The sequence below is a fragment of the Numida meleagris genome, chromosome 1, assembly GCF_002078875.1.
Source record: "Numida meleagris isolate 19003 breed g44 Domestic line chromosome 1, NumMel1.0, whole genome shotgun sequence".
NCBI classification, from domain to species: domain Eukaryota; kingdom Metazoa; phylum Chordata; class Aves; order Galliformes; family Numididae; genus Numida; species Numida meleagris.
The window spans coordinates 50107656-50173277 of NC_034409.1; the positions used below are offsets into that span (position 1 = coordinate 50107656).

At 51.9% G+C, this 65622-nt stretch overlaps 10 protein-coding genes across 15 annotated transcripts in view; 5 read left to right on the plus strand and 5 right to left on the minus strand.

Annotated features, from left to right (window-relative positions):
* Positions 1-1946, plus strand: part of LOC110390936 (cytochrome P450 2D17) — a 9081-nt gene extending 7135 nt beyond the window's left edge. Inside the window, exons 8-9 of the mRNA XM_021382587.1 lie at positions 232-373; positions 769-1946. Of these exons, the coding sequence (XP_021238262.1) occupies positions 232-373; positions 769-947 (321 nt within the window). The 3' untranslated portion in view covers positions 948-1946. The remainder of the gene's footprint in view (positions 1-231; positions 374-768) is intronic.
* Positions 3239-5166, plus strand: NDUFA6 (NADH:ubiquinone oxidoreductase subunit A6). The gene is made up of 3 exons (XM_021383041.1): positions 3239-3414; positions 3681-3796; positions 4562-5166. Exons 1-3 carry the CDS (start codon positions 3294-3296, stop codon positions 4691-4693), a joined length of 369 nt encoding a protein of 122 aa, XP_021238716.1. The 5' UTR covers positions 3239-3293; the 3' UTR covers positions 4694-5166.
* SMDT1 (single-pass membrane protein with aspartate rich tail 1) lies at positions 6520-8011 on the minus strand. Its single transcript, XM_021383145.1, has 3 exons — positions 7808-8011; positions 7292-7432; positions 6520-6821 (listed from the first exon to the last, which is right to left on the minus strand). The coding sequence occupies exons 1-2, from the start codon at positions 7952-7954 to the stop codon at positions 7295-7297; spliced, it is 285 nt and encodes a 94-aa protein (XP_021238820.1). The 5' UTR covers positions 7955-8011; the 3' UTR covers positions 6520-6821; positions 7292-7294.
* FAM109B (family with sequence similarity 109 member B) lies at positions 8121-13397 on the minus strand. Its single transcript, XM_021382928.1, has 2 exons — positions 13306-13397; positions 8121-12765 (listed from the first exon to the last, which is right to left on the minus strand). The coding sequence occupies exon 2, from the start codon at positions 12305-12307 to the stop codon at positions 11552-11554; it is 756 nt and encodes a 251-aa protein (XP_021238603.1). The 5' UTR covers positions 12308-12765; positions 13306-13397; the 3' UTR covers positions 8121-11551.
* Positions 13419-17748, plus strand: NAGA (alpha-N-acetylgalactosaminidase). The gene is made up of 8 exons (XM_021382697.1): positions 13419-13655; positions 13862-14036; positions 14133-14310; positions 14462-14556; positions 15190-15351; positions 15648-15845; positions 15946-16089; positions 16444-17748. Exons 1-8 carry the CDS (start codon positions 13495-13497, stop codon positions 16606-16608), a joined length of 1278 nt encoding a protein of 425 aa, XP_021238372.1. The 5' UTR covers positions 13419-13494; the 3' UTR covers positions 16609-17748.
* On the minus strand, positions 18271-26872 carry WBP2NL (WBP2 N-terminal like). Its single transcript, XM_021382816.1, has 8 exons — positions 26721-26872; positions 24539-24647; positions 23868-24003; positions 22955-23047; positions 21919-22200; positions 21382-21501; positions 20940-21016; positions 18271-20092 (listed from the first exon to the last, which is right to left on the minus strand). Exons 1-8 carry the CDS (start codon positions 26777-26779, stop codon positions 20045-20047), a joined length of 924 nt encoding a protein of 307 aa, XP_021238491.1. The 5' UTR covers positions 26780-26872; the 3' UTR covers positions 18271-20044.
* Positions 26988-41204, minus strand: SEPT3 (septin 3). 3 transcript variants are annotated; one of them, XM_021383403.1, is made up of 10 exons: positions 40919-41204; positions 35944-36135; positions 35357-35485; positions 34564-34645; positions 33729-33866; positions 33289-33406; positions 32739-32834; positions 30653-30752; positions 30175-30226; positions 26988-29500 (listed from the first exon to the last, which is right to left on the minus strand). In XM_021383403.1, exons 1-10 carry the CDS (start codon positions 41202-41204, stop codon positions 29365-29367), a joined length of 1329 nt encoding a protein of 442 aa, XP_021239078.1. In that variant the 3' UTR covers positions 26988-29364. The 3 variants fall into 3 exon arrangements, with proteins under 3 accessions (XP_021239078.1, XP_021239010.1, XP_021238934.1); XM_021383335.1 differs by lacking the exon at positions 40919-41204 and adding an exon at positions 39817-40032 and having other exon boundaries at positions 30653-30749; XM_021383259.1 differs by lacking the exon at positions 40919-41204 and adding an exon at positions 39817-40032.
* On the minus strand, positions 42357-47909 carry LOC110391560. Of its 3 annotated transcripts, XR_002434149.1 has the most exons (4): positions 47471-47909; positions 46327-46495; positions 44826-44888; positions 42357-44103 (listed from the first exon to the last, which is right to left on the minus strand). XR_002434149.1 is itself a non-coding variant. In XM_021383576.1 (3 exons), the coding sequence occupies exons 1-3, from the start codon at positions 45644-45646 to the stop codon at positions 43892-43894; spliced, it is 699 nt and encodes a 232-aa protein (XP_021239251.1). In that variant the 5' UTR covers positions 45647-46308; the 3' UTR covers positions 42357-43891. The 3 variants fall into 3 exon arrangements, 2 of the variants coding, with proteins under 2 accessions (XP_021239251.1, XP_021239193.1); XM_021383576.1 differs by lacking the exons at positions 46327-46495; positions 47471-47909 and adding an exon at positions 45220-46308 and having other exon boundaries at positions 42357-44100; XM_021383518.1 differs by lacking the exons at positions 46327-46495; positions 47471-47909 and adding an exon at positions 45220-46308.
* On the plus strand, positions 47991-54352 carry CENPM (centromere protein M). The gene is made up of 6 exons (XM_021383697.1): positions 47991-48101; positions 48438-48517; positions 49786-49884; positions 50637-50716; positions 51726-51817; positions 52963-54352. Exons 1-6 carry the CDS (start codon positions 48000-48002, stop codon positions 53086-53088), a joined length of 579 nt encoding a protein of 192 aa, XP_021239372.1. The 5' UTR covers positions 47991-47999; the 3' UTR covers positions 53089-54352.
* The window catches only part of TNFRSF13C (TNF receptor superfamily member 13C), a 3868-nt gene continuing 586 nt past the window's right edge, over positions 62341-65622 (plus strand). Inside the window, exons 1-3 of one of the 2 annotated variants that reach the window (XM_021383867.1) lie at positions 62341-63142; positions 63340-63534; positions 64206-65622. The exon at positions 64206-65622 is cut by the window's right edge and continues 586 nt beyond it. In XM_021383867.1, the coding sequence (XP_021239542.1) occupies positions 63013-63142; positions 63340-63534; positions 64206-64519 (639 nt within the window). In that variant the 5' untranslated portion in view covers positions 62341-63012 and the 3' untranslated portion in view covers positions 64520-65622. Of the gene's footprint in view, positions 63143-63336; positions 63535-64205 lie in introns of both variants that reach the window. The other variant, XM_021383798.1, reaches the window with a different exon arrangement.

Consider the following 65622-nt stretch of genomic DNA (forward strand, 5'->3'; position numbering starts at 1 on the left):
GTTGAAATGCTTTGTGAGCAGAGGGCAGGCAGCATGTGTCACTGGAAAAGTGCAACTGCTTCACCTCTGTTTTAAATAAGATCAGGAAGAGCGTGGTGCCTTATTCTGAAGCACCTAACGATGGCTGCATTAGGTGGGCGAGACTGAGTAAAGAGGGACCAGCACTGATCTGTCATGCTAAGATAATTCTGCGGTTCTCATGTAAGTTGTTTCCTTTGTGGACGAGTGCAGGGGACAACAATCATCACCAACTTGACTTCCGTGCTGAAGGATGAGACAGTCTGGAAGAAGCCAAAAGAGTTTTATCCGGAACATTTCCTGAACGAGAATGGGCAATTTGTGAGACCAGAGGCCTTCTTGCCCTTCTCCGCAGGTAAACCTAAGGGGAGGATGTAGCTGCAACTGCAAGTCAGGTGCACAGCAGGAGCGGTGATCTGCCTCCTGGGAAGTGGAAATCCAAGGGTTGTCCTTTTCCTCATCTTTCCATTTGAGCAGGGTGTAAGATCTGCAGGGGACCCTTTCAACTTCAATTATTCTGTGACCTTGTGCCTGATAGATATGATGCACCATCTAACTAACTGGCTGTGAGTGCCTCAGCCATTTTGACACGGTTAACTAACCAGTCTCACCTTCATCCTTCTCTCCATCCTGAGCAAGGAAGCTTCTGAATTGTGTTTTGCTCCATCCAGTGCCCGCACACAAAGGGTGCTCGTCCCACAGTGACTGCAGTGTGGCTTAATGCCCTCTCATGGACATTCCTTCTTGCAGGTCGACGCGCCTGCTTGGGGGAACAGCTGGCCAGGATGGAGCTCTTCATCTTCTTCACCACTCTCATGCAGAAGTTCACCTTTGTGATCCCTGAAGATCAGCCCAGGCCACGGGAGGACAGTCACTTTGCTCTTACAAACAGCCCACACCCATACCAGCTGCAAGCTGTTCCAAGATAAGTGTGCACCGCTTCACTCAGAAACCACCACAAACACCGTCAGAAATGTTGCAGGGCTACATAGATCATGCCAGGTTCTAGACATTCTAAGTCTGTGCAGAAGTCCCCAGCTGTTTAAAGTAAGGATGTGGCCCAGTATCCATAGCTTAGCTTAATTTCAGTCCTGGATCTTGAATCCCACAGCCATGACAAGGTACAGGTGGTGGTCATATTTGCATATTTACTCAATCAAGCCACTTCTGCTGGGCAAAAGCTTCAGCACTTACAAGGTAATATTTCCCTGCAGGACTACACACGATTTCAGAGTACTGCCCCTGACCATGCAATATACATACACTCCCTGCTTTACTTCATCTTTACTGTACTGCAGTTTAGTGCACACATACTGCACTGCCTTCATGTACAACCCTAAAGAAAGCAAAATGCCTGCCAATGAGGATTCCAGAAGGAGGAACTACTGAGGAGGACATAAATAATCAATATGATGTCTCAGCTCCAGAACCAGGTAAAATACTTCTGAAATACATAAATTCCGACAGATGTATTTCAAGAGGAATTCTGGTGCTTCCGTTACTATCTCCTATCCAATTAGCTCGCCAAAACTGTTTTTTTCAGCATTACCTAAAGTCAGGGAAGGTTTGAAACTCATACAGTTACACCACTTGAATGAATTAGCTGCAGATGTCAGAGGTGGCTTTCTTTTTCTTCCTGCAACATGGTTGACCAGATGTTTTGCAAGGTGTTAATGCTGACCTTCATACTGGTAGTAAATACAGCATGAATGAGCTTCTTTCTATAATCGCAACAAAAAAGCTGCTGAAACAGTGCACACATACATACATTTCTCTTTCTCATACTAATTTTGGGACCTATGAAAGCTACCACATTGCGTATGTGATTACCAACACTACTGTTAAGATTTCAGCATCAGCAGAACTGCACATTTATGTTTCTCACCTACAAGATAATCTGACAAAATAAAAGTGATCTGGAAGGCCTGTCCCGCTGTCCCCGCTCTGTGGTTGTCTGACCGTCCTGCTGTATACCCACCTCACATACTCACTGGCCATTTCTCTCCTTGTAGCCAGCACCCAGCAGTCCCTTCCAGCTCCTTTCAGCGTTACCTTTCAGGTCCCTTCAGTGCGGCTGAACTGACGGCCCACATGTCTATACAGCAGCCAGCACGCAGCCACGCTTTTGAAGAGTTTCCAGTGAAATAAACGGATCATAGAATCATAGAATGGCCTGGGTTGAAAAGGACCTCAAAGATCATGGAGTTTCAACGCCCTGCTGAGTGCAGGGTCACCAACCACTAGATCAGGCTGCCCAGAGCCACATCCAGCCTGGCCTTGAATGCCTCCAGGGACGGGGCATCCACAACCTCCTTGGGCAACCTGTGTGCGTCAACCTGGGTGCGTCACCACCCTCTGAGTGAAAAACTTCCTCCTAACATCTAACCTAAATCTCCCCTGTCTCAGTTTAAAACCATTCCCCCTTGTCCTATCACTATCCACCCTCGTAAACAATTGTTCCCCCCCCTGTTCATACGCTCCCTTCAAGGATTGGAAGGCCACAATGTGGTCTCCCCAGAGCATTCCCTCCTCCAAGCTAAACAAGCCCAGTTCCCTCAACCTTTCTTCATAGGAGAGGAACTCCAGCCCTCTGATACCTTGTTGGCCCTCCTCTGAACTTGTTCCAAGACCTCTGTGTCTTTCAAATTCCAGCAGCCACGTGTTTGTCTACGAGTGTACTGAGCAGAGGGTATTCTGCCGAGCGTGCACGAACACAGGGACAGCACAGAAGGCCGTTGGCCTGGGTGAACCTCAGCTGGTGGTGTTTCCGAAGCAGAAGGGAACAAACGGATCATTAGAATGACAGAATCGCTGAACGTCCGAGGTCGCAGCGTCCCCACACATCGGGGCACTGAGTCCAACCGCTGGCTCCATCCGGCATGGAAGCCAATCGGACGGTGCTGCTGAGCACTGCCCAAGCCCGGGCGGGAGGAACGAGCCGTGGCGCCGCCGCGCTCCTCTAAAGGCCGCACGGCGGCCTACGAGAGCTGTCCCGCTCCGCCCTACCTCCGAGCCCGCCGCTCCCCGCCGCCCCTCACGCCCGCCCGGCCCAACCGCCAGGAGGAGCTGACGGCCGCCGTGAGGCGAAACCAGGCCCCGCCCACTCTCTATTCCGCCTACGGCGCTGCCGACGTTGATTGGTCGCCTCTCCACCAGTCAGGCCGGGCAGGCTGGAGTGGCAGCGCGGCAAGCCAATAGGAAGGCGAGGGCGTTGCCAGGGCGGCAGGGGCGGGCGGGCCGCGAGCCTCGCTGTGGGAGCGGGCGGTCGCGGCAAGATGGCGGTGGCGGGCAGAGGTGCTGCGGCCGTGAAGCCCATCTTCAGCCGGGACCTGGGCGAGGCCAAGCGGCGCGTGAGGGAGCTGTACCGCGCGTGGTACCGCGAGGTGCCCAACGCGGGTGAGGGCCCGGCGCCGGCCGCGCGTGCTCAGGAGGGGGCGCGAGCTCAAGGTCGTAACGACCGCCCCGCGGCCCTCGGGGGCTGAGGAGCGCTCCGGGCGCGGGGCCGCCGCCGCTCCCCGGTACGGCACAGCCCCGCCGGGCCGACCCGTCTGCAGGGGTCGGGGCGTCCCCTGAGGGCCTCGCAGCGCCGCCGGGGCTGCAGCTGTCAGTGGGAAGCCGGAAGCGATGCGGACGGTCTCAGGAGCTGTGCTCTGTTTCCCCAGTGCACCTGTACCAGCTGGACATCACGGCAAAGGAGGGCCGGAACAAGGTGCGGGAGCTGTTCATGAAGAACGCCCATGTGACGGACCCGCGGGTGATCGACATGCTGGTTATTAAGGTACAGCCGAGTTATTGCTGCCTCGGGGGAAGTCGGGCTTTGGGTTTTGGGTGGCATTTTCCCTGGCTCTGTAACACACACACTGTCCTTATGTCCTAGGCTTGCAGCCTGTCTGGTTCAAAGTGCTGATCATGCACCAAGCATAAGGCTTTGAAAGAGGCCTCCATGGCAACAACAGATCTTTGCTGTTGTAATGCATGGGAAACCTTTCAGCCAAGAATTGCTGTGCCCATCTGTTGGATTCCCTGCATTTTGAGACAGCTACCTTGTCTTTAAATGAATAAAAAATGTCTGCAAATACAGTCCTGTATAATACAGTGGGTGAAACTTGAAGGCGCTCAAATGCCAGAGTTTTCGGGGCTGTAGGGATCTCTGGAGAACATCAAGTCCATGCCCCTGCTAAAGCAGGTTTCTACAGTAGATCACACAGGAAAGCATCAAGGCAGATCTTGAATATCGCTGGAGAAAGAGTCTCACAGCCTCTCTGGGCAGCTTGTTCTAATGCTCTGTCATTGTCACAGTAAAGAAGTTCTTCCTCATGTCCATATAGAACTTCCTGTGTTCCAGTTTGTGCCTTTTGTCCCTTGTCCTGTCATTGCACACCACCAAAGACAGCTGGGCACCATCCTCATTACGAGAATATTGTTGTGGATGCAGCTACTTAAAGGGTTTTACTAAGTGCATTTCACTAAGTTCTGTAGTGCTGTATAGTTAGAATTGAGCTACACCTGAGAACCAGCGTAAAGTTCTTTTGTCTCTGCACAGGGGAAAATGGATCTCCAAGAAACCATAAATGTATGGAAGCAGAGGACTCACGTCATGAGGTATTTTCATGAGACGGAAACCCCGCGACCTAAAGACTTTCTGTCCAAATTCTATGAAGGCCACGATCCATGAGACTGACTCTGTGTCTTCCTGTCTTGTATTACAAATAAAGTTCTACATAATAGAAAAAATCTGTACAGACAGATTGTATAGCAGCCTAGGAGCCTAATGGCTAAATCTGAATCCGGTGTATGTGCAAGCTGTTATGCTAGCTATAGAAAGTTGATTCCTGGTTTCTAGGAGTGTGTATTTCCAGCAAGTGGAGTTTGTCCCTTTGCGTATCCTGGAGCATCTGAATAACCACAGCAGCCCGGTTGTTGAGCTCCAGCTGCAGCAGTGTATGGAGGCAGCAGCTCCTTGGAAGAGAGCATACAAGAGTGGGCCTCCTGAAAGCCATTGTGGCTGCCAAAGTATTGTGCTTGAGACCTGCTCATATTCATGCTGTGACTTTGTTGACCTCGTGTTTGACACTGTTCTCTGTTTACTTCCTAGCAGAGAACGGCTTGAAATCCAAAAGGCCAATAAAGCACTCTGTACCATAAAAAGAACAGTAGCGTCCATTTCCCCAGTGTAAAATTAAGTTACATGAGGCAGTAGTTTTTTTTGTACTATTGTGTGGGACAGAGACACTCCATAAAACCATCTGTTGCCCAGCAGGAGCCCGTGTCCTACCATCATTGCAATGCTTCAGTCAGTTATTAGTGGTTTGCTTCTGTGAAGGGTAAGGGAAACTTGTTCTTTCCCCTCTCAGAATGCATTTCCAGCAGCTAAATCAGTGCTGGAGCTTTCCCACGTGTGATCAGTGATGAATCCTTATAATGTTTCAAGCTTCTTTTTATCCTCGCCTGAATAACAGGACTGTCAGCCCCTCATGAGAACTGTTGAGCAGCTCTCCCTGGAGACATACGTGTACATAGCAGCTTTTGGGAACATGTTTCTTAGGATAGGGTCAGAGAAATAGAGCCAGGAAGGGGCAGGAGAGACAGCAGGAAAAGGCAGCAGTGAGGAGTTAGGCAGTATAGAAAACGGGCATGTTAGGCTCCTGCGATCACATGAACAGAGTCTGGCAGAAGGGAGGACAGCTCAGATACTGAACGACTCAAGGCCCTGCCAGCTGCCTTCAGCCACAGCTGTTGGGGTTACTCAGATTACAGGCCCCTCCCTTCTGTCACTGTCTGAGCTAGAGAGTTAAAGAGCAAACAAAAAAAACCACTGCCAAATAATAAGTGTTGCATTTAAAAAATAAAATCACTTAACTTTGACCTTTCAAGGTATTTGAAAAAACAGCTGGTATGCAGCTTGTCTGATGTGACTGAAGATACTAGCAGCAGAGAAGCCTTTAAGTCTATTGTGTGATGATTTAATTGCAATAGTAAACACTTTAAGAAGCGGGGTTGAACATTATAGACAGTTAAGAAAACAAACATATTAGGACTAATACGGAAGTAATGAACTATCTTGGCATTACAAGGTACTTGGAGCCAGAGCATTCAGTTTCACCTTCCATACATTAAATGCTATAAAACACATTAGCTTAGTTTGCTGCTCATGTTCTTAACCTTTTACATTACCAAACCTACTCAAAATTGTAAATGCACTGATAACGCTGTGTTGAATTCAATAATGCAGTTTATCAGACAACCTGCATAATGCCAGGTTGCATGTTGTTTGAACAGCGGTGCTATTGTCAGTATGTACTCTGTTCTTCTAACAAGACTGTGCTGTGGGGCTCCTGCTTCCCTTAGGATTCCCATTACAAACCATAAACTAGTGCTGAATTACAGAAAGGACTCCTAAGAAGAAATAAATACGAAGACAGCCTCCTCACTGGAACGGACTTATGGAGGTTAAGAGAGTAGTACCAAGTCATAGCCAATAATCTATAAAAACACACACAAAAAAGTCAAATCTCTTGTTCTTTAATTGTTTCCTATATTGCTAATATAGGGAATCCCAAGCAGTTCTTTATGAGGTTGGAGTGTGTGTGTGTGTGTGTGTACGTGCAAGGATGCAGAGCTTATGAAGCGCTTCTTTCAACCCTGATCTGTAGATTTTTCTTATACATACAAGTGCACGACATTCACTGGCAAAGGGGATGCAGTGCCTCCCCTTCCCCTTCAGGAAGGACAAAACATAGATGGCAGATGCTGGCACCATGTCTGTCAATGGTTTCCTCCCTTCCGTTCTTCCAATTACAGTTCTGCAAACAGTAAAAAGACATTACTCTTCAGATATATGCCACACCAATCTGCAGCCATACTCCTACCCCCAAACTAGGCAAGGTGGGAGTTTGCAAAAAACAGGTTTCTAACGAGCCACTGAGATCTTTGCAAACTTGTTTTTAGCTGCATGCTGCGCACATGACTATAATACAACACTGCTGGATATAAAGAAATAACACCCAAACTAAAATCCTATACACCGGGACAAACCAGATGGAATCGCATCAAATGAAGGAAAGTACGTACACCTGACCTACTCGTGTATAGAAGAACCAAAAAGCTCACAGCCAGAGGCAGCGCAGCTGCACATGTCCACATCTTTACCCACAGCTGTTGGTTCACACACAGCGGCCGCCGCCTGTGCTTCCTATGGGACCGTCTCCCAGCACCACAGCAAACAGAAGCACCAACAGCGGCACTGCCGGAGATGGTCACGCCATTCCCGTACCCTTTAGTCATCGTCGTCGTCATCCTCTGGGACAAAAATGTCGTGTTCTTCCAGCAGGGCTGCAAAGTTCTTACTGATCTGCGTCCCGACGTACAGGAACGGGATCACAACGCTGAACACTCTGAGGAGGCCAAAGGGCGTCTACAAGGATCCAACCAAGAAAGGATGCATTTTCTCAGCCAGTGTCACACTGGATGAACTTTCGCACCCCTGTGGGAGCTCCGGGCCAGGCTCAGCCGCGGGGAGGAAGGCCCAGCAGGGGACAGCGGCGTTTCACCCCACCGCGAAGGGCCCAGCAGCGGTGAGCGCTGCGAGCTCACCTCCCCGTTACCGGCCGGCGCGGAGGGTCCGGAGGGTCCGGAGGCTCCGCTCCCGGTCCCACCCCGCTCGCAGCCGCGCCGCTCATTGGCCTTAGCTTGCCACTCAACCCTCTGACCCCACCCACAGCGGGACCTCCGACCCTGATTGGCCACGGCTGGACCTACGACGCCCCCGCCGCTCTCGCCCCTCGCTTACCTTAACCGGCTTAGGCAAAATGGCGCCGCTTCGGGTGACTGTGGCGCTCCGGGACGGCACCAGCGGCGCGGCTGGAGCCTGGCGCAGCCTTCCGCCCCGCGCCCGCCCCGCGCCTGCCACCAGGAGCCTCCCGCCCACCGCTGCCATCGTCCCTCGCTGTCAGGGCCGGGCCGGGTCTAGCGGCTCTCGCGAGATTCGAGGGGAGGGCGGGAGGCGGCACCGCGCATGCGTGGCCGCGGCTCCCCAGGTCCCAGCCCTCAGGCGAGAGGGAGCGGCCGGTGCCTGGTAGGGGAGTGTTCGTAGTCACACGGAATTACGAATACTAAATTATTTATTCAGCCAGATAGCATAAAATACAAACGGTAACTGAAATGTATAATAACACACACAAGTTCTGCATGTAAAAAAAGGCTCACGCAACCTTGCCCCTTAGAAAGAAGAACACGGTATATAGTTAAAATAGAAGCACCTCAAGAGAGGGGTGTTTGGGCGAACCGCCTGTAGTGTTACCTGTGGGCTGCGAGGTGACACTGGGGCTCCACAGGGACCCCGGCGCCTATCAGCCGGGGTTTCTCTCAGGTTCCTGCGCTGAGCCAGCCCCTTTCTACAAACACAGTGACTGTGGTACCGCGAGGTGTTTGGCCATCCCAAACCATAGCGCACACCAGCTGGCTGCTGGTGGCCACTGCGAGACAGGGATCAGCCTTATCTCTGGGGCCTGGCTTCAGAGCAAAGAGAAAGCATCACAGTGGCTGTCGTATAAAGCATAAATGTGCACACAGAAATATGTTGTGGGCCTGAGCTGAAATCCTGTCTCCAGAAAGCTGCAAGGATTGTACGCATGTTTTGTTTGACAGGCTGGGCTCCGTTCTTGACAAAGCGTACCAAAGCCGTGTCAGAATCACAACCTCGCTCCCGCTTTTGGCCTTCAAATTACTTTAAATTCAAGCATTCACATTCAAGCTTTTTTTTTCCCATCGCTTTTGCAATATTACTTAAAGGAAAGCCCTCAGAAGTCCCTTCAGGACTTTAAGAAGAGCAGCCATGCAGCTTTAAAACACTCTGTCTCCCTTTGCTAAGGATCCTTCTGGCCACACATTTTCTATTTTCAAAAAATAATAAGAGGAGGTGGGAAGCTCTTTTTAGCCCCGAAAGGGCAGTCCCTGCTCTGCAATGGGGCTGAGAGGTAGCCCTGACCAAGCGCATCCCGAAACACTTTTGGATGATCCCTAACAAATGGCTGTTGGGCCACACACAGATATTTGGCATGATTCTGTTGTTTTCTTCTCAGTGCTGCAGAATAAAACGGCATTATACCAAATGCAGTCAGACAGGAAGGAGAACCCGTCTCCTCATTTGCAGGATTTAGGATTTAGCTGGAATATGTGCTAAAGCAAAGCCAGGTAGTGTGGAAATTGTCTGGTTTGAATGGGGCAGATTAGGCATTAAATATAAGCTCCTTAGGAGTGTTACTGGCGCAATCCTGGCTCATTAAAATTAACTAAGCTTCTTAAAAGTGAAACTGCCTGTATATGAATAATGCTGTTTCTGGTCCAGTTCTGACTGAACTGGCTTTGTTCATCTATTTTCTCTTTCAATTTTCTCCTGATTCTTGAGTCTCATGTAGGGACTCCCAGTACATTTTGATTTCTTTTGGAAGGTAAATCTTTGCCATCCAACTGCCTTATGTGAGTCTGAGACATTGAGAACATTCTCTCTGTACTGCATTAAAAAAGAAAGAAAGAGGCAATTTATATCTGACCCAGCCCTAAAATCCCACAATGGGGAGGTAGCACCATTCCTGATGCTGTTGTTGGGAATCCCAATGACTCCTGATAGGACTCAGACCCACTCCTGGCCCTCCTGCTCCTGTTCTCTCCTTACTGTTTTCCCTTAAAAAGCAAAACAACAACAAAATCCTCCCAACCTTTAAGTTCTCTGCTATGGAAAAATGCAGACAAGAACTAGATAGAGGTTATTGGATTGCACCATTTGTATGTAGAGGTTACATTCCCACTGTAGAAGTCAGAGACCTGATTTAAGGTCTGATTTATGCTAACACACCATAGCTAGGCAGGAAGATTGTCATCCAAAACTACCAGAGATATTTTCAAAGGCACCAAAAGTTAATGGAAGCCATTTGATTTATGCCTCTGACAACCTCTAGTGGTTATAGCAGAGTGTAAGGCAGAGCACATTCAGCTCCAGAAAGGTAAACAGGTACCCACGAAATGGCACGGCACAGCCTGCTGCTTCCCTAGCATCACTCCTTTACAGAACTGGGCAATAAAAACAGGCTTAATGCTGTAAGAAAAGAGGGGAAACACAAGGTTGTTTTGTGCGTTTTTCTGCTTTGAAAAGCAGCCCTCGCCAAGAGGACGAGGAAGGAGATTTATAAACACGCTCTACAGGGGGTTCTAGTCCTTGGGCTGCTGTGCTCAGTACCGCGTACCGTACCTTCGGCTTTGGTTAAGGGTTCTGACCTAGCAGGTAAGTATACAGGATGTGCTCCTGCAGTCAGTCCCACATGCTGACACAGAGCTGGAGGGAAGTCCCGGCAGGACAGGATCTGGCTTTGGTAGGAGATGATATGGCTATTAGAGCAAGGCAAGTCCAAACACTGCTGGCACATGGGGCTGGGAAACCACTCTAACTCACTCCTTTGCCTCTGGTGTTCCTAGGGCTAGCCACTCCTCAGGAGCATGCTGATGTCCTTCCTCTCCTCCAACTGTGTGGCTCTGCCCAGCTCCCCTCACAGTGCCTCAAATACATCATCATGATCACATCAGAAAAGGCCTCGCACAAGCGCAGCTCTGCACTCTGTCTCCAGCATCTGACTAGCTGCCAGAGCCCTATATGGCACTTTCTGTGGTCTGTGCAGAGGCTGATAAATTCACACCATGAAGGCAGGCAGCCTTTAGCATTCCTCTTTTTTAACAGGGCAGACTTGAGCCAGAGGAATGCACGGGCTTGGCTACTGCTAGGTACTCAAAGTCTTGAGGAGCTTGTGATCCTTGCTGTTCTTCAGACCAAAGCCCAGGTTTCCTTCTGCCCTCCCCATAAGCCTTGCTTTACAGACACTCCAAGGGATGCAGCAGGGAGGAGGCATTAGGGCAGATGAAAGTTAAAAAAATGATGATGTTTGTGAATACAGCTGTGCTATGGCTTGGTACACTGCCCTGTTCCCCACCCTGCTGGGGAGGCTGCTCATGGGGCTCCGCAGAGCTCTGGCACCTAACCAGAAGCCCCGGGTAGTGTAGCCTGTGCTGGCAGCATGGTCAGATCAAGCAGGCACCCATCATGATGAGCCATGGCTCTTGGGCCAGCCAAAGCCATGGCATCTTGGATGTGTCCTCATAAAGCTCATGTGCAGCTAACCAGGAATAAAGCTGTAGGTGCCCTGGGGCCAGCAGCCCATTGGAGGCATTTCACAAGAGTTAATCTTTTCCGCAGCCAAAGAGCAAAGGCAGAAGGACTTCAGCACAACACCACAGACAATAATAAATGCTGACCTGTGCAAACTTTCACACTGAGAAACAAAACCAAAGTGGGTGATGAAATGCCCAGAGCATCCACCACGTAAGGACAGCAGGGCACTGAGCTCGGCCATATCCATGGAAAGAGGATGAGGCCCATTGGTATGGTGAGTCCTGGGGAGCAACACAGGCCCTCCTCCACGGAAGCAGCCGGTGAAGGAAGGGGCAAGCAGCGTGCCTCGCTCCGCTCTGGCTCTGTGTCCCCACCTCATGGGTGTCCCCTCTTCTGCCTCTCCTGCCACTCCTGCCTCAGCACCGCGATCTCTTGCCCGTACCAGTGGTGCAGCTTGGCAAAGCAGGCTGTCTCTGGCGACACTGGGCTCTCCTGCAAGGCGGGCACTGAGGACCCTGTGGCTGAGCGTCGGCGCGGAGGCAGGGGTGGGGGCTTTGTGTGCCCCCCATCACGGTCAGGGCCGCTGCCCCACGTGGAATACCCATTCTCCAGGACATGCGGTTTCTCCTGGACAGGTGGCAGGGCAGGGTTGGAGAGGTGACGCTTCCTACCCGAGGAGGACCTCCGTGGTGACTTGCGGCACGCAGCCAAGTTGGTGCAGGCCTCCTCCAGCTGCTTCTCCAGCTCCCGCACCACCAGCCGCATGTAGTCAAAGCTGGCCCGTGAGAGTGCCTTCACCCAGGCCTCCATGGCGGCTTGCCCGTCGGCCACCAGCACGTAGGCCTTGGCACCGGCATCGTCGAAGCGGATGGCAAAGGCAAATTCCTCGGCAGCCTCACAGAGCTCCACGGTGCAGCCCTCCAGCACCACCAGCCCCACGGGCTCCCGGCTCTCCCGCTCCTCAAAGTAGAAGAGGAGGTTGCCCTTGAGGACGAACCATCGGCGCTGGTAGGAGGTGCCATGGTGGCCGTGGTGGTGGTGCCGCTCCACACGCTTGCGCAGGAAGCCGGCGTGGTCGGTGGGCGAGTCACAGGTGGCGTAGTGGGCCACGCTCCGCTCATTCAGCTTCATGGCCACAGAGAAGCGGTCAGCTCAGCGCTGCGTGTTGTCCATCCAACAGGTACAGCAGCTGCAGGGACGGCCTCCAGGCCCACCACCGCAGCACTGCCTCCTCCAGAGACGCTGCTTTATTCCTTCCTCTGCCAGTGACCTACTTTGCAGGTTTTTTATGGAGTGCATTGAAGAAATGGTGAGCACTTATCTTGCTTTCTCCTCTGTTGTAGGGAACGGGGAAAGGGGCATTTTCAGACGCTCTGGGACCTCCGTTTGAGCACCCTCTCCACATCTACATCCAGGACTGTGCAGCCCCACCAGCCATCCCACAGCATCGCTGTCACCCAGCGCTGTATTTAGCGCTGCCCTAAGCCATGGTGGCTTGGTGGATCAGACTGTGGCCCCTCGATGTCTTCCTTGTGATGGCTGCTTTCTTGATGAGTGCCTCTGGAGCTCCACTGCGCCGAGCTCCATACCTGTTCCGAGGAAAGGCAGGGGAGAGGTCATCAAACACTGGAGCAAAAGCAAGGAACTGCAGGGGAACTGTGAGAGCAAATTGCTGCATGCTTTTCACTGCTGAATGTTGGAGCAGACGGGAGAAGCAAAGCCCAGGACACTTGCATGGGCTCCAGTGCCAAGCCCAGTCCCAGCTCAGGACCTCGCACTGCCTGCAGATGCGGCTGAGTGCTGATTTTCTCCTGCGACACGAACACAGTCAGCCCCACAGGCTGATTCTGCAACTCCTCCTGGCTCCTGCAGGTTCGCTTTGGTTTTAGTTGAAAAAAAGAAAGCGCCTTCACAAAGCACGGCCTGCATGGCCGCTGTGGGCGACTCGGCGAGCAGAGCTCAGCTCGGCTTTTGGGCGTGCGGCTGTGGAACGCTTCACAGGAGCGGCCCCCTCCTCGCACAACGCTCCCCACTGCTCAGACCCTTTCCCGGACCCCTCCCCTCCCTCTATGCCCGCTGCAGGGCTGAGGCACGGGGACTCCGCCCCGGCTCGGCCCGTCCCGGCTCACCTCCAGCCTTTCCTCCGCGGCGGCGCTCCCGGCGCCGGGCAGCGGGGCGGGCGCCGCTCCCCCCGCTGCGCTCGGGGGCCGGGCCGCGTCGGGCGGGAGGCGGAGCGGACGGTCAGGTGATGCGGTGTCATGTGAGAGGGCCGGGCCGAGGTAGGCGCTCGGCGTGCCCCGGCTGAGGCTGCAGCGGGAATGGGGGTCGTGGCGGTTGTCGCGGTCCTGGCTGTGGTGCAAGCGCTGCCCGCCCGCGGGTTGGAGAACGGGCTGGCGCGCACCCCGCCCATGGGCTGGTTAGCCTGGGAGCGGTTCCGCTGCAACGTGGACTGCCGGGAGGATCCCCGCCAGTGCATCAGGTAACGGAGCGCCGTACCAGGGGTTTGGATACCCCGCTGCTGCTGGAGGTCCCCAGAGATGAAGGCTGCAGACAGGGTGTGCAGGGTGTCGAGGTGTTGTTTCCCCAAGGACGCGTGGCCGAGGTCACTGTGTGGGGACTGCCAGAGCCGGCCCCTAGGGCACCGCGGTGGCAGGGGTTCCACTGGTCACGTCTCCTGTCCTACAGTGAGATGCTCTTCATGGAGATGGCGGACCGGCTAGCGGAGGACGGCTGGCGGGAGCTGGGCTACAAGTACGTCAATATCGATGACTGCTGGGCCGCCAAGCAGCGTGACGCTGAGGGGCAGCTGGTGCCTGACCCTGAGAGGTTCCCCCGGGGCATTAAGGCCTTGGCTGACTACGTGAGTGACATCCACATCCCTGCCTCGCTGCAGTGGATGGAGCTCGGTCTCTGGTAAGCACCTGGGACCCCCTTGTCCCCATCTCTCTCTTCATAGGTCCATGCCCGAGGCTTGAAGCTGGGCATTTATGGTGACCTGGGCACTCTCACCTGCGGGGGATACCCGGGCACTACGCTGGACCGTGTGGAGCAGGATGCACAAACCTTTGCTGAGTGGGGCGTGGACATGCTGAAGCTAGATGGGTGCTACTCATCAGGGAAGGAGCAGGCACAGGGTAACAGCTGTGTTGTTGGCTGGCAGTTGTCCACTCGCTGCTTGGCTCAGACTGGCTGCCCATCTGCTGGACGCTTGGCTTCACTTCCTCCCTCACATCTCTTCTTCTGGTCATCTATCTCCTTCACCAATGTGCTTCTTCTCTCCTGAAGGCTACCCAGAAATGGCAAGGGCCTTGAACGCCACTGGCCGCCCCATCGTCTACTCCTGCAGCTGGCCGGCCTACCAGGGGGGGCTGCCTCCCAAGGTGAGCGCTGTCCCGCTCGTTGTCCAGCCTGTGTGCTACATCCCTCTTACTGCTCTGCTTCTGGTGGGACAGGGCTTTAGATGCCAGGAGGGGACATAGCCTCCTGCCAGGCATCCCTGGCCATTCGGGGTTCCTGACACAGCTGGCTGATGGGAGTTTGGAGGAGGCCGCGGGACATGCTCAGCTTGTGTGGCATTGATCCCGACAGCCTGTTCTGCTAAGACTGGTCCTGTCTGGCTTAAATGCTTGAAATGACACTTCTGGTCCTCCCCAGTGGCTGTTCCTCCTTGTAATGCTTTTTAAGAGCTGAGTGCATTGGCTTTTTATCCCCTTGCACTTTCTGAATCAATCCCAAGCTGCTCTTGTTCCCTTCTTGCAGCTGATCCTATAGCCTCTGTGGTTGTTTTGCCAGATGTTCTGTCATACCGGAATGAGTCCAGTTGTATTGGGATATGACTCTGTCCTCCTTAATCACATGATGTTGCCATTCTCCAGATCCTTCTGGCTTGCAAATGCTGACTAGATGCTGCAGCTCTGAACCAGTCCTCCCACCCCTTCTCCCTACCTCCACCCATGGTGTCCTCTGCCCCCACAAACAGGCTCTATCCCTTCTGACTCTGTGCTCCTCTCTAGGTGAACTACACCCTCCTGGGCAAGATCTGCAACTTGTGGCGGAACTACGACGACATCCAGGACTCATGGGACAGTGTGCTTTCCATCGTGGACTGGTTCTTTGCAAACCAGGATGTGCTGCAGCCAGCGGCCGGCCCTGGCCACTGGAATGACCCAGACATGGTATTGCAATGCAACCATCACCCCCTGCCTATGCTTGTCCTGTAGTGCGGGTGTCCTTGTCCTTCACGCGCACAGACTGAGTGGAAGGTAGTGATGAATCGAAGGGTATCAGCAGGTGCTTTTGAGTGTGTGCCAATTGCTTAGTGCCAAGCAGAGATGGATGTCCTGTAGGGAAGCAGTCGCACTTGTGAAGCTTGCCATGCTTGCTCCCGCCTTGCAGACTGCAGCATCACCAGGCAGGACACGCAGACATGCTTCTCACCCTTTTCACCACCTTTTCCCCCTCCCCCCTGCAGCTCATCATTGGGAACTTCGGCCTCAGCTACGAGCAGTCACGCTCCCAAATGGCCTTGTGGACCATCATGGCCGCTCCACTCCTCATGTCCACCGACCTGCGCACTATCTTGCCAAGTGCCAAGGAGATCCTGCAGAACCGCCTGATGATCCAGATCAACCAGGACCCCCTGGGAATCCAGGGGCGCAGGATCATCAAGGTTAGGGGGAAGGCGTACATGTTTGGGAGGGCATATGCAGAGGAACATGAGGAGAGTCGTGGGCACTGGGCTCTGTCTCACCTTCCTGTCCTCACCGTAGGAGAAATTCCACATTGAGGTGTTCCTGCGCCCGCTGTCACAGGCCGCCAGTGCCCTGGTCTTCTTCAGCCGCAGGACAGACATGCCATTCCGCTACACCACCAGCCTGGCCAAGCTTGGCTTCCCTGAGAGGGCTGTGTATGAGGTGAGCCCTGAGGGGACCCTGTGCCTGCACCCCTCCTTCCAGCTCCCTACTGCTGGAAGGCACCACTGCATTTTGGGGAGGTTGCGCCAGGGGAGGTTCAGGTTGGATATTAGGAAAAATTTCTTCTCAGAGTGGTGATGCATTGGAACAGGCTGCCCAGGGAGGTGGTGCAGTCAGGGTCCCTGGACGCGTTCAGGAAACGTGTACGTGGCACTGGGGGACATGGTCAGTGGGCATGGTGTGATGGGTTGGTGGTTGGATCTCAGCAGTCTTTTCCAACCTATGACCTGACCGCAGCAGGACCTCAAGGTGAAGGTCTGTACCATTTTGGCAGCCACCTGCTGTCTCTTCCAGGTGCAAGACGTGTACAGTGGGAAGATCATCGGCGGCCTGAAGACAGGAGACAACTTCACAGTGGTTGTCAACCCCTCAGGGGTGGTGATGTGGTACCTCTGCCCTAAAGCGCTTCTCATCCAGCAGCAAGCCCCCAGGGGGGCCTCCCACCTGCCCCTTCTGTGAGGTGCTCAGCCCAGGGCCGTTGAGAGCCCTGGGACACATCTCAGCACTGCTCAGGTGCCTTCTTTTGGTGTGGCTGGGGGAGGACGTGCAGCTTGCTCCTCTGGCACCACCTGATGATTTCTACTCGTTCCATATGAAGCAGGACTTCTTGTTACTCCCTCCCGAGGGTATGCAAAGCACTCTGAGGTCCTCCTGTGGAAGAGGAGTGTCCCCAGTGACCATCCTCCAGGACCAGATATAGTCACCTTTTTTCCTTTGCTTGGCTTAGAACAAAGGGCTGTCCACGGGGCTGCACCCCTCTTCCCAGGCACCATCCCCAGACTGGGAGCTCCTGGGGCCAGGCTGGCTCCGTCTGGCAGCAGGATCAGCAGGCAACACCATGACAGCCTAGTCTGCACACTGTGAAATAGAAACCTAAACAAAATGCGTGCCAGCACTGTATTGAAACTGCTCTCGTTACAGCAGAGCAAAACCTGAGTTGCCCATGCACAATCCCAGTAGTCTCGCTATGGTCTAACATGAAAAATTGCAGAGCCATAGCGTGTTGTGCACAAATGGTGTCTGGAAGATGCTGATGCTTGTTTTTGGTGGTCTCAAGTTAGGAGATGCTCATGGGTGCTGGCCTAGTTGCATCTCAGTCTTGCAAGGCTGAATACTCCAGCATTTCTCAGGGAAAGGCTCCTCCTTTGAAAGGCAGCCTGCACAAACAGGAGGAGCTCAGAGGGAGCCACAGAGGAGGGCCTCAGGTGGGCTGTGGCCTCCCTTGACCACCCCAAGAGGGGTGCAACACTCACCAAAACCATCCCTTCCAAGGACAGGGCAGCCCAGGGAGACCCACACAAGGTTAAGCCTCAAAGCAGGAAATCACCATATTTTGAATTAGTGAGAAAAGGAACTTCCCCATTCTATTCTGATGACAAACGAGGGCTAGAAGCTCACTGCCCTTCTTAGAGGACCACGTGGCTGATTCCAGCCCCTTGCAGAGACTTTGTGGTGCAGCAGCAAGATGCTGAATATGATGCTTTGCAGCGCTAGAAAGAAATAACGTGTCTGTTTCATGTCTGTGCAGGAGCTGGCTTTGGTTTTGTGATTTTGACAATTTAACAAATAAAAGGGAAGCAGGGTGCTGGCTGTTTCAGATTTACTCATTTAATGTGGGATTTTAGGGTCAGTTCCTCAAAATACGACAAACTACACTGAGAAAAAAGCCTTGGCTTCCTGTTGGGCTGGGCTCACAGAGCGTAGGAGGGGGCTTCCTACACTGTGCTCAGTAAGGCACCGGCTTTCCTTGGCACAAGGGGAAACTCAGATGTCACAGTCTGTCCAGCAACCAGCTCCCATTTTCCTATGTGCTTATCCTGTACTAGAGAAAACAGCAACAGTGTTGTGCCTGCCCTAGGACACGATTATGAGCCAGTTATGGAGATCTGTTCTGGACAAGAACAATGCCATGCATCAGCTTTGCACCCTCCAAAGACGAGCTGAAGCCAATGCTTCTCCCCCACCTGATTACCTGGTTCCAGCTCCAGTGTAGCTGTGCAGCAGGGCAGGAGGGAAACTGGCCCACAACCTGAGAACACCCACAATGGTCCCCATTTGTTGCAGCCTCCTGGGCACCAGGCGAGATCGATGACAGTCAACACACAACAGTGAACAGGCAGCTACAGGTATCAACTCTTCTGTATTAAAGTGCAATTCAAAAGTTACAAACTTTTTAAAATACAGAGTGATTTGAACACCTCTAACTCAAACTTCAGAGGTGTTTTTAAAGAAGGAAAGTTACCTTCCCCCCCCATGCAGGGCTGCTTCAGGAATTTGAAGATTTAAGTCACACAAGCCTGACTTACAGGAAGGTCCCGACGCACACACAGGTTAAAAGAGCCCTTCCCCTTCAGTGTGAAGGTAGGAAGGCTGTGAAAAGAAGTACAGTTATCCCACATATAAAGGATCACAGGGGTCTCCACCAGACTAGAAGGGCTCTCACCAGAGCACGTTTAATGGCACTATGTCCTAAAGAGGAAGGAGAGGTTGTGGCTGAGCAGCCACAGCCTCTGCAAGAGACCCAAGCATTAGTAACACCACACTTGAGTGCTGCAGCCCTGAGCAACCAAATTCCACTTCAGCAGCACCTACTCTTGCTGCTCAGGCATAGGCATGCATGCCTTGACTGCAGTGGCCCAAAGAAGAGACAAAGGCCACTTCTCCTCATCATGCTAGCACAGTGGCACAAGCTTCCTCAGCAGAGGGAGCCAGTGCTGTGGGACCTGTCTCCTGACAAGGCCACTGCTGGGTTATCTTCCTAATGTAACACATTTTGCTCAGAGGCAGCAGCTTCCTGCTCAGCTCTTTACTCCATTACGCTTGAAGAATAGCCATCTGACACAGGATCACTGCATGGATACAGACCTGCTTCCTGGAGAGTGAAAGGAAGACCGATTTGTAAGCCTGAGCTTGACTCACTGCTCTGCAGCACACCTTTGTTTGCTGTTCTACTCCGGGTCTACAAAGGCAGGCTGATTTTACGGGGTCACTGCTTGCTTCTGGTTACATTTCTCACAGCCCTCTGCCAGCAGCATCAGATGACCAAGCATCTACAGCTGCATCTCACAGCAGAGGATGAGGAGACATCAGGCAGTGCAGGTCCTCCACCAGGGAGAGCAGCACCTGAGCACTTCCCTATTTTGCAAAGTTACAGTTAAATAGGAAAGGAGACAGAGAAATACTAGCAGAGGATCTGCTGTAACCGAACCAGGCGTGCCTGTGCCCAGAAACACCTCTGGCTATCAGGAGTGCAGTAGGATTGTCCCTTCCAGAGCTAGTGCTGAGCTGGGGTCCATCTCCAGCTCACTTACACCCCCAAATGCTTTAGTGTCTCTCAGGATGCAATTCCCAAGTGTGTCACCCCATGACCGTTAGTCTAGGACAGGAAAAGAACTGTGCTTCCGTCACAACACGGGATTTCCAGAATCCCATCTCACGCTGAGCTGTGGCACAACGTAAGGGAATTTAACACCGTTTCGGTTTATGCAAGGACATTTCATGGCTTTCTGTATTTTCTTCTTCAGTGGTGCTCCAGAAGAAGTTAGAAGTTTGGCATTCCAAGTAGTTCTACTCAAAGATGCCACAGCTTTTGTATTTTACTCATAGATTAGTGATGCGATCTACTGGTTTAAGAAGTCCATCTCTCTCCTCAAGCCAAAGGCAGAGCAAAAGGTTAGTGCTTCGACCCCATGCGATAAAGCAAAGAAGCAGGAAAGTGCTATTGTTCTGCCTTGTATTGCCAGCAACTTAATGTTTAAGGAGGGCAGGTGCTCAGCTGCCCAGCACTACACACATTGTATATACACAGACCTAGAGATACGCTAACCCGATGGGTAGTGACAGCCAAATTGTCTTCCAGGAGAGAGTGTGGGAGGCTGGCTGCAATTTCCGTCTGTTAGTTGTTCTTCTTATCTTCAGGAGGTGAATAAGGAGGTGGCTGATCCTGGAAGGAGATAGAATAGTCAAGAACCCTGCTTGCTTTATGAAGAGCTCTTCCCAGAAATTCTCAGGCTTGGCTTACAAGAAGTTACTGCCAGAGCTGGGTGCTGTTTTTTAAGCTGTCACTGCACCACATCATCCCTCTCCAGCATCAGTTAATGCTCCAGGATATGTGTTACCTCCCATATCATTTCCATTGAACACCCCCTCAAAAAAAGATAAGCTCTGTTTTAAATCCATATCTTCACTTCCAGGGCTTTATCTCTTTTGCTGCTTACACTGTGACCCAGAAGACAGCAAGCCCCTGGCCTAAGAGCAAGCTTCCCTGCTCCTCCAGTCTCCAGCCCAGCCCCACACGAGGCAGCTGAGGACGCAGGCAGACTGGCTGTCACACATCAGATGTGGCTACAGCACACCTACCGGCTGCCACTCACTGAACCGTGATGGACCTTCTTATCACCAGGCAGCCCAGACAAAAGCACAAGTGAGGAAACCCAAAGGCTATCATCCTTACATGACCTGTTCTTCTTTATCTCTTCCCCGTTCCAAGCATTACAGAAGCAGAGAGCTCTATTCTCTGTGCACATGCAACTATTTTACGCATGTAAGAATGAGACAAGCACTGAGCTGCCGCTGCTGGATGAATCTTAATGTCCTCCTCCCTTCCTGATGAAGGATTTAACAAATTTTCTTCATGGCACTGTCATCTATGCTTCCTCCCAGGAAAGCGCATACTTCCCATACTTTTTCAAAATTAAGGCACTCTAAATTTTACTAGCAAAGCAAAATTCTCTCTCTCTCAGTGATGGAAGAGGGAGCAGGCACACACAGACCACAGGCACAGTACTTACCATGGGCATGTAGACATTGTGTGGGTTAGCAGGGTTGTAATACGCACTGGAAGCAGCTTCCATGGCCTTACTGCTCCCTAGAAAGGAAAGAGAAGGAGCAAGCATAGGGCATGCCCATTTCTTATGCAGCCAAGCCAGCCCTGAACCTCCAGCCCAGGAAAGCACTTCGGAGGAGTCAACACATGTTTAAAGAGACAGGAGCTACCACAGCAAGCTAGTCTTGAATTCATAGCACTTCAGGAAGGCCGCAAACCAGCTAAAGCTGACCACAAGCTGTATAGCACAGAACTGAGTGCCTTGCAAGACCTGTTATCTCAAATAACAGATAAACATGACAGTTCCTGCAACAACAGCAGCTGAGTGCCCCCAGTGTCACCCACTGCCCCAACCCCCAAGCGCTCTTTTGCATTGTACCCTGGCAGTCCCCCAGGACTTGGCATACCTGAGTCCACCCAAGGTGTGGAAGCTGGTGGGGCTGAGGGTCCTGCAGGAGATGGCCCGGAGTAGGGGGGAGGAGGTATCACATTTGTGGCGTTCATGTTGGGGAGCGGTGGATAAATACCTGAAAGAAGATGATACCAGACTGATGCTTTGGACTATGGTGACAGTAGAGAGGGACAGCAAGCTCCCAGGCCCAGTTCTGGGCAAGAGGGAACATCAGTGAGGGAAGCCAGCAGGGATGGATGCAGGCAGCTGTGATTTTACATGTTGCTAATGCCTGTCACACCAGCAGGCAACAATTCTTTGTCAAGCAACAGCAGAGTTTACATACTGCATTTCCACCTCCTACCTCTTGTCTCCCGTTCAGTTGCTACTACAGAGACACACAGTCGTGACCAAGAGCATGACACCATGACAGATTTCGCAAGGACAAGGATCTCAGTGGAGAGGAAACAACAATAACCCTCATCACAGCATCAACATTTCTACAACTAACACCAAACAAACCCCAGCACTCATCATCACACCACTTCCATACCTGGATTCTGGGCATACGGATATCCCATGGGTGGTGGAGCAGGTCCGTAGGCATTCATTGGAGGTGGTGCATAAGGATAAGGACCATTTGGAGGTGGAGGAGGAGCATAGCCCCCCGGAGCAGGTGCATACCCTCCTGGGGCAGGTGCATAGCCACCTGGAGCAGGTGCATAGCCACCTGGAGCAGGTGCATAGCCACCTGGAGCAGGTGGGACAGGTCCATACCCTCCAGGTACAGGTGTGTATCCATAGCCAGGGGGCTGAAGAGGAACTCCACTGGAAGCTAAAGAGCACACATTTATTAAGTCAGACATCTTTTTGCTGTAACTGAATGTATAGAATAAAAGGAAAATAGTCCTGTTCACGTAGCCCCATTTTCCATCATCTAAATTCTAGAGATGCTCACTATACAGCCTCAGCAAAGTACTGTGCTTAAACAGGATTAAGCTGTAGTCTCCTTGCTGTAAATTCACAGGGTGCTAAAGGAAGCCAGCTGCAAAAATGCTATCAAGTAACAGCTCAAACACATGGCTCTCACAGCTGGAAGAAAGGACTGTTTTAAATAAGTACCAGCAGAGTGTTTTTTTAAACTTTCAAGATTGTATATCTTTTTTCCTTTCAAAAGTTCTAAATATAAAATCACATTTTAAAATTTATTTTTCCTTTCTGCAAATGTGGATTTGTTAAAGTCCCCATCTCACTCCACTGTTAGAGAACTGAGTTGAGGGAAAGTACAGGGATCAGTTTTTCCACCATCATATATTTCAATTTTTTTTCCCATGAGAAATCAGGTTCCATAGAAAAAGGTAGACCACCTCAGAAGCCAAACTCCAGAATGTTCTGAATGCAGAAAGCAAAATAAAGAAAAAGAATTGGAAAGAAAAACAGAAGTCCCCCTGGAAAAAAGAAAAAAAAGTAAAAATACAGTGCTGTGGAAGATGTACAGAGTACCCCACCCCAGGAACTTGAAAAGGAGCACCTCTCCCTAACTAGCTCAGTCAGCCATGGGGGAACTGCAGGCTCTGAAGATCTCTTACCACTAGAGGCAGCTTTGAACATCAGCTGGCCAAACTCAATGGCTCCTCCACTGTTAAAAGTCAGTTTAAATGTTCCCTGCCCTTCCCAGCCACCTAGGAGAGAGAATTAGTATTGAAACAGATTACCGACACCCTCAGTAGCAGTCAAAACAGTTAATGCTCCACTCATTTTTATTCTTCCTCATTTTAGAACTATTTTAAAGCCACTGTCTTAGAAAGACTTCAGCCTGAGAAAGCGGGCTTACGACAATCCAGACAACCCAGTCACAAAGCATTGCTAGGAACACGAACCAATAACACAAGCTCTTCAGATGCCATCAAAATACACAAAAACTAATTCCAAGGCTGAAGATGGAAAAAAATCTGAACTAGAAGCCTCGATTTGAATCCCTGCTTCCCTTCTGCAATTCTCCACGTCTAATCACGACTGTGTCTTTAAGTCTCAACACAGTTACATCAGCAAATTGGGAATAAAGCTAAATCAGTGACACACAGCAGCATTCTAGATGCATGCAAACACATCCAAGCTGCTAAGTGTCTGCTGGTCTCCAGAAAACACAAGTGGGTGCTAATTCTACCAGCATCAGTGACTGGCGATGTGGCCAATTGTCCACTCTTCCACGTCAAATACAGGAGAAAATGAGCACAGGCAGAAATCATGTAAACATGGCATCCACAGCAAGACAGAAGTGACAAGATTAAAACGCCATCCGGCAAAAGTGAGCTACTAGCTCTGGGGGACAGAAAGCAATGCTGAGGTTAAGGATGAGTAGACACAAGTTACATTAGCGTAGACATGTGAACTATGCTGCTGCAGCTACACCATCCATCAGTCCTGTGCACTAAGCACATTCAGCAGAAAAGGACTTGTGACACCTGGGAAGAGTTCCGTCTACAAAGCACAGGCACGTACCTCCTGCCTCAGCCTGAATCTGTCCTTTGATGTAATTAGCAGAGAAAATGGGCTGCTCAATAGAGCACCCTTTCACCAAATGAAACGGCATCATGAAAGACAGCATAGGATCCTTGCCCTTTGACACGAAGATCATCTGCAAGACAGGAAGGAACGCTCTGGAATTAGTTAATCAGGTATAAAGTGTGGTTATGGAGTTCTAGTTGAAGCAGCATCCAAAAAAGAGGATAACTTAACCTCTATTATCAGAACGTACTGTGTTGGTTCACAGCATTCAGGCAGTGGAATCCCAAACAGATCTGATGGCATGACTCACTCACCTGAATCATGCAGGTTCCAAAATAGCATACTGTTTACAGCACACAGAGACATTTAGTTTTATTTTCATTTTTAAGGATAAGTTGTGACAGTTTTCCAATAAAGTAATTATCTATTGATACATTATATTAAATCACAACATAGTGATTTTCAAGTAAGTATGCTCCTTTGCAGGTAATTAGGACCATGACATAGGCAAAGACTGTCCTATTTCCACCAGGCCTTCTCGTACCTAGGACCCGCAGTGGTTCCTCCCATAACAAAAATCACTTCTCCTGCCTCCAGCTACGTTTCTTGTCTAAAGCCTACAAGGCCCTCAGAGAAAGGGGAAACCCTGTTGGCATCAGACTTACCCTGTATGGGGTGAGATACAGCATTCCCTTCTTGGTGCCTTTGAAGGCTTCAGGCTTGCCCGTCACGTCACTGAAGGAGAGCTCCACATCTTTACACTGCTTGAGAATGCTACGGGAGGAAATCAGATCGGTTGGAGACAACCTCAGCTCTAACGCACAGACACCCATCAAACAAATCCTAAACATTATCCCAACATACTCAATTCTAACACGGGCCCTGCAGTTTTTCTTTTGGATACACTAGGTTGACTTGTGCAGAGTGGAAGAATTCATCCTCTCACCTTTGGCAAGCCTTGCTCCTCCTCCACAAAGGGAAACTTTAAATGACAGGAAGAGAAGCTGCCTCCAGAACCATCGGGCTAAAGGAATTACTCTCTCTGTATGGCAACAGCCTGAGCCTGGCAGGGCACAGAACAGGATGAGCTTTCTGATTTGTACCCATGGAGTCAAGGTATGACCTCACAGCAAACCCCTCTCCATGTCCACATCCAGGACTGCCCAGCAGAGGGGAAGACAGAACTGCCTGAATGCCGCACCTGCTGTGTGAGCTGAGGAAGTTGCTTCACAGTACCCTCACTGCTGACCCTACTTCACATGATTTAAGCAAGTATTTGTGATGAGGAGTGCTGTGCTAAGGAAAAAAAATTAAGAGACACGAATGTCAGCAATAAGGTTGTTACTGCTAGGTATCTATGGGAACATTAGCAGAGTCTGCTAGTAAAACCATGAGGGAACAAACAGATGAGAACTGCAAACTCTGGGGGTATGGAGGTGTCTGAAAAATTAAACATATTTTCAGGAAAATGGGAAGAATCATTTCGGGAAAGAGCATCACTGAACTGAGAGAGCAAACCCCAAACATAACACTTAGTAAGGAAAGCTGCAAAATAAACAGAAGAACCTTGGATGCCACAAGCTCGCAGCATGTTTCAGTAGGTGAAAAATCTGAGGTGTTTCTTTTGGTTCAAGGGCACAGAAAAAGGAAAAACAAAACCCTAACTCAATAATGGATCTAAAGTTATTTTACATATTCCTATCAGCACATCGGAGAAATCAGATGACATCAGGAAACTAGAAAATCGTTGGGAAGAACCAGCAGGGCCAGGGTATGTGAAAACAGCCAAGAGCACTGTACTTTCACACTGCATGCTCTTTAGGGAAGAGAAGACGTAACAGATATATCTGAAAAATTCTGCTACCCTAGAAGGAGGGCATGAAGAAGTCTAGCTTTAATGAGGGGGAAAAAAAAGCCCCAACAAAAAGTCTATGGGGACTTTACTGCTTAGCTCAGTGCAGATTTTCACACTGCCTGGGAGGGAAAGACACAGCAGAGAACTTTCTGTTTCCAACTTACAAAGGCGGAATATTCTCCCAAGTTAAGCAAAGCTATCTCCTTGACACTCAGAATCTTAGCAGAGTACTTCCCAAACCACATAATGCAGCAGAATTTCAGGTTCGTTTGCTTCACTGGGAAGAATTTATGTGGTCGCTTAATGCTTACTCCTGCCCAAGCACTCACATAAACAAATAGCAAGGCTGCCATCCGGGTGTGATTATGCTGCTGAGCTGGTTTGCACCCATTTGGGGCTGTCACGGGACAGCTGAGTGCCTGTGGCTGAACAGTGCCCGGCTTGGGCTCAGAGACCTGAGCTCCACAGGGCCTGGCTCCATGCGGGACCACCCAAAAATCAGACCATATATCTGAGAGCATTGATCAGAAGCCCCTTGTACCCTGGCAGCTCGGGGCTGTGCCCACCGCCCTCTGGAGCAGAACCTGTCCCTAACCCCCAGCTGCTCCTCCCCTGACGCAGCTCCATGCCGTTCCCTCGGGCCCTGTCGCTGTCACAGAGAACAGAGCTCAGCGCTGCCCCTCTGCTCCCTGTGAGGAGCTGCAGCCGCCACGAGGCCTCCCCTCAGCTCCTCTGCTCTGGACTGAGCAAACCCAAGGACCTCAGCCGTTCTCCCTACGCCTCACGCTCCAGGCCCTTCACCACCTCCATACGCCCCTTCGGACACCTCAAGCAGTCTTATAACGTCCTTTCACCCGAGCAGCACAGCGGGGCAGCCCTGCCTTGCCCTGCCCACCCACACTAAGGCGCTGCCCCAACTCCCCCAGAGCAGCCCAGCAGCACCCCGAGCCCTTCTCCCGCCCGTGGGCCCAGCACAGGGCTCCCCCCGGTACCTCTCGGCGTTGGGGACGACGACACCGCCCTCCGCCGAGTGGTGCCTGTTGAGCGCCATGAATGCCGCCTGATCCTCGTGTGACGTCACATCCGGCCGCTGCTTCAGCCGCCTGACCCCCGCGTGACGTCATATTCGGCCGCTGTGGGGAGGGGCGGGTTCGTTCGCTGATGGGGGTGGTCGGCTTGTGGTGGGTTTTTTTTGTGTGTTTTTATGCTTTTTTTTTTTTTTTTTTTTTTTTTTTTTTTTTTTTTTCTGGAGAGTGAACCCCTGGTCAAGGAGCCCACGGGCCTCTGTAGGCCCTGAGAAGGCCTGACTCGTGGGCCAGGGTCTGTGCCCTTCTGTAGGCACCTCCCCACGCACCCTGCGCTGCCCTGCTCGAGGAGGTTGTGTCTGTGTAGGGTTTGCGGTGGCGCTGAAAGACACCAAGCTTGCTTTTCTCACTGGGCCTTTATGGATTCTTTAGAAACAGTCTACTGTAGGAAATTACAGAGCAGAGCATCAAAACCATTTCATTACAACCAACCCCCCAACCCCCCAGAATCTTACACATACAGAGCAAACTGTGCAGCCTTCACCCCACAGCCCAAGGTGCAGGCAAGAAAGCCCTTCCAGCTTTGCTGCCAGCAGTGCCAGCTCTCTGCCGTGCCCTGGCTGGGCCCAGCGTCATGACGTGGCCGCACTGGGACATCCCTTGGCCAGTGACCATCGCACCCCAGTGATACATTGAGGAGAGCTGAAGTGGCTGGCTGGTGGGCACAGGCTGGGAGGAGGCTCCTACCCCACGACGGCCATTGTGTCTGTAGCAGCGTGACCTCTGCAAGGTCCATGTGGTGGCTGCAGACAGCAGTGAGGAACAACGTTCTTGTCAAGGCTGAAGAGGCCTGGTGCTGAGGTGGGATGGTGGGTAAGGGGCTGCATGAAGTGCTGGGAGCTGTGAACGTGGTGGGGGAAAGGGACAAGAAAGGCTGGGAGGACCTTCACGTCCTGGCAGTGCTGAGAGCAGCTGATGTGTGTGGATGGATGGAAATGAGATGGAAGAGACATTTGCTTTGAAAAGACAGCACCACAGAAAGCCACAATATGAACACAAGCTTCTAGATGGTTCTGCAAAGCTTGGATCACCCTCATTCTGGCCCTGAACAGCTCTGTCCACAAACCTCAGGCTTTGCTTCAGTCACACCAGCCTTTCCAGACCTATCCCAACCCAACATACTTCCCTGTACTCACAGCACTACCATCCCACTCCATGGCCTTCTGCACGTGCACTGCTAATGCAACCAGAAGTTCTTCTGGGGTACAGACCCGGGTAGCTAGGTGACATGCTTCTGCTAGGTGATGGGCAGACTGCCACGTTCAGGGCAGTTGTGAGCCCTCTCAGAGTCACCACCCTTGGAGGTGTTTCAGAATCATGTGGATGTGGCACTGAGGGACATGGTTAGTGGGCATGGTGGTGATGGATTGATGGCTGGACCAAGTGATCTTAGAGGTCTTTTCCAACCTCAATGATTCTATGAATCTATAATTTAGCCTCCAGTAAAACTGCATCTTTCTGCTCGTGGGTCTTTACCTTCTCTCCCTGCTTCCTCCAAGTGAAGGTGAAACAGTGGCTTTTCAATATGAGTCAACAAAAGCACATTGATAAGAAAGAGGTGAATGTGGTGAAGGAGGAAAGGACTCAGAGAAAGGGAAGATTTTGGAGGAAATGAAGGATAGACAGGGTTGGGAGCAGAGAAAGTAAGATAAGGAGAGAAAGGAAGAAAGCTACAGAGGGTTAAAAGGGAATGAGGATAAAAGTAAAGGAGAGGACATGGGAAGCAGGAGAGCAGTATGAGGGGCAGGGGAGCAGCGCAGGCTGAGGCTGCTGGAGTACCAAACAGATATTTTGGTGAGGAGAAAGTATTTATTGTGTTCCCATCACCAGTGGACACCAAAGAAGATATCTTGGTGTTCTTTTATTCTTTAATTCTGGAAAATATGGCTCTTTCCCCCAAGTACTTTGATGCTTCTCAGATAGATGCTACAGCTCACAATCTGTCTCCTTCCACCACTCACTTTCCCTGAACCACAAAACCTGTCAATCTTCCTGTCACTTCTCCCATCTTCCAAACACCAAGCTCCCCACTTCCAAGCTGCCATTTCACTTTGGCAAGCCACAGCAAAAAAAAATGGAGATAAAATGCTGGGCCACCATCCTCCCTGAGCAGTCAGCTACCTTCCCACCCACCAAGAACTCCACCTTCTGTCCCAGAGTCTCTCTGAGCTATGTCCCCAAGTGATAAAAACAGGACCCCGGCATGCCCCACACCTTCCGCTTCCAAAGCCCTATTGCCCCCATAAGTCATTTCCCCACCCCCATTTCCCCCAGACAAGACACACAGCTGAGACACAGAAACAAGAGAAAGGAAGATGACAGACAGTCCACTGTGCAAAATACAAACTGAGAATGAGGACAGTTTGGGAAGGGCAGAGAAGATGCCTTTGGTCCCCCTCTGGCACACAGGTAGGCACACACGCACACACACATGCACCCTCCACACACAGAGAATGCTCCACATGCTTCAGAGACAGGCTCGTGGTAGAGCCAGGGGTAGCAGGGGTGGGTTGTCGTATCCAGAGACACCAGATGATGTCAGGGGTGTCATTCACAGGTTACTTTCGTGGTTTTCCTCTGTCTCAGAGGTCATGGGGGGCAGCCCTCCATTGTCATTCAGCCGCTTGGCCCTGTAGGTCTCATAGTGGATGTTGTGGGTCACTTCTTTCAGGTCCTGAAGGTGAGTCCTGCATGGGACAAAGTGAAAGTGGGGTTGGAAAGAGGATATGATAACCAGCATCAGCGCTATCAGTGTTAGCTTTCTGTCTATCATTTTATTCCCCGAGATAAATAGAAGAGTTCTTCAGTCAGTCTGGTTAACAAACTTACCCACTTCCCATATAGGTTCCAGAATGCAACAGAGAGATGGAATATCAGCATGCAAGAAGACACTTAGGCAGGATGCAGGATATGGACTGCAGTCTCTCTCTGTGCTTGCCAGTGTCTTGTCTGTCTCAAACCTGTGCCCCTTATCTTATCACTGGGCAGCACCACTGAAAAGATGGTCTAGGATAGGGTAGTGTATTCTTTACCAATGACTCCAATCCAAACCTATGTCAGCAACAACTAGAAGTTGCTGGAACCTAACACAATTGATAGGATTAAAGAAGGGTGCTATTACCCTGCTTTTCTTAAGGTGTCCAGATCATACATGAAAACCATCACCTACTTGACGTAGTGGTCAAGAGAAGCACTAGAGTACTGACCCCTTAACTCAATCCAACCCTACCCCACATAAGCATTTACTGCCTGAAAAGTGCTTTATCTTCCCTCCCATAAGGACTATTTCACTCTAAGAGGGTCTCAGGAAGAATTCCTTCTTATCAAGAGATGAGAGTAATGGGCATAACTGTGGCCTTACCTAATGACAAAATCTCGAAGCAGGGCAAATTCACAGTGAGTGAGGTTTTCCACTGAAAAGAAAGCAAGGAAATGTTACGTTTGATTTTTTCAGCAACCTGTTTGTGGTTACAGAGCATGGGAAGGTCATTGCTATGGGATATGCATGCTTCAGGTGGGCATATGGCAGAAAGAATGGCAGTTGTGTGAACAGCAGACAAGCTGTCAGGCATTGAGCAGATGTGCTGAGTGGTGACAGGTGGGTAGGAACTCAGCTTCATGCACCCCATGGTGTTGAGAATGGTTCTGCCAGTTAGCAATAGTGTACCACATTGACAGTGGCAGTTCCCTCCAAGTAGAGCTATTTGAGAGTTCACTTCTTGCTTGGTTTAAAAAAAAAATAACAACAAAACACACAAAGACAAAAGGCATGGGAAGGAAGCCATGAGACGTATTATCAGGACCCTGTTATCATCTCCCAAAAGCAAGAGTTTCCTTACCTTCAATGATTCCCCAAGGTGTTTTCCTGCCCAGGACTCTTTTGCCATTCACTTGGTACTCCTTGTCACTGCCCACTACTGCGAAGGGCATGCTTTCCTGCTAGGGAAAGACATGTGGAGAGACCTATCAAACCCATTCCAGAGAGCAGCACCATCACTGTTCCTTAGCCACCTCTCCTCCTCACACCTCACCAAATGCAAAGACTACCGTGAGGGAGGAGGTTCTCCAAAGTAAAACTTCACACATCATTGCAATCCATAGCATTTTGGGCTCTTGTTTTACAGGTGTCCTTGCACCCCCTGGGCTTAGTATATACCTTGCAGTAACACCAAAGGCTCCAGAGAGGGGAGTAAAGCTTTTCTGCACACATCTCCAGCTTTTCTGAAGGGCAAGGTGACCAGAGAGGAGGTGCATTGACATACCAGGTGAGTGTCTGTCATCCCAAGGCTCCTCACAAGGATACTTTACAGTGAGTATTTCTCACCAAGTTTGCAGTTCTTCACTAGAAAATCTCACAATAACCCCCTTAACAGAACACATGAACATTCAAAGCTCAATTACTGAAATTGTTGTACTGAGGAGGGCCAGAGGTCCCTGGGAAGTGGGACAGTAGGAGAGACTGTTGTGGATCAAGATATCTCTACACACAGGGAGAAAGCTCCTGTTTCCAGAGAACAGGGATTCTACTATTCATAAGGCTGTGCGGCTGTTCATAGGTTTGTCCTGCTTTGTAGACTTCCCTGGGCCTGGGAAGGGATTGCAATTACCCAGGAATAGAGCATAAAAGACAGTTTATTTCTTACGTGTGAGCATACCAAACCTAGGGGCAATTAGGCTGAAGTGCAGAACAAATTGTGGCACCTTCCTTACAAACAGTAACAGTTCGGAGGAGAAGCAAAACCCATCTGGTCTCCCCCAGAGTGTGTGATGTGTTGCCAAATGGGAAATGATTAATGAAGCTGGGGGAGGTGGGAATTTCTGCTGGGGCTATGACAGTTAGGGGGCTTGAAAGAGCAAGTCTCAGGCAGCCAGGCAGTTAGTTACTGCTAGAGTTTCTTGAGGACTACCATAGAAGACAATATTTCCATGAATAACCCCAAAAATAATGAGTGGGCTAACTAAATGCAGTAGCATTACAAAGCCAGGGGGTGTTGTCAGTCCAGAGGCAAACTGGGTTATTATCCAGGAGGATCTAGGTAAGTTTGAGGTACAAAGAGCAGCATTTAGGGAATAACACCAAGAATTTCTGCTGTGACTTTTGAGTTTGTGCACAGGCAATGACTGAAGGAGGGGAAGGACCCCATCTGCCAGTCAGTCACAAGATGACCACGAGTCACCAGTGTGATGCAATTGTTTAGAGAGCACATGTGGTCCAGGGGCTTAGCAGTTCTGATCTCAGAAAAGACAGGGGAGCATCGGGTGCCCACACCAGTGCCAGAAAATCTAATCAAACTAGAGCAGGCACATAAAAAAATGTTAATGGAATACAGGAAAACGGGAAGCTTGACCAGAGGAGCTTGTCTCATTTAGCTGACCAGAAGAAGGCCAGCACAGGATAAGATTGTTCTCTGGCTGATGGGACCAGTAGGCAGGAGAAATGTTCAAGTCCATGTTGGCACAAGAACACGTGTAATCCTGGGTACAACCTGGCCATGAACAAATGCAGGCTGGAAATTAGATGATTTCTACCTGTCTGAGGTAGGAAGAATGAGACAATCCCTTCTCATAGCAGTTGGCAGGGCAAATCACTGGACTGCTTCTCAGGTGGAGTTTGGCCTGAGGTCATGAGATGGTTATCTGGGACAGGGACTGGACTTGGCCCTTTGGTCCTTAGCAGAGGCCAAACAGAGCATTCAGCAAGAGAAGGCGAAGTACAGTCCTTCCTTACTCAGCCTTCCTAGTACCCATGAAGATGTCAGGGACAAATTAAACTAGGAAGGATGAATAGAATTCTCTTGTGTCCATTGCATCTTTCACTCAGGGACCATGAAGCACTTAAAACCAAGTGACACTTGTCTGTTTTACTCATTAAATCTGACCAGCCCTCAGCCCTCCCTTCCCCTCCCACAATAAAATGTTTCCTACCCTGATTTTGTCGTTTTCTGTTTTATCCTCCAAGTCCTCATCAAATTCTTTCTGGGGGTAAAACTCGATCCCATTCACTTCTAGCTCTTTGCGCACCTGGACAGAGAGACATTTTGGAGGACAAAGCAACAAAAACCTGAAGGGAAGGGAGGCAGGATGGTTGGGGAGACATGTCTGGGACATCCTTCCAGTGGGGAAGGGCTGGAAGGACTGTCCCCATTGAGGTGTGAAGCAAAGTGAGGACATGGCAACAGTGACAAGTCTTTCTCCCCCAGCCCCAGCTACTTGTCTGGCTCTGTAATTCCCATGACAGAACATATCATGGGATGTCACAGGGATGCCCACTGTTCTTCCTCCGCTAACAGATGTAATCTCCAAGCCATGGACAGCTGCATCTTCAGGGCAGTGCTAGGACTTACCCACCAATCCAAAGCTGGACTCTGAGTGCCCTGGGGACTGAGCAGTAGTCCCAGCAGAAAGGATATGGTTCATTTCTCCCATCTCCCAGCCAGGGAAGGGAGGGATCCCATGCAGAAGGAGGGATACTCACTCTTTGTTTGAATTCGGTCTTCTCCTCCAAGGTCATCGTGTCAGCCTTGGCAATAACCGGGATGATGTTCACTACTTTGCTGAGATGTTTCATGAACTCCAGGTCCAAGGGCCGCAGGCTGCAGCCCAAGAAGGAACAACACGGAAGGGGTCACTTTACCCTCCTTGCCCTTCATCCTAGTGACTCTCCCAGCATCAGGGCATCAGTGAGACCTCCATGTTCCCATCCATCCTGCCCACTCCCAAAAAAAGCACAATGATGTTTCTCCTGCCTTTGATATCCAGACCCTTTCAAACCCTGCAATGCCTAAAGTGAAGCTAATAGTATCCAGCCCTGCTGGTAGGACTCCTGGGTCTGCAGCTGAGACTGAGCTGTGCAGGGTGTATATCTGCAACAGTGACATGAAGGGGATGAGAAAGGACAGGGAACTGCATACGTACGAGTGGCCCGTGGGGGAGATGAAGTAGAGGCAGCAGTGCACTCGCGTGTCTGGAATTCGTTTCTTCCTTGCAATATTCACCTCTTCTTTCAAAAATTTTTCATATTGTTCATTGATGTATTTCTCTATAGGCTCCCAGCTGTTAAAGTGGGAGAGAGAGATGAATAGATAGGTACAAATCTCCTCATGTTCCTGCCTACAGTGTTCCCAGCTCTGACAGCAGTAAAGCAGACTCTGGCATTAAAAAAAAATCCACTACCAGCAGAGATGTTTAAGAGTTTTCCAACTGAGCAAACTGCTATGGAAATCAGCAGTTAAATCAGTGGAAGAGGGAAGGAAGGACCCGATGGTGCCATGGCAAGGGGCTGCTGAGGGCTGGTCTTTGTGAGAAATCTTGGAAAAATTTGGATTGCCTGATTCCGGGCAGAAAAGCTCAATTTTCAGCTAAAGAAGCATGTGTAGAATGCTCAATCTGGGGGAGGGGATTACAGTTTTTTGCCTGGTTTCCTGGCGGTGAGTTGATCTGGCAGCATGGCTGCATTTTACCTGTACTGGGGGTGAAGGGTTGAGAGCAAAATGAGGGCAGGTATTTCCTGAGTGTTTGAGTGAGGGTAAGGGTTTTAAGGCACAGAAATAGGCAATCACTATTTAATGTGCACATACCTCTGAGCACACATGTAAACCCATGGTGCTCAAAATTCCACATCCCAATTACTGACTCTGAGTGCACTGGGATCCCAGACACTTTCCAAGGCAAGTAACTGAGCATCACTCCATGTATCAACTTAACTGCAGCCCCTTATGGGACATACAGGTCTTGATGGGGTAAAACTCACCAGTTCTCGTTGTTGATCTGGTCTCCGAATCCCGGGGTGTCAATCACTGTCAGCTTCATTTTGACACCACCTTCTTCAATAACTGAGAAAGAAATTGCAAATCATTGCATGCCTCCCTGGGGACCTGCTCCATCATGAGGCATGTCTCTGTGTCTTACAGGAAAGCAAGAGTGCCCTGCCCTCTTCCTCGTCCACCAAGAATGACGAGGCCAGGCTGGGTCATGCCTCAACAGTTGTGACCCCTCTTGGGCTTCTGACTCTAAGTTTTGGTAACCTCTGCATCAAAGTTACCTCATACCACTTTTCTGCAGGAAAAAGGATTTGTGCTTATTTATGTGGCCCACCTAACTAACACAACTTGTCCTCTCCTCCACATACCATCTTGAATTTGGGATGATGCTCATTGCTCCTCACTGTTTAAAAGCTAGGCTGATGTTTTGCCCTGAGAAGATGTACTCTGCCAGGTTTAGGACAAGATCCAACAGTGCAGTTGGTATAGACCATTAAATGTCTGCAGATAGGAATCACAAGGGTTAGCCCACACACACAGACCAATGTCTTGGCAGGGGAAATGTCTCTAACACTTTTTCTACCTCTTACTTTTGGCTATGACATCAGTGGGAAGCACCACTGCTTAAGAAAAGCATTGTCTAGGTCTGAGGTCACGTAAATCTGGCACTTCTCCTTTAGCTTCGCATGGAGAAAGGGCTGCCTTACAGCAAAGTACTAGGTTCTTCTGCAGAGCCATGCTGAAGCATCAGCCTTGCCTGCATCCCAGCAGCCTGGCTCTTACCATGCCCAATGGCTTTGATCTCCACTGTCTTGGGAATCTTCTCCTCCCGGTTCCAGCCTGAAGATTTGCGGCTCACCTGGGATTTGAAGAGGGTGTTCACCAGCGTAGACTTTCCAAGCCCACTCTGACCTGAGGATTGCAAAGAGGAAGCTTATGACATCTGCCACAGCCCAGCAATGGCATCAGACTCAGAGAACAGAGTCAGAATGAAGAAGTGTTGTAGGTATCTCCCTGTCTTGTACAAGATGTCAATTCAGGTTGGATAATAGGAAAAAAATTTCTCCAAAACTGTGGTGGTGCACTGAAACAGGCTGCCCAGGGAGGTGGTAGAGTCACTGTCCCTGGAGGTATTCAAGAACTGTATGGATGTGGCACTGAGGAACATGGTCACTGGGCAGGGTGGGGATGGGCTGACGGTTGGACTATGTGATCTTAGAGGTCTTTTCCAACCTTAATGATTCTATGATTCTCCCAGAGTGAGCACTGTCTGATCCTTCATGCCCTCCCTTCAGGGCTTGCTCTCCCACTTGGCCTCATGGGAGAGCATCCAGCCATGGTTCCCAGTTCCTCCACTGATCCCTGCCTACCTACAACCATAATGTTGAAGTCGAAGCCTGTCTTCATGGTCTTCTTGCGCATCTGCTCAATGATGGTGTCAATGCCGATGTAGCCCAGTAAGTTGGCATTAATGCCCACGGGTTTCATTGGCACAACTGGTTTTTGTCGTGGCTCTGGGACTAGCTCAGACATGGCTGCTTCGTTTTTGCTCTCGACTGGTCCTGCACAGGGAGAAAGATTGAGAAATCATCACTCAGGTGTGATAAGGACCTCCCTGCTGCCCTGTGGAAGGCAGATTTAAGTGTCCATTTCAAGGGCTGCTGAGCATGAGAAGACAGCAAGATTTTAGTAGTAAGGCTCTTCATGGAGGAACACCTACTTGAGTTTCCAGCATACTCTTCTACATATCACTGTGGATGAGGAGTTGGACAAGCAGGGTTCCTTGAGCATGGAACATGTTAATCTCTATCTCCAAACAGCAGCAGCAGGCCTAGTGAAACTGGCTGGGCTCCTAGAGAGGGGCCAGAACACCAGTGTGTGTCTCCTTCTTGATTTGCCTCCCAGTTCTCACCAGAATCCACAACCTCCACACTTGCCTCCTGCCCACAGATTGGTGCTGTTTGTCATGCCTACCCTTAAACTGTGTTTTGTCCTCCCTCCCCTCCCTGCTTCTTCCATGCAAAACAAACCAGCAGAGAGAAAGGCCCTGAGGGCTTCCTAGCCTCCCCGACTCTTTTTTGGGTGACAGCACACACAGCTTGGGGCAGGCCTTGGCCATTCATCTCCATCTCTTGCCTCATTAGTGAGCAGATCCCACTCACCACAGAAGGAAGCTGGAGGTTGGGAGAGGACAAGGCACAAAGGGAAGCTGTTATTGGTGAGGACAGGAGGCATGAGGGATGGATCTGGAAAGGAAGATGAAGGGGGGATGGGAATCAAGCACCCTTCATATACAACCAGCTGCAAACTGGAGCCTCTCCCACTCTAATTACTATGCTTTGTCTCATTAGATGGTTATTTTTCTAGGACAAAGACAGCATGCTCTTTTGCTTGGTAAGCACTTCTCTTATTTTGGATGCTACTTCCATACACATCTCACACTAAATTATCCCTTTCCATCGTTTCGGCAGGGTTTGTTTTTGCTCCTCTCAGCAGATCCTGCTGGCTGCAGAAGAGCAAGCAAGTGGCCAGGCAGGTGACTGCCATCTGGGGGGACACATGGGCTGAGGTCACCGACAGCACCAGGGACAGCTCAGCTAGAACAGGCCAGGGGCTTCGAGATTAGGGAGATCTTGTTCATGGATAGGTAGTCCTGAAGGTCCTTTGAGCCAGCTCTGCTGGAGGATGCCCTGCCTCTCCTCCAAACGGACCAGAACCTGGGGGGACCAGGGCTTGGCCAAGCGGGGCTGGCTGTTGGGAACACCCCCTGCTGCTGGTGGAGGCAGTCTGCCTATCTGAGTACTACTCACCACAACCCTCACCTCCAGCCGTCACAGCTCGCCTGTGCTCTCCTGCTGACAGAGCCTGCCCTGAGGCTCCCCGTGTCTTTTTCCAGCCTTCTCAAAGCTGCTGCCAGCCAGGAAAGCCCACTTCATGGAGGAACGAGTCAGCCAGCTCTCCTCTACCCTGCCCTTCACTTGTCCTCTCGTGCCTGTCCTGTGCCACCTGTACTATGGCCACATGGCTGGGCCGTGCCCCATATCTTGCAGTGCCCACACACAGCCCTGCTCCTTATCTTTCCATTGTTGGGATGACTACGGAGGGGGTGGAAGGGAGAGGGTAAGCAGAGCCATTGCTTATTGCTCCTGGCCACAAGCTGACTAAGTCTGCCAGAGCAGCCTGCATTGGGGTCCCCCCTACCCCAGAGTGACGGAGGAGGAAGAGGGAGGTGAGATGGAAGGAGGGAGCTGGCAGCCACCCTCAGGGCTCACTACAAGGCTGATAACCCATCCCTCAGTCTTGCTGTGCTGAGGAACACTTTGCCCACAGCTGTTGCTGACTGCTGTGGACACTGCAATACTTGGCCATCTCTTGGCAGCCTTCACTGCTCGAGTGGCTGGAGCACATCTGTTCAAGTCAGGTCCCAGCAGCCTGAGCACCTATAAAAAGCCCTGAGATCAGGGAAAAAAAACAACAACTCTAGAATTCTTAAATACTTCCAGGACTGTTTATCAATGGTGTGGCTCTGGGAGTTCCAATTTCAGGGTCAGAATGTCTCAGGGTAGGGAATACCCCTTTTATCTTAGTCACTTGCCTTCCTCTTCATGTAGGGTGCTTCCTGCACAGGCTTTAAATGGAAGCCCACATTTTACAAAGGGATACCTGAAGGCTTTGTGCTGTGATTTTCCACCTCTTGGCTCCTACAGAGGAATCCAAGGAGCCAATTGCGGGCCAGCCAGCAGGAGATCAGGGCGTGCAGGACTGGAGCCAGAGCTGTAGGGCACCTCGAGCCACAAAACATGCCTGCCTTGTCCCCTGGGGATGGCTCTGCTTTAGGGGTTGTGATGCTAACGCTGCTGCTAAGCTTCATTACAGCTCTGACTGGTCAAGGAGTAGCATTATGCATCCCAAGCACATCCCGCAGTCCCGCTGACCATTCCCTCCAGTGTATCCATTGACAGAGAGCTATGGTCAGTGCAGCTGTGATGAAAAGAGGGTTAGTCAAGGTTAACCACTCGCATCCGCTGTTTGCATTACCACCCATTTCCCTGCTGCTTTGTTCTGTGTGCTAAGCAAGAGCTGATTTAAGAGGGCAGCCGTGGTGATGGGCTCCCTGGCTGCAGGCAGAGCTGTACACCTGAGGCCGGGGCTTGCAGGGACAGAGCAGCTGTGGGTGCCCAGGGAGGCCCCAGTCAGCTCCGTCAACCCACCCCAAAATGTTTCCCTGTAGGCCACAGCCGGCAACGGGCACCACTGCTGCACCATATCCATGACGGAGATGGCCCTGCAGACCAGCTGTGGGCTCAGGCAGGGGTACCTCCATCCACGGTGTCCTGGGGCAGAGCAGACCTGATAACCTACATACAGCCTTATCCCCTCCCCCTGCCTTCCCATCCTTTGTCTGAGTGGCATGAGGGAGGGGAGGCTGCAAGCAGCCGGCCACCACCACAACCCAGCTCACAGTTCTGGAAAGCTGCTTTGCTCCCATGCAGCACATCCACGGCCTCGCTGCAGCTCTCCTGCCCTGACTGGAGGCAGTGACCTTTGCGTGTCACACTCCTTTGCCACCCATGTGGCTCCAGACCTGTGTCCCTGCTCCCCAGCCTGAGCACCACCGGGTATTTCAAGCTAGGCTGGGTAACCTATCCCAGCCTTCTGGGCTGCCGCAGCCTTGCTGGCAGCAGCCTTCCTCCATGTGCCCTCACTGCTCTGCAGAGGGCTTTGGCTGCAGCCAAATCTAGGGCAGCGTGTGCTGAAGCCTCTCCAGAGATGCAGGAGCTGGAGGTGACAGCGCTGGCACATCCCCAGCTGTACCCCAAGGCAAGGGAATGCTGAGCACCCCAGGACCTGGGCATCTACCCCACCAGAGCCGCCTGTCCCCAGCCCACCCGCCAGCTCCCGCGCAGGTGCCTGGGGAGCAGCACAGAGCATCCCCACTGCCCCGGCAGCAAGAAGGGACAAGGCAGTGGCAGAACAGTTCATCAGCTTTCCCGGCCCTGGACCAGCTGGGATTATCTCTGTCTTTCAGAGCAGCCCCTGGCGACAGCTACTCTGTATCAGCACCACAACCGCCAACCCCGGTGCTGTTCCTTCAGTGCTACCATTGAAAGATGAGAAGGAAAAATACGAAGCTGATTCCCCCCGCTGCCTTTTGGAAATACTCATCCCCAGCAGTGTGGGGGCACAAGAAGCCTGTGTGTCCCTGCGGCATCGCCCAGCCCCGCCAGCCCGCAGCATCCTACCTTTGAACATGAAGCTTCCTTTGCCTGTGAACACTCTCCCGAGGGGGTGGCTCTGCCCCCACTGTCCTAAGCTTGACGCTGGTGCAGCACGGTGGGTTACAACGCTCTGTTTTTACCTCTCTCCTTCTTTCCTGTCCTCTTCTCCCCCCTCTCCTTCCCCTCCTTCTCCAGTGGCTATTTCAGCCGAGCAGAGATGCTGGTGCTGCTCCTGCTGCCACCGTCATGTGACCTGAATATTAAACATCGCTGCAAAATCTCCCCCGCCCGCGCTCCCTCCCGAGCTCCATCCCCACTCCCCATGGGGTGGGCACAGTGGCGGGCACGGAGGAGCACCATGGACAGGCTCCATGCACCATGAGGGGGCCCTCGCACAGCCCCCCCCATGCCCCCCCCCGCACCACCTTCTCCCTCCCGAGCATCCCTGAGTGCAGCTGCCTGTTTGCAGGGGGAGTATTTAACCCTTTGTGGCTGAGAAACCATGCTCCCCACCTGGATATTTCTTTATTTTATGGGATGGTGAGGCCTCACAGAGAGAGGGAGTTGGGAATTGCAAACAGCTCATTAAGACCCATTTGCCCTTCAGCTCCACTTGCGGAGGCATGAGAAACCTCTCCTCCCTTGGCACCGCAACTGCTGGCTGCCAGCCCCCAGTGCAGAGACACAGCCACCCACTGTGCATGTGTGTGCGTACATGTGCGTGTATGCACACACATGTGCAAGGAGCCACTGGTTGTGTCTGGGAGCCGTGTGGGTCACTCAGCTGCTTCAGAGCAGGATGCCCCTTCCCTCTGTGTTGCCTCCTCCAAGGTCCCCAACACGCGCTGTGGCTGCCCTGAGCTGTGCCGGGGCACCAACATTTTGGCAGGCGATGCCAGCACCCAGCTCTGAGAGGTGGGTGGCTTTCTCCACAAGTGTGCTCAGCATGGCTGCCTTAGGATGGACAGACAGACAGACAGTCATGGTTCCCCTCCAGACACCACCCTCTCCTGACTCTCCACTGCCCCTCAGCTCTGTCAGAGTGAGGGGGAAACCCCCCAAGCCCCCACACTGCCCCGCACAGCATCCCTGACGACCCCCAGCCCACCTCACGGCGCACACCCACCAGTGCGGTCCCCGATGCCCGACATCTTCTCCATCGGTGCGACCTCAGCCCCTCCATGTCCTGATGCAGGCCGTGGGCACGGGGCCACAGGGGTGACTGGGGCCGGGGCCCGCAGCCGCTGCCAGGGAGGCCCCCCAGCCCCTTGCCGCAGAGTGACCCAGAGGCAGCTCCGCTGGGTGGGAGCACCAGGAGGACCATCCCGCCGTGGCAGGGGGCCTGGAATGCGGCTGGGGCCAGCCAGCCTTGAGGTGGGAGGGCAGAGGGCTGAGGCGACGTCCTCCTCCATGTTGGGCTATAGGCAGAGGCGTGAAGGTGTGGGTCAGCTGGGCCCAGCAGAGTGAGGCAGCTGGGGGGCCCAGCCCCAGCCTGCCACAGGGCTGAGGGCTGCTGAGCCCTCTCCACCGAGTGGCCGCCGTCCTCCCTGGCGGCCTGAGCACCCGCCTCCAGCCACCACAATGGGCCGCTTGTGGCCTGCCCAAGGTGCCCCCACACTCGCTGTCCGGCTGCTCCCACCCCCGCCATTCCCAGAGCCATGGCAGTCAGTCCGTGCTGTGGGGCAGCCCTACACACAGCTCCATGTCCTCCTTGGCGGTACCTCTGTGCTTGTGGGTCTGCCAGTGGCAGGCTAGCTCTCAAGAAAAGGGAGCAGGATTTACAAAAAATTGCAAAACACTTAGAATTTTTGAAATGTTTTCCCTTTGTATCTCTCTCTCTCTCTCTTTTTTTTTAATTTTCAAATGGCAAATTCCATTTTAACAATGTCTTCCCCCAGCAAGGAAGAGAGTGTTGCGTGGGCGCTCCAACGCCTTCACATTGCGTTGGCCAAAGACATGGATGGGGTTGGTGGTGTCGGCGTGGCAGGGAAGGCTCTGTTTTCCCACAGCAGGCTGGGGCTGGGGCTGGGAGGCACCATCGCCCCATACGTCACCTGGCAAGGAGCTTGGGCAGTGTGCTCACTGCAACTACCTGAAAGCCTCTCTACAATGACCTGAAAGGAGGTTGTGGTGAGCTGGGGGTCGGCCTCTTCTCCCACGTAACAGTGATAGGATGAGAGGTGACAGCCTCAAGCTGTTCCAGGGGAGGTTTGGGTTGGATATGAGGAAGAACTTCTCAGAAAGAGCGGTGCTGCTCTGGCCCAGGCTGCCCAGGGAGGTGGGTGATACAGTCACCGTCCCTGGAGGTGTTCCAGAACCGTGTGGATGTGGCACTGAGGGACACTGATGGTGGGGACAGACTGACAGTTGGACTCAGTGATCTTAGAGGTCTTTTCCAACCTTAATGATTCTATGATTTCTATACATGGTGCAGAAAAGGAGAATGAAAAGTGTGAGAAGAGCAACTTGATGCTGCCCAGTGTTTTCCAGCACTAAGTATCTTCTCCAGTGCTTTATGCAGCTTAATTCAGTATCTGAGACTTCCCCTCTGCCTCAAATTCTCTGCACAACTCTCACTGAGAGACAGTCTCAGCTTTCAGCCAGCATTTGCCTTTGGCTTTATTGTTCCCAGACACCCCTCCCTCATGCCCAGCACAGAAACGCTGCCAGTGGAGAGCTGCTGGGCTCTCAAGGAACAAAATCAAGTGCTCCTGGCTGGAGGCAGCTCCCAGGGGGAACAGCAGGGAAACAATACAGTGGGCACATGGTTTGCACACACCTTTATTCTGCTGTGGACTCTACTGACAGTAGTACTTAGTGAGCTGTGGGGAGAGCTGGGCGGCGGGCTGGGGCAGGAATGTGATCAATAAAGCTGAGGATGGCACTTAGTGCCACGCAGTGCAGTCTTTTTCCCAGCCCCAAGCAACCAAGGCACAACAAACATGGAATGCACCTGTGTGAGGCTGCATCTGTGTTTTGAGCCTTCGCTCAGCACAGTGAGCACAAGTTTTGGCACATGAATAAACCTGCTGGCTCCATTTCCCTGCTGAGAGAGGCTCCCCAGCCAGGGGACTCACGTCAAGACCCACAGTGTTTGTCTGAATGGAATGGCTCTCAGCTTCTCTGGCTCAGAACAGAGACAGAGCTCCTGCCAGGGTGCCCGGTGTTGGTGGGGAAGGTAACAGTGGTACTACTGCAGTCTGGGAAGGTGAAACATGCCAGAAAGACCTCAGATATTTACAGGATGTCCTGACCCATTCCCTCCTGAGCCAAAACCCTCAGAGCTAAAAATTGCCTCTTACTCCCAGAGAATTATCAAGGGCACATTGCTCACTCACACCAGCCCAGTGCCTGGGACCTGTGTTGGTTCAAGGAACCAGACAGAGGGGCAGTGCATTATCCCTTCTCAGAGACATGCAGGTGGAGGGATGGCTCACAGCTTGTGCTGAAGTGACGGCCAAGAGGCAGTGGTGCAGAGCTGGAGCCTATCCACACTGAAGAAGGCAGCTCACAGAGATGTGTCCTGTCTCATGCAGAGGCAGGGAGCAGAAGGGTGGGCAATCGGGAGAGGTCTACGTGACAGGTCTGGAGAGCTGCAGAGCAGCACAGTATGATGCAGGACTTGGATGAACCTCTTCAGTAAAGATGTTCAGTGCAAAGGTAGAGCTCCTGAAAACATCAGACTGTGAGCACCAGGCTCTGAAGTTCTCCATCGCAAAACCTCAACAGAAAAGCAGAGCATCTTCAGTATGGTTGTCTCAGGATCTTGCTGAGCCTTTGTTTGGCAGAGCTTCACCAAACCTGTTACCCCTGCAGAGACTTCCTGGGGTTGTGCCAAGAAGCCAGGCAGCTCCAGCTCAGGTGACAAACATGGGACCCTTTGTGTGAATGGCTCCAAGAGGAGACATCATCCCTGGGGAGAAGCAGAAACTCTTGGCTGGAGGATGGGCTGCGAGCTCATGAAAAGCCCTGAGCCTGCCGTGCTGTACAAACTTGAGGAGCGTAGGGCCAGAGTGTGAGTAGCAAGCAGGAGACCCAAGCCAGCAGAGCATGAGTGCTGTCCCACCATCTCTGGCCTTCCGTCCACCTGGTAGGCACATCAGACCTCGGGCACCCCAAAGGCCAGGTTGTCCCGAATCATCAGCGTCTTCCGAAGGTCTCGTTCCATGATCGGCCTCTGCGTTCGCCACTTGTGGGCTTCCTGGAGGCCAGGCTCAAAGTAGTAAATGCACGCTCCAAAGCCCACCAGGATGAGGATGGAGATCATCAGGTACACAGGCACAAACCAGTCCAAGAAGTGTGGCATGGCTGCTGGAGAAAAGGGGAGACAGCTCGTGGAGCACCCAGAAAGCAGCTCCACCACGAGCAATGGGTCCCACCACACCTCCTAATCCTAACCCTAACTCTCCCACTTCATGCTCCATGAGATGCTGGAACAGGTTGCCCAGAGAAGCTGTGAATGAAGGGACTTGGAACAGGATGGGCTTTGAGGTCCCTTCCAACCCAAACCTTTCTATGGTTCCATGATTCTATGATTCCATCGTGTGCCTGGGCCCCATCTTGGCTCCCTTGGGACCTTCTGTTTGTGGGCTTTTTTTTTTTTTCATACCACAGCAATCAATTGATTGAAACGCACCCAGAAGCATTCATGTGCTGAATGGCCCTGGCAGCACAAGTTCCCATCCCTGCTCCCAGGCTATCAGTGGGAAGTGTATGAACATGACTTCTATTTCTGCCCTCTGATGAACATTTTTTTGTGGCACAGGATTAGATCTGAAATGAGCTGTGCTTCTTGCTAACATAAGCAAAAAATTGCCAGCATCAGAGGGAAAAAAAATGATTCCCTCCCACCTACTGGCATAGGTTCTGGATATGTATCTGTTCTGCTCACATAGCAGAGGAGAGCTTAGCAGGTTTTGGTTCCTCATTGTCATGCTCTTTTGCTTTCAGAGCATTTTGCTTTGCCCCCCATTTTGCTGCCAGTGCCATCTTTGAGTCCTTGAGCATTTATCCTGATTTCCTTCCACACTCACCTGCTTTCAAATGCTGAGAAGAGGGACTTCCATTTGAGAAGATGTCACCTTTCCGGAGCAGCTCTGCAGATTTTAAATATGCATTAACCCTCGCAGGACCGGTGCATCTTAGCATCCCTGTGGAGCACCAGCAGCCTCTCAAAGACACAGTGCTTCAGCTGCCATAGCACTGGGGGGCTCGCTGCAAGCGGCGGGGGCAGTGGCAGGGAAAGGGGACTGCAAGAGATGGGACACGCAACGGTGCAGAAGCGATGCCCGTGCAGAAGCAATGCGCCTGCCTGCACGCAGGCGATGGGGCACAAATGGGCAGCAGCGGGCTCATCCCACCGCACGACCCCCGCAACCCAGAGGCGGGCACCCCGTTCCCATGCATCGCTAACCCCCCCCCCCTTACCTCCTTCCTCAGCCTCTGGCGGCGGGATGGGGCTGCTCCCCCCGGGATGAACGGGGCCGCTCTCCGCGCTGCCGCTGCCGGTACCGGTGCGAAGCGGAACGCGGGGCGGCAGCGAGCGGCGGCGGGAGGCGGGGACAGCGGCAGCCTCCTCCCGCGGGGCGCCCGGGGCTCCCCCAGAGCCCCCCCCCCAGTCCCGGAGGAGGGACCAATTGCATCCAGCACCGGGCTGGGAGCAGCCCCGCCGCAGCCAGTACCGGGATGCTGGCAGAAGTGGTTCTGAGACTGCATGAATCCATTCCCAGCCTGGCAATAGGTTGGATGGAGATGGGAACGACCCAGCTGCTTGGTTTCTCTTCATTATTCTTTTTTTCAGCCCTGCTGCCCTCTGCAGTGGGGTTTGCAGGGCTAACAAACACCACAGCACCATCCAAGCCCCAAAGCAGAGCCTGTGCGCATCCAGATCCCTATATCCCAAGTGGGGCAAGGTTTGACTTTGCAGAAGATCACAATTCAGGTGCAAAGGGTTGAGCCCTCTCCTCAAGAAACCTATGGCCCATGTGTTCCCCTTGGCGCCAGTGACAGGTGACACACTGCCAGTCACCGTCCCGCACCGCTATCTCATTCAGGCAGGGCTGTGCATGGCTTGCTTCCCATCCCTCTGCCCACCACAGCCCTGTGCAGCCAGTGGTGGCCGTGCCTCAGGTGCTGTGGCAGCAGCTCGCTGCGTGTGACGGTCTCCCAGGTGCTGTCACATCAGAGGTTTCTCAGCAAGCAGGCACTGATGTGCCACGTGCAGCTCAGCCACATGGAAACGCTGCAGCTGCAGCTCAGCTCCCGCTATGAGTACAGCTGCTACACGCCACTCAGCGTCTCCTAGGCATACCTATGCACAGACTGTCCTGCTCCGAGCCCACGAGAGCAGCTCCAGGCAAGAATCCCTGTGTGTGGGCCTGCTCAGGCAGCCCAGCAGTAACGGAGTGGCTGTGCTGCCTGGAACCATGCACTCTGGGGGAGCTGCCCAGGTTACAGAACCACAGAATCTTTAAGGTTGGAAAAGACCTCTAAGATCATCTAGTCCAATCATCAGCCCACCCCCACCATGCCTACCAACCACGTCGCTCAGTGCCACATCCACACATCTCCAGAGCAACTCCAGTGATGGTGACTCCACCACCTCCACGGGCAGACCGTTCCCAGCCCCAGCTTCCTCGGTGTCCTTGTGCAGCCACAGCTTTATCCGGGAGAGATTTGATGTGACACTTTCCTGGCAAAAACCCTGAATGGAGAAAGAGGAAATGGTCAGGAAAGCTCAGGCAAACGTTCCCTGTTGTTAGTGTGCCAATGGAACCTCCTCCAGGTTCCTCAGTGGAGGACAAAACCCCAGCAAGAGGCACAGACCCCCCAACTCTGGCTGCCACGGGGCCTTTGGGTCAAGAAACCCATTGGGAATCTTTGCTGATTTGTTCAAAAAGACACAGAAACGCACAATTTCAATTAACGAGCACAATGGAAAAAGCTGACTTACACTGGGTCTAAAGACAGCTGGGGGGAGCCTTTGCCAAAGGAAACTGAAGTTGCCAGCAACATATGCGGAAATGTCATTAGTTTCCCTAATAACATGCACTTGCAGCGAATTACATCATTTGTGCCTGCTGGGAGAGAGCAAGGGCACCCCGATGTGCGCACCCGCACCCCACAGAGCTCTGCTGGCAGCACGGGGCTGCCGGGAGCTGCCTGGGTGCCCGCAGGGTTGTGCCGTAACCCAGCAGCAGCTCAGCACCACGCAGCCGTACACTGTCCCCCACGAGGGACAAGGGAGAGAACCGGAAGCAGAATAGACCTCGTGGGTTGAGATAAAAACTACGTATTAACACAGGAGAGGAGCGTGGAAACAAATATGCAATGATAACTACATATATATTTGTATATAGGCACAACGCAACCACTTGCAGACCGCTGGCCGGCAGCAATACAGCTGCCCACCGACTGACGGAGGGCAGAGGCCTTCCCCTGGCCAGCTCCCCATGGCTTTACAATGCCACAAAGGCAGCGGCTCTTCCCCGCCGAGCAGCCCGGCCTGGCACTGGGCGTTCTCCCATCACCCAGCAACAAGCAAACCATCGGTGCGCTATGAACGCTGTTTTGGCTGAAACCGGGGTGCGTGGGGAGCTCTGTCCTGACTGCAGCCTCCCTTCCCCCCGCCGCCGACCTCTGCGGCAGCCAGAAATATCTGCCATCACTTCTGCTTCACCTGCCACGGCGCTGGCGACGAGCTGAGCCGTCTGCCTTTGTCAGGATCAAAGCAGGAATGATGTCAGCCTCCATCACGCCCCCTGCAGCGCTCATCGGAGGAGAAAACGCATCCGTGTATCTGTGTCAGTCTGCGTATGTGGGGAGCCCCACAGAGCGGGGCACGGGGCGAGGAGCAGGGCAGCAAGGGGAACCGGCCCCGAGGGCTCTGCACGCCCCATCCTCACGCTTGAGCTCCTCCATGCGACGACAGCTCTGTGGCTGCCGTGATTTTGCACGGACTCTGCTCGCAACACCGAGCGAGGCAAAGGGACGGCCAAGAAAAAGCAGGATGGAGCTCAGGGCGAGGACAGCTCCAGGGACAAGGCGCCAGCTTTTCCCAAAGCCGGTGACCGCGCAGCCCGGCCTTCACCCCCTCCGCACGCCTGCAACGGGAGCACGCCCAGCACCGCGACAGCCGCTACCGCCACCGGAGCGCGCCCCGCCGAGCGCGCGCCCGCGCGGCGCGGCCCCGCCCCTGGCGTGACGTCATGCGAGGCGGGCGTTTTCAAATCGCTGCGCGGCCGGCGGCGGGGATGGCGGTGCTACGGCCCTTCGATAAGCTGCCGGAGCTCAACACCGCCACCATACTGGTAGGTCTGCGGTGCCCCGGGAGGCCCCGGTCCTCTAGCCCCAGCCCTTTCCCGACCCGGTCCGGATCCGTTCGGCCCGGTCCCGCTGGCCCAGCGCCCAGCCCCACCGCGCCCATCTCCTCGGCCTCAACGGCTGCGGTGGCCTCGCCCCTTCCCCCCCTTCCCTGGGCCACTGTATGCAGCTGTCAGCCCCGCCCATTCGGCTGGGATAGGCCGCCGGGCTGCTGTATGCAAATGAGAGAGTCCTCCCCGTTGCCGGGATAGGGCGCCGGGCTGCTGTATGCAAATGAGATTAACCTGAACCTCCCCGTGTGACCGCTGCCTGTCGCCCCGCAGCTGGTGGGCGCGGAGGGCGGCTCGCTGCAGCAGCTGGCCGAGGACATGCTGCGAGAGAAGAAGGACTTCAACATCAACATGTGAGTGAGCGAGCGGGCGGGGGTGGGTGCCCCTGCGTGGAGAGGGGGTGCTGCTGGTCTGCTCCTTGTGGTTCTGCCCCACTAATGCGTGGCCAGCTCTCTGGGAAAGAAGTTTGGGAGTCGCTGGAAATGGGGGTGGAAGCAATAGGCACTTACCCATCACGTTTCCTGCACGCATTACAGGGCTTTGCGAGCCCCTCACACCAATGCTTCATAGCATGCGTCTGGAGGCTCCTGACATTTCCTTTTCCCCAAATGTCACAGTCAGTGTGTAATCTTGTTTGTATTACAGCGCGCCTTTTAGTCATGCTTTACTCATCTCTTGTGCTGTTTTAGAATGCTTCTGTTTAGTGTTTTCTTCCTTGTTTATAGGAAACAAAACACCTTCGTTCAGGGACTGGCAGCCAAAACTACAAACTGCACGCGGATAGCAGAAAACTGGGACAAACTGCACAGTCTCTAAGACTGATTGCTACAAGTGGCATTTCCCAAGGAGACCAAAAGCAATGTTTCTCTTTTGGCTTCTAGAAATGAAGTGCATTGAGAAAGATGGAAATTCCAGGAGTTTTGTTCTTCCGATCTTTTTTTTTTTTTATGATCTTCCAAAAAACGTGGTGCTGTTAGTATTCTTCCCTGGTCCCTTCCAACCTAATCCTTTCTGTGGTTCTCTATGCACTACAGGTGCCTTTGGAAGAGATACAAGCCCTGTAATTCCTCCCACAGCTGTATCAGCAGCGGCACTGCTGTGTAAGAGGACACCTAAACTATCCTTGTAACTTCTGAGACAGTGAAAGGGAAGAGTAACCCTATCACAGGAGCACTGAGCCCTCCCCAAGTTACACTTCCTCTATAAAGCTGTATGAGTGATACATGTTTGATTTGAAGTCTGAGAAAGTAGCAAGTGTAACAAAATATACCCACGGGAGCATCAGAGCTCACTTTGTTGGGAAGGTCTATAAGAGTTAAATGCTATGACTGCTGTACACATCTATAAGGAGAATTTTTTTTTCTTGTTATGCTCTGTTAAGCCTCCCATTATAAACATCTGGGATTAGCAAGTATGTGGCTGTCAGCAGCTCAGAATAGGCTTAAGAGAGAGATGAGAATCCAAAAGAATCTCCATATCTCCTTGGTGCCTAATTACTTCACAGTTAGCTGGCTTCCTGGTTATGTGTTACGTGGTGAGCTGCAATGGCTGAGTGGTTGTGGTTAAGTGGGTGCTGCCTTGCCAAGCTATTTGTTAAACCGGCAAATTTATTTTCTTTCAGCCACCTTGCATCATCCCTCCCCTTACCTTCAGAGAGGGATCACCTTCGGCCCAGGATAGATCTGATTGCATTTGTTATTGACATCAAGAGCAAATACAGGTAAAAGAAGGGCATAAATACAAACTCTTTCCTGAATTCATGTCTAAATCTACACTTTTGTGTCAGAATCACTGGATTTTAAACCCAAGATTTGCTGTGGTAGAACATCTCTACCTAATAATTAGCCAGCTGCCATGCCTGTGTTCCCTCTTCACTGGCACTGCTGGCCACGTGACATCGGCACTACGCAAGTCTCCAGTCAGAAAGGGAAGGTCTGCAGGGGCTGATGTCTTTTGTCTCATCTTTGTGGAAGTTGTATTCGTGTCCCTGGGCCATAAGCAAAGATTCACTAGGGCACAAAAGTCAGCATCTTTTTACTGACTTAACTTTTGACTGATGATCCTGGGCTCTCATTTACCAAAATGACAGGCCCAGCTGCACGCTTGCAGCACAGATGGTGCTGCAGAAATGTGTGGGTTAGCTTTTTTGAAAGAGCCTAAGGAGTGCTGAATTCTCATTGGATGTTAATGAGTTTGGACGCTTAGCGTTCTCAAACCTTTTAGGACGCCATTCAAACTAAGCCTAACTGTTGAGTCTAGAGTAGAAAGGATATTTTATGGATTATTAAACAGATGTGGGTATTCCAGAGGTCCCTGATGCCATGCTCTTAGCGTAATTCTGCCGGCTCACAAATCAGCAGATGTTAACATCATGGGTTTTCCAACTGTGCTTCTGAAAGTTATTCCCTTTGTCCTCATGCTGTGCTGGTTTCACCTTCCTGTCCAACTGGATTGTCTGTGCTTTTCTGACAGCTTGAAGAATATTCAAGCTTCACTAGCTTATGTGGATGTCAGATTCTTCCTGGGGAAAGTGTGCTTCCTTGTCACCGGGGGTACGTATGGCATCTGCCCCCTCCCTCCTCTCTGAGCAGAACAGCTTGCTATTACTTTCCTTAAAGCAAAGCAGTGGCTTAATTTGAAACAAAACAAAAGTGGTCAGTGGATTTATCAAAGCTTTGTTTAAATGTATTTGAGCTCATCTGCTTATTTTTTCCTTGGGTAAAACATGGTTCTCTTCTCTCGTGCTCATGTGCCCTTTTTGCTTTTGCCATTCAGACCTCCTTCCCCTCATTCTTGAATATGAACTGTATTATTAATTTATTATTTTTTGTGCCATTCCAGACTGCTCTTGTATCTGCTCTGGCAGATTAGTCTTAACGATAGTCTCAATTAGCAATGAGGAGCATATGATACTGTGGTAATAAAATGAATTTAAGTGGATGAGCTACTAAACTATTAAGTATAGTTTTAGTACAAGACTGTGATCCCTGCTGTGTGCTATCTGGCCCCATTGTGTCTCATATAATTCTCTTTCACTGTCTCTCCTGAGTGAAGAGGGTAATTTCCTGCACCACTTCTCTACTTCAGCTCTGAGGAACTGGGAGGGCCAACCCATCCTGCTGGGTGTTGTAACAGAAATGCTGTGTCCCTGGAATTTGAGGTTCAGAAGGCCTTATTTAGGGGTGAGAAAGAGCCTTAGTGTAGTCTTGTGTTGCAGCTCTCCTGATGGATTGAGGCCCTTGGAGACACAAATACCCTGTCAGGGCTTCTGATTAACGAGTGGAAGATTCTGTCCTGCTGATAAAGTACTGTCTGATCCCTTATCCCAAATGTTAACACTGCAGTACTCAGTAATGTGGCGATACTATTCCTGCTGTCAGTATTATGGAAGACTTCTGTGCTAATTCCATTGCGCATCTTGTGCCATTCTGTACTGCTCACTGTTGCTTTACCTTCTGTGATGCTGTCAAAACTAGCTGTGGATCATTTTGCAGATGCAGAACTTCTCAGTACTTCACTGAATGTTGATAATGGGGCTTGTAATGCAGAAAACTTCTGTAGTTGGCAGGGTGAATAACTGCAGCGTAGAGACGAATGCTATCTGGAAACTGGGAGAAGACTACTGCAGTCCTGTGATATTCTGTGAGCTGGAGGTAAAGTTCCTGTTTGGTTTCTGAAGGGATTTGGAAGTTCCACTGCACTCTGATCTTCAGTATCATTATTATGTTAGCAATAAATATACATACATATGCCATTGTTGTATGTAAGCAGTGTCAGAGACCAGACTTTCTGCAATAGATAAGAGTCTGACTGTCCTTGAAGTGAGTCTTACAGATTCCCTGCACCTTCTGGTGCTACATCAAAGCCTCAGAAAACCAAGCCTGAATTATGAAAAGCTTCTCTGATGTGCAAAGCCTTGGTACATTTGTTCCTCAAAGTATTTTCTCTTCCTGGGATCCCCAAAGCTGTTTGCTGTGTGCCCTTCTTGCCCACACAGTGCTCCTGGTAGCCAGGCTTTGTTGCTTCGTGTAGCAATCAGAAGGACCAACAAGATGGTAAAGGTGTTACAAAAGAGGTGGAAGGACTGGCACGATAGCAAGATGCTACAAAGGAAGGGAAGTAGATCACTCACCTGTATCAGAAGATTCTCAGTTGGCAGAGAAAATCTTCCACCAAGGAGGGATCTCTAGAAAGAGATCCTTCCTTAGTGGCACTCAGCCCTTAAATGAGGCCTAAGAGGGGTGGAGGCTCCACCCCTTCTGGTCACACAGTGAATTGCCTTCACCTGTGCTCCGAGGGCTGACTGGGTCTTTCCTCCAGGTGCTCAATCAGTGGTTCAGGCCATGACTCAGCAGTTCCCATACACTTCACGTGCTGTTTTGTAGTATGAGTTGCCACTCTTTCCAGTTATCTGCTTGGTCTGAAAAGCTGACAGGAGTTGGCGTTCAACAGTGGCACACTTTACTTTTCCATTTAATAATTATTCCACTGTCAGGGATTGCTTCCTTATCAGCAGATAATATTTGTGCCTTTAGCAATCCTTCTGTTTGCCCCTCCCTCTCTCAGCAAATCAGAATCAGTGAGTTTGGGCACTTAAAACTTTCTTAGGATTTTCAGCTGGCATAACTCTGCCCCTCCTCTAGCATTCGGGGAGTAAATGGATCTCATGGGTGTTTTCTGTAACTAGCAGCTCTGAATCATACTTAGAGCTGGTTCCAGTTCTTTCTTTTATCACAGTTAATCACTGCTTTTCTTTTTTTTTCCTATTGATTAAGTAACTTCTCTGTTCTGCTTCCAGCTGGAAGGGATACGAGTTGCCACCGCTCAGCGACTTCTCCGGATGTTACAGATCTGTGCTGGTCGCGTACCAGGAGTTTCTGCCTTGTACTTCAGCTTGCTGATGAGGAACTCTGCTGGTGATTAGCCTCTTGATGAGAAAATTTATCCAGATTCATCATTTTTCTTTACTTCCAGGCGTCTGAGCTGCTGCAGTTGGAATCGCACTGGGAAGCTTTCTTGCCTGATTTGTTGCAACCACTCATCCAGAGCTGTTTGTAGTTGCTAGTCTATCAAAAAATCTTGATTCCTATTGAGTGAATAAGGTGTAGGTGAAGAGAGGATAGTTTGAATTAGGGATCCCTATCTGTTATTACATTTGAATGCTGTTGTGTGATGGATTTTTGGATTTCGGCCACTTTGCTAGTGGCCAGGAGCTGCATGTTCTCCTGATATTCTCTCGGTAAAACAGGCCACTATCCCAGATGCTGCTTATCATGGTTGAGAGTCTTAATTTCTGTAGGCAGCAGGTGTGGCAGCAGGCTTCTGCTTCCTCTCAACAGAAATATAGCACCTTGGACTACTGCAGAACCTCACTGCAGAGTTTGTTTCCCCACTAAGAGAGTAACAAGGAAGAAAGGCAGTCCTGCAGCTTCAAGATATACTGCAATTGGCAGTTAATGATCCAGCTGTGTGAGCATCTGCCCGCTGAAGGCCTCAGCGTTCCTGTGCCTGGTACATAACTAGGGAGGAAGGGACCAAAGAAGATAATCTAGCACTTTAGCTTTCTTTTACATCTTTAGAGAAAAAGGCGCTATCTATCTCTTAAGCCCAAGATAATGTGATTTGAACAGCTGTGGACTGTACTGCTGCAAGTCAGCTCCTGCAAACCAAGGAGAGATTTTCTGAAGATGTCAAACTTTCTGTGAGTTGAGAAATGAGGAGGGCTGTAATAGAGTGTGGCAGTACCTGGGTTTCAGCCCTTACAGGCAGGCCATAGTAGGAGAAACTTGCAGCTGCTAGTGGAAATCAGCCAGAATTGTTTTATTTTATTTTTTTTTCTTCTCCTCTCATGCTCCCAAAGAATCAAATCTAAGAGTAATGGAAGTTGCTGGCCTCCAGCAAGCCTCTGCAAATTGGGCAGTTCAGCTTCAAAGAGCTGCAGGACCGCACTCATCCCTCCAGCATCTGTAGGGCTGAGGCTCTGTGCTCTGGGGCCAACCAGAGATGAAAGCCAACTGGACTATAGCAGCATACTGGAAACACACAGTATCTCTTGCAAGTTGGGCATATGATGTGTACAATTTTTTGACTAATAGCTTCCTATCAGCAGTAACTCATACCTTATTCTTACTGCTAGTCAATAGTGTGTTTTGGATTTTTATATTAATAAAATATGTAGTATTTATTTATATGCTTTCTTTGTTTAGGTCTGTGGGATGCGCTCTAAAACCTATGAATGCTTTCCCCAATTAGCCCTGGCAGTTAAACTGGTCCTTGCTGGCGTTTCAAACACCCTGTGAGTTCAGGGACTTGATGGGCTGCAGTCACTGCCTCAGCCACGTGGTGGTGGCAGAACCTTTCCAAATATGATCCTTCCGTAGGCTGAATTGAGCCACCTTTCAGAATAGAGTGCTTCTTGAAACACTGGGCTGTTTCTTACCCAGAATTGCATGCCAGGTAGAAATGAAGTCCTGACAGAATCTGTTAAGCTCTTCTCTGGTTTATCTTAATCCCTAATAGCCTGCTTTAATGTTCCTAGGTGCGGAGCTGTAGCTGCATGTGCTGTTTTTCTTAGCTTGTTTCTGACATCTGTCTGTGAGCGGGAGAAAGCAGCACTGCAGGCTTAATCAACTGTGAGTGTTGGCAGTCCTTGCAAAGACAGCTCAGCAAGGCACAAAGCCTGTATCCTTGCTCAGAGGACACACAAATCCCAGCTCCAGTTGTTTTGTTGCTGGCAGGGGAGAGATAGGTTGTTTGTCAGCTGGAACAAAGGAGCTAAACCGCTCAGCTGTGTTATGGTGTCCAAAAGGGCTGGACTGTGGCTAAAACCCAGAGGAGAAAGATGTGCGAAGTCTCATGGCCATGTAAGAAGGATGGGGAGCTTAATGGGCTTGCCCTACTTTCAGCTTGCTTTGCAATCCTGCCAGTGCCTGCAAGGACTTTACCACCAGAGACTGAAACACCAGTTTCTCTGTTGGTTATGCTGGCTGAGCTTCGCTCTGACTTTGGGTTCCTCCAAATAAATGAGACCGTGGTTCAGAATAGACTAGTTTCGATTTGCTCTCGGTGTGCAGGTGCAGTCTAGGGGAGGGGAGGAAGGCCTGTGGTACCAAATGAGAAAAGAGTGATTCTTGCATGTCCTCTGCAACTGCTGTAAGGTCAGAAGGCTTCCATCTCCTCGGCTGCTCTCTGGTTCCCCCTGAAAACTGCTGGGCTTGGGTAAAATCCACATTTTTAACTGGTGAAAATGAAAATTTCTTTGGTTCACAACGCCCATGTGTTGCTGTCCAGCGCCTTCAAATATAGTGGATTGTTTTCATCACTATGTTTCAGGTATGGTGTTTCTTTCCTCCTACCACTGCCAAAGGAGAAAGATGCTGTTGGTGCTGCCCACAGGTGGCTGAGTCCTAGCTGGTACAAAATAAAATCTAGTTCCTTAAGAGCAACATCTCACTTCACCCAGGGGCAAATATTTTTCTTACTCTTAGGAAAAAGTCTTTAATAGAACTGGCAGGGGAAGTGGAGCGTATCTAAGAATATGACACTGTGTCTCAGGTCCATCATGTTTTACAACTGCAAGTCGTTGGGACACATCTAAAGCTACAGCTACAACTGTGTAAATACCTCTAGGAACTGTCAGCTATTGGTTCAGACAGGACATAACAATGCCAAGCAGACGAGGCAGCTGAGGATACCCTTCATCTAGATGGAGTAGCCAGTGCTAATATCTGATAACGGCCTTGTGAAAGTAGCACTTGGATTCCGATCAGAGATTTGGAGGGCCTGGAGTTGAGTTAAGGCTACTCACTCAGGTTCTGCTGTCTTTAAACATCACAAAAGAGCTTGTCAGGCTAGCTGAAACCTAAACTAACAGAATTTTTTTTTTTTTTATCTTTCTGTGCCTCGGTTCCCTATTTCTTTGGAGGTCTACAATGAGAAATCCCCCTCTCTCTAGCAAAAGTACCTGTGAGCTTTGCTACTTCGGCTACTTTGCGGACATGTTTTTGTTTGTCAGCTGTGTACCGGCAATATTAGTGTAAAAGCAGTTTGATTAGTATAGAAGAGCTTACACCAGTTGCACCAAAGTAAGCTTTGGTCATGCAGCGCTGTGTGAGGCTGTAATGAGGACTTGCCTGTTGGTGCAGTGTGACCCACGGGAGGAAGATTTTGTGTCCTCACCCGGTTGGCTGAGCTACTCATGGAGGTGCTCTGTAAGAGATTTCAGCACAAATGGGCACAGTTAGCATTAGCTGCTTGGATTATAGCTCTCTGTTGGCCCAGGTTTTCCAAGAGAAGCTTTTTTTTTTGCTGGCTTTGCAACAGCATTAGTTAAATCAGACCAATTTTTAGGCATAATAAGACACATGGTATGCTCAGTCTGTGCTACCAGGGGAGAGAGGCTGTGTACTGTTATGGGGCCTGGAGTAAATGATCTCTGTCCTGCAATAGCAATCAGAGATAAGCCCAGCACAGGCGCTTTGCCTGCCCTCCAAACCTTGAATCTGATGGTAGAGATTTAGATTCAAGGCCAGCTCTAGTATTAGCTTTGGGGATCTTTGGTTAAATCCGAATGTCCCTACTTGACAAGACCTGCAGTTGGCAGGGGCTTGGCTGGGACAGGGGGACAAGGAAGGACTCTGCTGTGCTGCCTTCAAAGAGCATGAAAGCAGGGGAGGTGTTTCCTTCTGTGGGGTTTCTGACCTTTCTTGACTCCATAGAAGCTCTGTAGGGCTCTGCTCAGGCCAGATCCCAGCTGCTCTGCCTCCTTCAGCTGGCCCAGGTCATCTGGCATCTCCCCCTACTCACTGAGCGCTCTCTGCTTCCCACCCTGCGCTGGTGTGCCGCATCGCTGCCGGCTGCTGAACAACTGCCACTTTCCGCTCCCTGACCAGCTGTCCTTCACTGGTGGGGAAAAAGGATTTATATGCAAGAGAGAGCAAGAGCTGGCGCAGCCCAGAGCTGGAGCCAGAACTGCTGGGCTCGCTTGGTCTCTGTAGCTGATCTCTTGCATGACTCTAGGCACGTGTGTTAAAATTCACTGCGCCTTGCTGGCACTGCACATGAAACAGGAGCTGCCTCCACTGCGGTGGGAGTGAGTTGACATTGGCACCGTGTTTTGGTGTCCTTGGGGCTGCAAATCTGGGGCGGTGTTGTCCTGATGAGCAGAGTTTGATGTTTGCCATGGTTCTGGGGGAAGGTAAAGGAGGGTGTCTGTGCTGTTCACTGCCTGCACCTGCGGCGAGGGGGCTAAAACCAGGCTCCTGCCCTTCTCGTGGAGTGCTGAGTTCTCCCTTCTCCTGGGGCATGGCAACATGGTTGAGTTCTGTTGTGAACTGGGCCGAACCCACCTTCTGAAGCACTGAAATTCCCTGTGCCGCAGAGTTGTCCTTGAGCTGGCTGGTGGGAGAAATCAAAGTCTCTGGCTCTCTCTCCCTCACCGTTAAATATTAATACGGCGCGGAGATGCGAGGCAGGATGGATCCCCTCGGGCTGGCTTGGATGTGACAAGCGGGAGCACAGGAGCGGTGGCATGCTGGAGGCTCGGGGGGTGACATGCCTCGCTCAGAGCCCCCTCAGACAAGCAGCTCCTGGCCCACGGGCTCTGGGAGGGGCTGCCACGTGCTGCAATGCTGAGGTCCCCCTCAGGCTCACCACGTCACGAGGGGCCGTATGGCATGTCTGACTTTGCAGGCGGCTGTGGAAGCCATGGCCGTCCTCCTCACTGTGTCCTTGGCAAGAGGAAGTCAGTGGTGTGTGAAAGAGCCCGTACTTTACATATGCGTCCCCGCTGGGCCAGGTGCAGCTGCGGGCTGGGTGCGAGAGCCCTGGGGGCTCTGCACGTCACAGGAAGGAGCGCTGAGGTGGGGTGAGGATGAAAACAAAGAGAGAAGCCACCTCCCCCTGGGAAAGCTGGCCCCCGTGCGTGGGCTGCTGTGTCCTCGGTCCCCCGCATCCTGTGCTGCGGTGAGCTGTGTCCCCGGCAGCTGAAGTACTGCTCTCAAGGGCGCATGTTCTGTGTGCAGGAGCCGGGCAGGGACGTTGCAGTGAGCACGGGCAATACCTAAAAAAGCCCAGATATTTGAACATGCTAAAGAGACTTGCTCAGTCATGTTGGCTTCCATGCCCTGGGGCTTAGGGCGTGACCCCCAAGCTCTTACAGAGACTGAGGGACCCATGAGATGCTGTTGTTATTGGCAATGGTCAGCTCAGAACTCTCCCGCGTCTCCGTGCTGGCCGCTTGCCTCCATTTGACAGCAGTGTTGGCATCACCCCAGCATGAACACACATGGCTTTTTTCCCCTGCTCCACTCCCTTGTTATCTCAGCAGAGCTGACAGATGTGGAGCCTGAGTCGTGTTCAGCTGGGTGCTGTCTGTAACTACCTGTGGCTCTCTGCACAGCTATGAGCCTGCACTGCTTGATTAAACCTCATCCCCCCCGTGACTTGGGGGCTCTGTACTGAGCCACAGAGCAAAGGTGTTGGAGCTGGGGAAGCCCTGAGCAGTACTGGGGTGAAGGGCAGGGGAGGGAGTCTCGGGCACTGTGGACACAGAGCTGCTGCAGCTGTGCCTGTCCCTCCTCCCAACCAGGCTTCAGAAGCCCCAGCAAATTGCACGCGCAGCCGCGCAAGCAGAGAATTCTAGAATCACAGAATCGTTTGAGTTGGAAGGGACCTCTGAAGACCATCTAGTCCAACTTCCCTGCAATGAACAGGGACGCTTACAGCTCGATCAGGATGCTCAGAGCCCCTCCAGCCTGACCTTGGGTGTCTCCAGGGACGGGGATCCACCACCTCTCTGGACTACCTGTTCCAGTGCCTCACCACCCTGATTGCAAAACCTTTTTCCTTATATCCAGTGTAAATCTCCACTCTTTTAGCTTGAAACCATTTCCCCTTGTCCTATCCCCACAGACCCTGTTAAATAGCCTGTCCTGTTCTTTCTCATAGCCCCCATTTAGACACTGAAATTAACAATGCACAGCAAAGCCTGGTGCCTGGCCTCACAGCACCCCAGCATCCATCCTGCTGCTGCGTGCGAGCTGCTCCCAGGGAAACGCCGAGGAGCTGCTTGTGTGCAGATGTTGCATAATGCTGACCTACTTTGTACACAAGTTGGTGGGCTGGGTGGTGTTTGTCCCAGTCCTGGTAACCCCCTCCGACACAAGGGCTTTGGCATTATGTCCCCTCCCTGTGCCATGGAGGAGAGCAGGTGGGAGACTTCCCCCTGCCCACACACCCATGGTGCTTGCGGGCTCTCACCTGCACCAGGCTGCTGCCAGCACGCTGAGCTTTGGTGTGGCTTTGCTCAGCCACTGCATGGGGCTAACACGTAGTGATGGTGTCCTATAAATTATATAGGCGATACATTCACCATCTGCTCTGCATTGAAAGCCAAGTGTGACTGAGACCTTCTCCTTTCCCAAAGCTCAACTTGATTATGGGACAGGTGTGTGTATCTCCCGTAAGCGGTTCTGATTTAATCAGGTAAGGAGAGAAGTTCGTAACCGGGTTGTGATGTTCCTGCACCCAAAGCGAGAGCTGAAGCGCCATCCAGCAGCGTATCACCAAGAGGATGTGAGTAAAAAGTGAGTCTGATTTCATGCTAATGAGGCTCTAAACAGAGTGAATATTGATTGCGGTGGTCATATCAAAAAATCAAAATAACAGTGCAAAGAGCAAAGGAAATCCCAGAGTGATTCATATGAGAAGGGGAAATAAAGAGAGCCATGGGGGAAGAAGGAGTGTGAGGGGGACTAAATTGGTCTGCCTACCCAAAAGCAGAGGGGATTTGAATCAGATTATCCTCATTAGATGTCTCTTTAAAGCATCATCAAGCAAAATGAATGGTCCGGGGGAGAGCTTGCAGGCATGGTGTCTGTGATTATCACCAGGGATTTGCAGTCCTAGTTATCTAGCTCAGAGACAAGATGGTTAAGGGACTAAAAAACTGCACTGCTCTCATCCTCTGCGTTTTTCGGTGGGGTGATGGGGGATGCTGCATGGCTGCACAGCTTCTCAATGCTGCAACCTGTGGCTGACGATCCCTCTGTGTTCTGTGGGTATTTTGAGGGAATGCTGCCAGCAGAGCCTGGGGCCAGCTGCATGGTGGTGCCGAGCTCACTGCTGCAGGGCCCTCTGGGCTCAGGGGCTGCTCGCTCCCCCGCCCTGTCCCGGCCCAGGGCCATGCTCATGCCCAGCAGCGTGCAGCTCGCTCCTCTTGCTGCAGCCCGCATTGGTGCTGCAAGGCTGCAACCAGCTCGAGGTTGGCATTCGACTGTCCCCACAGCCAAACCCACTGTGCAGCATTGGCTCAGCAGCTCAGGGTGTGACCAAAAGCCAAAAATTAAAATATTGGCAAAGGGTAGGAGGTCATCCTCTCACCTACCCCATATGCAGGTGGCTCTGGCCAATGGGACAAATGTGAGCTGCACGTGTTAGAGGTTTGTCCCGAGGTCAGTGGGTCTGCCAGATAAACACCTCTGTAACCAACACATCGTTGGGTTTCCGGTGCACGCGAGCACAAGGTGTACTTTTGGTGGATATTTTCTGACACAGAGCCCCGAGAGCATGTGTGAGTCACTGCACCCGCCGTGGGGCTACAGGAGCTGCTCACACAGGGATGGGGATGAGGGTCGGCCCTGCTCCTGGGCTAGGGCACGCAGTGTGGAAATTGAGCCCTCTACAGCTCCAGGATTGAGCCATAACTTTTAAATAGCTCTTTTGATATTTTTGCTGGTTTATTTGTTTAATAAAACCACTTCGTTAGCTAGGCTTCCCAGCTCCTGGGGCACTCATTTCTCTGCAAAGATAAGAAAAGCGCATTTCCTTATCCAGTGAGTCATTTTTTCTGCTCTTTAATTATGCATTTATGCTATTATCAAGCGCCCCTAGATGCGAGCAGCCCATCACCACTAACCAACCACCAGGCCCTCGCTCTCCCAGCTCCCAAAGCTGCCACGAGGGCTGGAGAGGCGGAGGCTGGAGCCCTGGGTGCGCGGCTCACACGTGAGCGCTGCCGGGGAAGTCAACGGTGATTTTCTCCATGAGTAAGCCCTGCAATGTGCGAGTCGAAACATCATTTTCCTGGTCTGGGCACGAGCAGACGGGCCGGGAAGGGAATGGGAATGAGCAGTGGGTGACGGGAGAGGGGCAGAAGATGGGGGATAGGGAGATTTAGATTAGGGATATAAGGAAAATGTTTTTTGCAATATAAGGAGAGTGAGGCATTGGCAGAGGTTACCTAGAGAGGTGGTGGATGCCCTGTCCCTGGAGACACCCAAGGTCAGGCTGGAGGGGCTCTGAGCACCCTGAACAGATGTAGGTGTCCCCGTTCATTGCAGGGGAGTTGGACTGGATGGTTTTTGAAGGTCCCTTCCAACTCAGATGATTCTGTGGCTTTATAGGAAAAACAACTGGCAGCAGGCACAAAGCTTTTGGTTCAGTGGAGAAGCAGCACCTGTGGGTACCTACGGCAATGTGGAGGGCACTGAGTTCACCAGCAGGCCCTGAAGCAAGAGAGAGAGAAGTGCAGGGTGTGCTCAGGGAGTTTGTGTTTGAGTCAGGCAGAAGTGGAAGAACTGAGTCACCAGGCCGGGTCCGTGCTTCTCTGAAGAAGAATGGAGCTGTGCGGGCACTGGGCATGGGCAGCAAGTAGGCAGCAAGCGGCCGCCAGGCCCTGAGGTGGAAGGGGAAGTGAAATCACCTTGGGTGTGGAGCTGGTGGGCAGTGATCAGTTTTGGTCACAACTTTCACTTGCCTGGCCGACGTACCCAGGGAAGAAGAAGCCATGCTGGGAGGAGCCCCCGAGCTCCAGCAGGCAGCAGGCGGCAGGCAGGCCTCCTTCAATGGGGCAAGCCAGCAGTGTGGCTGGGTCCTTCCCTTCCTGTGGGATGAAGGAGAAGGGGACATAATGCTTGTTCAGTTCAGATGTCAAGGGGAAAATTTTCACTGAGAGTGTGGTGAGGCACTGGCACAGGCTGCCCAGAGAGCTGTGGGTGCCTCATCCCTGGAGGTTCAAGGCCAGATTGGATGGGGCCCTGGGCAGCCTGAGCTGCTGGGTGGCAGCCCTGGCCACGGCACAGGGTGGGACTGGGTGGGCTTTGAGGTCCCTTCCAACCCAAAATATTCTGTGATGGAGAAGAGCCACCTGCAGCACTGAAATCCACCCTTTACATACTTCAGGTCTCAGCCACCAGGATTTGACAGTGACAGGGAATCTCCTGCTTATGGTGAGGAACACCTGAGGCCCTTCATGGTATAGTTAGTCCTCTCTGAGGGTATTGGGACTGGACTTGTGAGATGGGACCAGATTTGTGCCCGGTTACTGTGAGCAGAGCCTGAAGAACAAGAGACTTGACACCAAGGGGCTATAACACTCCTTGTCAAGGGCCTAAGCTGGGGATATGAAGGATGTAGAGTGCAGGTTCAGCCCTTTTGTGTCAATCTTGGAGTGAGGCACAGCACCTGGCCCTGGGATTTCTGTCCCATGGCCCACATGGACACGTGGCCCTCTATGGGGCTTCTGCAAGGGAACACTAGCAAATATCCTGATGCTGGAGGCTGGGGTAGATCTTGGTCACTCAGTGACTGGAGGTGACATCAGCCAGAGAGGTGATACAAGTGGGCTAGAGCGGGAGAGATTTCAGCATCACGTTTTGGAGGAGAGGGGCTGTCAGAGGGTGCGCTGTGCGTTGTTGGCCTCCTCCTCCTCAGCGAAGATCCGCCCCGGGGGAAGCGCAGCGCCCAGAGCCCCAGGGGAGCTGAGGCAGCTCGACAGACTGCATCTCCCTCTGCCACCCGCCCCGGGGCTCTGCGATTTCACACTCGGGCGATCGCTCTGTGCCGAGCCATGCAGGAGCGCTCAGCCATGGCCTCCCTGGGAAAAGCAGACGCCGGTGCCTCCTGCCTTTCTTCCCAGTGCTTCGACCCCCTGACCAGGTCCTGCGTGATGTGCTCCGAGCTGTTTGGGGACAACACAAGTAAGTGCGGCCAGGGCTGGGAGGTGAAGGGGGCTGGAGGATGCTGTGGGGTGGACTTGGAGGGGACCTCCTGTGAATTGCAGTGGAAGTGATGATGGAGATGGGATGGAGCTCCACCACGGAAGCCCCAGTGCTAGGAGATCTTGATAATGTCACTTTGCCCCTTCTGACCCTGCCGGCGTTTTGCACCACAGCAGAGCCCGCCCCTGCAGTGCCCAGCTCAGATACACTGCCCACCATCCCCTCCACGGACCTGCCCAGCAGCCTCCTGATCTTTGGGGTCCCCGCACTGGTGGTTCTCCTCCTGGCCCTGGCTGGCCTCTGGGGCTTCCTGGCCTGCAAGATGGAGAAACGGAGGAGGAAGAGGAGGAAGACTGAAAAAGAGGTTGAAGGTAGGAGACTTTGTGCTCACTCTGTTGGCTCCTTGGGGTGGCTCAGATTTCCTACACTTTCTTTGCAGTGCCCCAGAGACCATCCCTCTCCCTATTAGGCATAGGGCAACGTGCAAAGGACTCCACACGCAGTGGGAGCCATGTGAATTAGTGTACCACGCTGGGCATCCCACAAGGTGTTCCCAGCACCCTCTGACACTTGCGTGACACTGCCATCCCAAAGAGAAGAGTGTCAGAGCTAGCCCTTATCAGCAGGATACAGGGTACGGAGCATCTTATGGGGTCATCCCCAAAGATACCACTGATGGGGCAAGGGATAGAGCTGTGCCTCTCCCCACAGGACATTTCCAGGAGGTGAGGTCACTGTGCCCCCACTGAGGACTCCCAGGAACAGTACTTTAAACAAAAGAGGGAGAAATCCCATGACAGCAAGTGTGGGGAGGCACGTGGCCATTGCTACTTGTAAACAAGTCTATTTTTAAGTGGGAAGCAATCAGGCCGGGTGCTTGCTGCTAGCACGGGCTCACAGGAGGCTTGAGGCACAAGTGCACGGCTGTGCTTCCCTGATTACGCTTTTGGGGAAAAAAATGTGCTAGAAAGCAGTGTAGTGGGGAGACCGCTGTCCCAGACTTGCTTCACAGTCCCTAACCCCATTTCTCACCCTCTCTCAGAAAGCCTGGGCGATGCCGGCCCCCTGCCCAGCTTGGGCTGCTTGGACCTCACTACTCCAGAGAGGAACGCTGACCCAGCACAGGGCCCCTGCCCACACCGCAACGGAGGTCTGAGGACACCCAGGAGGGACGGAGCGATGCGGAGGCCATGCTGCCAAGGTGATGCCAAGGGTGACGTGGTGCTGCTGGCCACCGCCTGGCCCCGCCATAAGGAGCATGGCCACGGCTTCCCGCTGCCGGCCACCGAACTGGGAGCCACCGCCTTGGTCACCACCAAAACCACCCAGGACTGTGTGGGTGAGGAGAGACTGTGACAACAGGGAAACAGGGCTGGGGCTCTGCGGACAGCCAGAGCCCTCCCCCAGGGGGCAAAAGCCATGCATGGACATGAGCTGTCCTAGAACCGGGTCTTGCATTTTACATTTCCCCATATGTGTGGAGTTCCAGCCATGCCTGCAGTCACTGAAGGAAGCCCAGGGATTCATGCTGCATTACCAATAGCTGCTGAGCTGTGGAACTGGGGAGTCCAGATGGGTCTGCTGCTGAGTGGGGCAATTCTAGGGACAGGGAGCTGGAAGTAGGGAGTTCCTTTAGGACCAAACCCCATCAGCTTCAGCTCAGTTGTTGCTACTGAGCCGTGGCTTGGGGCCACGTGGAGGAAAGATCATCCAGCATCTGCTCTATGCACAGTCCTGCTTCTCTTGTTCCCTGCATGCTGCGACATCCGTGTCCCTGCTCCCTCTGGTCATAGTTATTTGGTGGCAGGCACCCGTGGGCAGTCATGGGAATCCCCTCTGCATCTTGAATGCCCAGGGAATGGGAAGCAATTCGCCTTTTTGAGCAGGGAGCAAGGGAAAGAATTGGGGAAATCTGTCTTTGCTCAGAGCTATGGTAACTGAAGTCAGTGAGGACCAGAGGCAGGCAATGGAGACTGCTGGTCGGGAGGAGCACTCGCTGCAGGAGCTTGTCGTGATGGCCCGAGACAACCATCACTTCAGCTCACAGTGGCTGCAAAAATACTGCATGTCACTTGTGGTGACAGGACTCACAGTGATGGATGTACCCGTGCTGCACACAACCAGGCAGGGAGTGATGCAAGCGTGGGAGGGATGACTTAATTTATGTGCGTGTCTTCAGGGGGTTGCTGTGCGTGAGAATTGACCAGCAGCGCCAGTCCAAGCACCAGCTCAATGGCCATGCTCACACACAAGCCAATGGCTCACCTGTGCAAGAAGCTCTGGGAATGAAGCCATTAGTGGAGGATGTGCTCCCTCCTGCAGTCCCAGCTTTGCTCCTGATCCTCCACCTGTTCTGGCTTCCTATGTCATCACCACCAATGAATGTCTTGTCAGTGCTGCACTCCAGCTAGAGTGCTCTCCTCTCTGTCACGGCCTTCAGAAGATGGAGGGCACTGCCA

Bases quoted from the DNA above. Each gene is read 5' to 3' on its own strand.
- WBP2NL (XM_021382816.1), bottom strand. From the start codon at position 26,779: ATGGCGCTCAACAGGCACCACTCGGCGGAGGGCGGTGTCGTCGTCCCC. The intron at 24,004-24,538 runs GTAAGTCTGATG...CCTGTCTTGCAG, and splicing joins TGTATCTCACCCCATACAGG to ATGATCTTCGTGTCAAAGGG. The intron at 23,048-23,867 runs GTACGTGCCTGT...TCTCTCTCCTAG, and splicing joins GATTCAGGCTGAGGCAGGAG to GTGGCTGGGAAGGGCAGGGA.
- SEPT3 (XM_021383403.1), bottom strand. From the start codon at position 41,204: ATGGAGGAGGACGTCGCCTCAGCCCTCTGCCCTCCCACCTCAAGGCTG. The intron at 36,136-40,918 runs GTGGGTGTGCGC...CTCCCTGTGCAG, and splicing joins GGGCATCGGGGACCGCACTG to GACCAGTCGAGAGCAAAAAC. The intron at 35,486-35,943 runs GTAGGCAGGGAT...TGCAATCCTCAG, and splicing joins CTTCAACATTATGGTTGTAG to GTCAGAGTGGGCTTGGAAAG.
- NAGA (XM_021382697.1), top strand. From the start codon at position 13,495: ATGGGGGTCGTGGCGGTTGTCGCGGTCCTGGCTGTGGTGCAAGCGCTG. The intron at 13,656-13,861 runs GTAACGGAGCGC...CCTGTCCTACAG, and splicing joins GATCCCCGCCAGTGCATCAG to TGAGATGCTCTTCATGGAGA. The intron at 16,090-16,443 runs GTGAGCCCTGAG...TGTCTCTTCCAG, and splicing joins CTGAGAGGGCTGTGTATGAG to GTGCAAGACGTGTACAGTGG.
- LOC110391560 (XM_021383518.1), bottom strand. From the start codon at position 45,646: ATGGTGCTGTGGTGTTTGTTAGCCCTGCAAACCCCACTGCAGAGGGCA. The intron at 44,889-45,219 runs GTAAGGGGGGGG...TAAAATCTGCAG, and splicing joins GCCAGAGGCTGAGGAAGGAG to AGCTGCTCCGGAAAGGTGAC. The intron at 44,104-44,825 runs GTGAGTGTGGAA...CCTTTTCTCCAG, and splicing joins TTCTCAGCATTTGAAAGCAG to CAGCCATGCCACACTTCTTG.
- SMDT1 (XM_021383145.1), bottom strand. From the start codon at position 7,954: ATGGCAGCGGTGGGCGGGAGGCTCCTGGTGGCAGGCGCGGGGCGGGCG. The intron at 7,433-7,807 runs GTAAGCGAGGGG...GGATCCTTGTAG, and splicing joins TTTTGCCTAAGCCGGTTAAG to ACGCCCTTTGGCCTCCTCAG.
- NDUFA6 (XM_021383041.1), top strand. From the start codon at position 3,294: ATGGCGGTGGCGGGCAGAGGTGCTGCGGCCGTGAAGCCCATCTTCAGC. The intron at 3,415-3,680 runs GTGAGGGCCCGG...CTGTTTCCCCAG, and splicing joins CCGCGAGGTGCCCAACGCGG to TGCACCTGTACCAGCTGGAC. The intron at 3,797-4,561 runs GTACAGCCGAGT...GTCTCTGCACAG, and splicing joins TCGACATGCTGGTTATTAAG to GGGAAAATGGATCTCCAAGA.
- FAM109B (XM_021382928.1), bottom strand. From the start codon at position 12,307: ATGAAGCTGAATGAGCGGAGCGTGGCCCACTACGCCACCTGTGACTCG.
- CENPM (XM_021383697.1), top strand. From the start codon at position 48,000: ATGCGAGGCGGGCGTTTTCAAATCGCTGCGCGGCCGGCGGCGGGGATG. The intron at 48,102-48,437 runs GTAGGTCTGCGG...GTCGCCCCGCAG, and splicing joins TCAACACCGCCACCATACTG to CTGGTGGGCGCGGAGGGCGG. The intron at 51,818-52,962 runs GTAAAGTTCCTG...TTCTGCTTCCAG, and splicing joins TGATATTCTGTGAGCTGGAG to CTGGAAGGGATACGAGTTGC.